The 72089-nt window shown below is 44.0% G+C and overlaps 2 protein-coding genes and 1 pseudogene across 2 annotated transcripts; 2 read left to right on the top strand and 1 right to left on the bottom strand.

The window, feature by feature from the left end:
• Positions 1-24079: 24079 nt before the first annotated feature.
• Positions 24080-28032, top strand: LOC136648544 (interleukin-20-like). Its single transcript, XM_066624660.1, has 5 exons — positions 24080-24238; positions 25356-25418; positions 26128-26280; positions 26585-26659; positions 27952-28032. The coding sequence occupies exons 1-5, from the start codon at positions 24080-24082 to the stop codon at positions 28030-28032; spliced, it is 531 nt and encodes a 176-aa protein (XP_066480757.1).
• Positions 28033-50367: 22335 nt separating this feature from the next.
• PIGR (polymeric immunoglobulin receptor) lies at positions 50368-67488 on the bottom strand. Its single transcript, XM_066624661.1, has 11 exons — positions 67431-67488; positions 65178-65516; positions 63914-64243; positions 63475-63798; positions 61749-62063; positions 58440-58499; positions 55069-55177; positions 54660-54775; positions 52149-52277; positions 50981-51039; positions 50368-50454 (listed from the first exon to the last, which is right to left on the bottom strand). The coding sequence occupies exons 1-11, from the start codon at positions 67486-67488 to the stop codon at positions 50368-50370; spliced, it is 1926 nt and encodes a 641-aa protein (XP_066480758.1).
• On the top strand, positions 53267-53383 carry LOC136650756 (5S ribosomal RNA; annotated as a pseudogene).
• Positions 67489-72089: the final 4601 nt, after the last annotated feature.

Genomic DNA, 72089 nt, shown 5'->3' on the forward strand with positions numbered 1-72089 from the left:
AAATGGATAAGAAAATGTATGACTTTGAAGATTGTATGTCTTTATTACAGAGTCAACTTTGTCTCTAGAAGAAGAACATGCTATTACCAAATCTATAAATTATTGTTAAAATGTGAGACAGAAGAGGAACAGGTTAAGGAGTTTATGATACAACGGGCAAGAAATCTTGGCCATGAGATATTAATGGAGCCGTGGGAAAGCCTGTGGATGGGCAGCCCAATCCTGAGCTGCCCGGGCTTGCGGCTGCAGCAGCGCCGAGAACAGCTGCCTCCGGATCCTGCGTGCTTCAGCCTGTCGCGGGTGGAGCCTCAGGAGAAGGGGACTTTCGTCCCCTTCCCCCGGGTAAGAGAAGCAACCCCGCAATGGTAAAGGCGTAAAGTAAAGGGTAAGGTAAAGGCGTTTGTGTAGGTCGCCGAGCCCCACACGAATGCCTTGGATCTGGTGGAGCAGAGCTCCACGGGACCCACCTCCCTCCCTCCCCCAGCATGCCTCCCGACTGCCCTTTTTTGAAATTATACTTTTATATATGACAACTGCAGCAAGAATATTGTATGCTAAGTACTGGAAGTTTTCAGTGATACCTTCGGATGAAGAATAGTGGGTAAAAATATTGGACCTTGCTGAAATGGATAAACTTAAGACTTTCCTTTAAAAAATCAGTAAAGACTTACGGGGAATTGGAAACCATTCGTGGACTTCCTGTGGGAGAAAGGAAAAATGGGTCAAAAGAATTATGGATTTGATGAATAGATAGTGGATATATAGGAAAAAAAATTTCCTCTGTTCTTGAAAATGCATTTTAGAATAATAGAATATCAAAGAAATGTAAATTTAGAACTCCGCATTTGCCACACAACTTTCAATATCTGCTTTATTTTTTATTTCTAACTTTTTGAGTTTGTATTAATTTTTGGTATTAAAAAAAATTAAAATTAAAAAAAGAGAAAGATAATCACAGTTTGTTGTACTACTTTCAGCCCAGTCCTGATGAGGGCCTGCACTGGTGGAATGCATGTTCCACTGGTGCACACTGTCATAAAAGCACCGTATAGCACTTTGCGCAAGCTGAAGGCCCATGTGTACCAGCGGGAAGGTCATTGGGAAGCAAAATGGAGCAGGTAAGTCAGTACAGGGAGAGGGTGGGGGAGGGCAGAGAATGGGTTCAATGGGATGAGAAGAGGTCAGAATGGGGCGGTGAAATGGGGTGTTGACAGGATGGGTGGGATGGCTCAGGCCTGGGAGGGGCAGGGTTGGCCATATTGGCCATACTGTATCCAATCACCTTTCCTGGACCTGATTCATCTGCAAGATCAATGTGAACTTGCACAAGCTATATTGTTGGTACAGGTCCAAGTTGGCCTGTTACAGCTTCCGGGGCTTACCCAAGGGCAGGGGGACAAATATCCCCCTGCCTCAAGGAACCAAAAGTTCCACATGGGATGCAGTGTAGCCCATGCAGGCTCTGCTGCATCACCACACGGTGATTTTCATTGGATTTGGCTGTTATTCTTGCAATTTAAAATGAATATAGCAGTTTCAAGTGTTGTGCTTTTCACTTTTTCTACAAGACACCTATTTTAGAAAATTGGGGTTAGCAATTGGGGGGGACAGTAGTGGTGCAAGTATTTAGCCTTGCCTAGGATGCAAACTAGCCTTGCTATCGCCGCCCCCAGTGCAGAAATCCACCCCCCCCTACTCACGAGAGGCTCACGGAGCCTCGTGTGACCTCTGCCCACATCAGGGAAGCCTCTGTGAGGTTTCCTGGAAGCATAGTTTCCGCCCACGTCAGGAGCCTCAGAAAGGCTTCCACGGGGTCCTAGTGCCCAGCACCTGGGGCTTTTGCCCCATTCCAGTCTAGGTACGCAACTGCACTAGGGACTCCATGGTGTCCTTGCCCACTTCTGATGGCACATTGGACACTGCTGTTGCCACTGGTATTGAGGGTTTAAGAGTTAACCTGGTCAGGTAGATCCTCTGAAGAACCTGGCCAAGCTCTCATGAATCCCTGAACGACATACCAAAAGATCCAGAAATCTTGAAATGACATAAAATATCTCATCTGGAAAAATCACTTCAGTTTGGAAAAATGGAAACAATCCCATTATTTCTGAAGTTATCCCAAACTGTACTAAAAGATTCAGAAGTAGCAAATGGAACAATGGTAGGAAATGCTTGTGTACTTTGCATAAGTTGGGGGAGGGAGAGCAAATTATTTCAAGAAAAATGGCTTTCAAAAATAGACAGAATTGAGAGCTGATGTTTCCAAAATACAGACCTGTTGCCATGGCTGGGTCTTTCCCCAGAGCAAGGGCACAAATATTCCGATATCTCCAGCCAGCTCAATTCCCGTATATTAGTGGTTCTCACATGTTTAGCACTGGGACCCACTTTTTAGAATGAGAATCTGGTGGGACCCACCAGAAGTGATGTCATGACTGGAAGTGACATTATCAAGCAGGAAAATTTATAACAATCCTAGGCTGTAATCCTACCCACACTTGCCTAGGTATAAGTCCCATTGACTATCATTGTTAAAAGCATATACAGAGTAGCCTGTTCAAAGTACAGATCTGTAACATTTCCCCAAATGCAGTCACATACCGTGGGAATATTAAGTCTAATAAAAATAAAATATTGAAATGAATGGGGACCCACTTGAAATTGGCTCGTGACCCACCCAGTGAGTCCCAACCCACCGTTTGAGAAACACTGCCATATATGATTCAGTGCAGCCATGAGGCCCTGCTACATCCCCGCTGGTTAGGATTGGGCAGTCCATTATTTTACATATGGGGAGAATTATTAAAAAATGAGAGAGATTTTAACATATGTCCTTCAAAATAAACTTGTAAATACATTTGGAATATTTGTCTGAAAGACTATCATCCTATGCTAATATAAGAGAAAAATAAGGATGTTTTTTGTTTTGTTTTGCTTTTTCCAGTTGATGTTTAATATTATGGAGACTAAAAAAATACACAACAGTATATCATCAGAACATTGAAGTTATGGAGTAATTAAAGCTAATACTTTATAAATACATATTTTAATTTTATTTTCCTATGTGAACTTTTTATTGAAAAGAGGTATATGCATAGACAATAATAACAGTAGTGCGAATATATGGAGAACATGCTGTAGAGTTTAGATCATTTGGAAATACCTAATTAAAAAAAATAAGGATCATTAGTAATATACCAATGACAATGTATCTAGTAATGCTGGTATTAGGTTATGCAAAATGATATGGATCTAAATATGTGTTGCAATTAATATATAACTTACTGGCAGCAGCAGTCAAGCTTTTAATTGCACAATTTTGGAAAAATAAAGAGAGCTCAGTAAAGTGGCAATGGGAAATCAAAATCTGAAGAGCGCTCAGTCTGAAATTAACATATATGTTAGAGAAGAAGGGAAATGAGATCCTGAATGTAGTTTTTTTTGTTTTGTTTTTAACTAATTGGGAAAGAAATAACAGAAGAGGAACATAAGGATGGATGGATTTGATTTGATTTGATAACGATATTGTGAAGAGCCGGATGAAATCATGATTGTCAGTAATGTAATTATTTATGTTCTAGAATATTTGAAGAAATGTCTGCATTAAAATGTGTAATTTTTCCTTTTGGTAATGGGTGTTGGCAACCTTCAGTCTCGAAAGACTATGGTATCGCGCTTTGAAAGGTGGTTCTGGAACAGTGTCTAGTGTGGCTGAAAAGGCCGATTCAGGAGTGACAATCCCTTCCACACTGGGAGCAAGTGCAGTCTGTCCCTGGTCTGTCTCCCTGGCTATGGGCCTTCCTTCTTTGCCTCTTAGCCTCAGACTGTTGGCCAAGTGTCTCTTCAAACTGGGAAAGGCCATGCTGCACAGCTTGCCTCCAAGCGGGCCGCTCAGAGGCCAGGGTTTCCCACTTGTTGAGGTCCACTCCTAAGGACTTCAGATCCCTCTTGCAGATGTCCTTGTATCGCAGCTGTGGTCTAACTGTAGGGCACTTTCCTTGCACGAGTTCTCCATAGAGGAGATCCTTTGGGATCCGGCCATCTTCTATTCTCATGACATGACCAAGCCAACGCAGGTGTCTCTGTTTTAGCAGTGCATACATGCTAGGGATTCCAGCACGTTCCAGGACTGTGTTGTTTGGAACTTTTGGTAATATTTTTATAATAAAATCAATATTTTGAAAAATACAGGCCATGATTTATAGCCAAATCCAATCCATTTTACCATCCTTACATCCTTGAAGGAAACACACATTCCTAGTAGAGAACCTATGGAATAACAAGACAAAGACCAATCCTATCCAACTTTCCAGTACTGATGCAGCAGTGCCAACAGGGCATGCGTGGCATTGTGCTGTGGGGAAGGAGCAGTCACAAAGGCCTCCTCAAAGTACGTGAATGACTTTTTCCTTATCTCAGGGCTGTATTGCAGCTGCATTGGTGCTGGAAAGTTGGATAGGATTTGGGCCTAATAGTGCAATACTATACCACATATGTCTAATCAGAAAAAGGCCCAATGGGATGCTCGTGGTCATGCTGCTGCCACATGCACTCCCTGCAACTAAGAAAATAGAACAATGCAGACTCTTACAGCACTCCTTCCTTTCCAGCAAAACAGCAAGTTTTGTCCCTGCTTATTCAAAGTTTTGTCTCTACCTTTACAGGACTGCAATCAAGGAACTAGGTGAGGGAGTAACTCAGTGGATTGTCATTGCCCATGCCTGAAAAACCTGCACAGACAGCAACAATCCTCTTTAAGTTTAAAGGGACTGTGTAAAGAAGGATCAAGGTGATAGGGATCAATGCAGCTCTGTCTGTAGTGGGGTGGAGGGTGGTAGCACCAGTGGGGGGGAAGGGACACCCAGAATTTGCCACTCCTCCAACATGCACTGCTTGATGTGAGCCACATCATTGGCGTCATGGATGCACTGGCCCTGAATGGGGCTTGCTCCTAGCAGAGTGTTTGTAGGATTGTGCCCCAAATGTAGAACTTGGAGCCCAGTGTCCAAAAAGAGTCAAAGATGTTATTTTAGAAGCAGGTTTTCTATGGATTAATAGGTTCTCTTCATTACAATCTTTGTTGTTCTATTACATAGCACATGCTGCGTATCTTACGGCATTTTGTATGAATTCTTTTATACAATTAAAGTATCCTTCGTTCTTGTACGCCACCTTGGGCTCTTTGGTGAGACAAAACATGCGCTGAAGATTCTTAAATAAACTGTTGAGTAACTGTTGGCTACAAGGGTACAGTTAAGTAAGATCAGCAACTGTATGGGAGACGCTACATCATTGCAGCCACTATTACCCTATGTTAGTCAAGGAGTTTAGTGAGATGCTAATGAGGAGAGAGTAATTGGTTTCAAGACAAAGCCCTGCGGGGAGGCAATTTATTAAACAAAACTCGTCCTGTCCTGTAGGTTCAGAGTAGCTTGCATCATTTTACACTTTACCACCCCATCAGTGCTTAATTTCTAAGAGCTGCCAGGGCTCAGGACTACCTGAAAACTATGCCCCGTAACTTGGCAGACTTTTCCTCTTACCTTACGTAATTGAGGGGGTCTGTGGTAGCACAATGGTGAGGGAAAGATCTCAGAGTCATTTGCCAGGTTGCTGGAGGCCCTGCGACACAGCTGTACACTAGAGCCCCCAAACCTTACAGTTGATGACAGTTTGTCCTACCCTCCCCATGGGTATATGTGGGAAATCTGCTGTGGCAGACAGGGATGGCCCAGCTAGGGATAGCTGTATGGACCTTCTAGTAGGCATGGACCTTGGGCCAGTGCTCAACTTGGTTGGTCTGCTTCCACCCCTAAGGCACTCCCATTTTCCATCCTTTCACAGTAACAAACAGGCACATGAGAAATGATTCTTGGATTCTCATACTAAGAATCGCTTAGCCCCTCCACCATTATACACTGTTGAAGGCTCTTTATTATCTGGCTGGATGTGGTGTTTACTCATTCTGTAATAGCTGCTGGTTTAAAAGCCAAGAGGATTACTGAAAGATATACTGGAAAAACATACCAGTCTTACAAGAAATTGTCCCTTCTCCTTTTTCCCTCCCTTTACTTCACTTGTTTTGGTTTAAAGAACATTATAGTACACTTCCAATGCATTGGGAAGTACCAGATTATTAAAAATGCCAGGCCATCAGGGAGTAATATCCTACCTATGCAGGGCTGCTATAGCATGTACTGTATTCAGTTGTACATTCAAACCACTCAGGTTGTTCCTGAGTGACTTTATTTTACACTCAAGCCAATTAGGTTATCCCCAAGCAATTTGTATACCCTGGTAGGAGCAACTGTGTCTACACAGGGGCTTACATGTTGGTGCTGGACAATCAGGAGTGACAATCAGTTGCTGGATTATTGCAGTGTTATTGGATTGTCTTTTTGTCCTTTTTGGTAATTATAAAGTATAAAAACTCCATATAAGTATGAATTATACCAGTGGCTCTCAAATTTTTGACACCAAGACCCACGTTTTAGAATGACAATCGGGATCCACTAGAAGTGATCAGGATTGGGAACTTAGCAGCTAGAAGGGTACGCTATGTTCAGAGATGGGCTGGGGGCATGGAGCCTCCAGTTAAAGGGTCAACTTTCTTTTGTTTGCACTCCCAAAAATTTGCTGGGTCTCGTGATGCTGCGGTTTCTTCAAAAAGTATTAATTTTACCTGCGTTTTGTACAGAACCCAGACAGCAAGATGCCTCCGCTGGTCCTTCGCTGCATCCATTGGCTGAAGGATGCGTGTCTGCTGCATGCATTGGCCAAAGGACGTGTCTCTGGGAGAGGGAGGGGGCAAGGGGGCAAGAGCAGTTGCTTTTCCCCATATGGACAAGTGGGTTTTACAAGCAGAAGGAGGGGTGAAGGAGGTGGGGACAAGGGGCGAGGGAAGGAAAGGGGTAGGCACATTCCACACTGCTGCCTGACAGGTGGGATGGAAGGGGGTACAGCAGGGGATTGTTTAAAGGGAATACCAGGACAGGCTACAACCCTGCGCAGCCCCGTTTTCCTCTGCAGAGCCGCAGTGGGCTTTTCCTCGCTCACTCAGCTCGCGCTGCCCCCGCCCCGTGCCTGCTGAGCTGGGATGCGCCCTTGCTCCCTGCCATGCCTGAAGGGGGGGTTTCCCGCAACTCAGCAGCTCAGAAAGTGCCCCTGTTCTGGAAAAAGTTCTTACAGATTGTAATTAGAAATGGAACCCCTTCCCAAAGATGGCCATACAAAATCATGCTGGAAAATTCTCATTTGCATTCATCTCTATAAATGTTTATTGTAACCAAGCATGACCACCATGGGCAAATTTAAGCGTCCAGCAATCCCAAAAGGGCCCACTGCCATGATGCCTGCCCTACCATGGGACCTATTTGAATTTTTTTCCTCCTTTCCCCCTTTTTTCCTCCTTCCTCCTTTTCCTCCACAATGCCTGGTGCGATACTACCTAGGGGGCATTGTGGGGGAATTGAAATGGAAGTTCTGGCTGCACCAGTGCAAACAGAAGCCATAATCCCACCATGACCTACTAGAGGAGACTAACCAGGGCCCCCACAAACTGGTATTCAGTCTTGATAGTGACTTCTCTGGGGACTGCTTGATTTCAGCTCTACGATGGGTGCTAAAATAAAGAATTACCATGCATATAGAATGCTCTGCATATAGAATGCTGCACTGTGAAATAGCTTTGCCTTGACTCATTGCCATGCTGTCATATAACAAATGTTTAATGGAATGTAAGCTTGAGGTTAAGAGTAGAGGGCAAGTCTGCTCCTGCACACAGTTGCTGGAAGTGAGCGTAAGTGATGGCGCAATGAGATAAGGTGTGTCCATGGAGAGTGTCCCTCAGGTGCTGTGGTTGCTCACCGGAACTTCCTGAAATAGAAAAGAAAAAGGGGAATCTGCCTCATCGCATGTCTCTGTGGAAACATCACGCTCTAATTCTGTATGCTAATCTATAGTCCCTGTGTGTGAGAGCTTCGTAATGAATGAATTTAGTAAAATACAATAAAGTTGCTAACAGCATGAAACAATGCAGCAAAAGTGTTTTAAAATGTCTTTCTGTGTTTTCACAGCAGTCCTCATTAAATATCCAGAGAGGGGGTTTCAGTGTTATCTTTGGGTCATGAACGCTACACTGGTTTTTGGAACGCTGAAAGCTGTTTCCTTCTGAGTTGGAACATTGTCCCATCTAACCTAGTACAGCAGGTCCTCAGTTAAAAAATAATAATAATTTTATTTTTACCCCAACTTTCTCCCCGAAGGGACTCAAGGCGGCTTACAACAGGTTAAAACAGATTAAAAACATAATTTAAAAACAGATGAAAGCATATTAACGCGTATCATAAAAACAGTAGTCAGATAAAAAGTAGTAAAAAGGTAAAAAGAGCATAGAGCAGCAAGTCATAAAAGAATCAGGCCTGTAAAAAATTAAAAGATGTTGAAAAGATGTTAAAAAGGCCATGGAGTCAGAAGGCTTGTTTAAACAGCAGGGTCTTCAGGCCTCGCCGAAAAGTCTCAAGAGAGGGAGCCATTCTTAAGTCGAGGGGAAGGGAGTTCCATAGCACTGGTGCCACTACTGAGAAGGTCCTATTTCTAGCCGCTGCCCCACGTACCTCCCTAGGCGGCGGCACTTGTAAAAAGGCCTTCTCTGATTACCTAAGAGGACGAGCCGGATTGTACGGAAGTAGGTGATCTCTAAGATACCCTGGCCCAGAGCAGTATAGGGCTTTAAAGGTCAAAACCAGCACCTTGAATTGGGCCCGGAAATAAATGGGCAGCCAATGTAGCCGCTGGAGAAGCGGACTGACAGGGCCACCGCATTCTGCACTAATTGCAGTTTCTGAACCGTCTTCAAGGGCAGCCCCACATAGAGCGCGTTACAATAATCTAGCCTCGATGTCACCGTGGCATGGATCACCGTGGCCAGGTCTGCACGATCCAAGTATGGATGCAGCTGGCACACCAGCCGAAGCTGAGTGAAGGCCCCCCTAGCCACAACCGCCACCTGGGAATCCAGGAGCAGCTGCGAGTCCAGGTGGACCCCCAAGCTGAGGACCTGCTCCTTCAGGGGGAGTGCAGCCCCATTCAGCGCAAGCCGGTAGTCCAGCACCTGCATTGAGGATTTCCGAACCAGGAGAGCCTCTGTCTTATCCGGATTTAATTTCAGCTTGTTAGCCCCCATCCAGATCCTCACTGCCTCCAGATAGCGCTCCAGGCCCTCAACCGCCACCCTGGAGTCTGGAGGAAAGGAGAGATAGAGCTGGGTGTCATTGGCATATTGATGGCACCCCACTCCAAACCCACGGATGACCTCTCCCAGTGGTTTCATGTAGATGTTAAATAGTATGGGGGACAGAATTGAACCCTGTGGCACCCCGCACCTCAAGGGCCAGGGTGTCGAACAGGCATCCCCCAGCACCACCATCTGGGACCGATCCTCCAAGTAGGAGCGGAACCACCGCAAAACAGTGCCTCCAACTCCCAGCTTGGCCAGTCGGCCCAGAAAGAAACCATGGTCGAAGGTATCGAAAGCCGCCGAGAGGTCCAGCAGGATCAACAGGGACGCACTCCCCCTGTCCAGTCCCCAGCGTAGGTCATCCACCAAGGCGACCAAGGCGGTTTCCGTCCCAAAGCCCGGCCTGAAACCAGATTGAAAAGGATCCAGATAATCCGCAGTTTCACTCAACATTGTTTCATTTTAATGTTAGTCAGTGGTTCTCAATCTTCAGACCTCCACAGGTGTAGGGCTACCAGAAGTCCCTTTTTAGTCATGCAGGGCCTACAACCCACTTCCTTGGCCTTACTGCAGCCCGGAATGCCTTGTGGGTAGCTTCCACAAAAGTATTCTGGGATGCAGTTGCAAACCTGGCCCCATTGCTGCCTGGGGCCAGGACTGCAAAATGCCATCCCCACCCCAAAAAATGTTACTTCCAGTTTTCATGGAAAACCAGAAGTGCCAGTTTTTGGCATTTTGAAGGCCTCAGAAGGCCTTCTACGGGCTGGAAAAAAGAAAAAAAAAGGCAGTGGGGGAACGGTTTTGGCGCTAACCTCTACAGGGTGCTGCCCAGGGCATTTGCCCTCCTGACCCCCTGGTACACCAGTGCTGGGATGTGACAACACTTTGAAAAAATGCAATAAAAAAGTTCTTTGAAAAAATATATATACTGGCGTGTGCCTGTTTGGCATGTTTTATGGCTCCATTCATTCTTTTGAAATGCTCCAGTCTGGTGTCACAGATAATTTTAATTCTTGGGAATTAGCAGCACAATCCTATGAATGTCTACTCAGAAGTCCTAATCTAGTCAATGGAGCTTGCTACCAGCTATGTGTGGCTAGGATTGCAGCCTAAGCTCCTTTTCTCAAAGAAGGAAATCACCACAGCCATCCCTGAAATGAATCAGAATGAAATGTGATGTCATGTAACATGTGCCTAGCTTTGAATTTTGCAAAGAAGCTAATGCAAATGTTAATGCCTAGTTGAAAGGGAAAGTTTGTTGCTAGAGTGAGGCTGACTTCAGGGGAGAAAGGTGCAATTACATCATCCTTCTCATTTAGTGGATTAGGTACCATTGCAGGTAGAAGGCAGGTGTAATACCTTAGAAGAAAACTGCGTGATCTCATGGTCTTTCCTCTCCAAAGGAAGAATGATGCAGAAATCCTACACTGATTGAGCAAGTGTGATACATGCACAGACATAGGTTTCCTTGCATGGATTTCCTCCTGGCTAAATGCCTGAAATGGATGTTGAATTAATTCCAACTTCTAAATTCACTAATGCAGAGATTAGGGGGAATGGGATATCTTCTACCTGCAGTAAGGCTATTGTTCTGCATTAATCAATATTTTATTTAATTTGTGAAGTTATCCATTTTTAACAGCATGTCTACAAAGAGGGCCCGTTTATTTCAGTGGAGCTGAAGTGCACTTAATTCTGCTTTAGACTGGAACAGAAGATTTCAAATTGTGGCAGACATTATTAGTCCAAGTAAAACCTAACTCCTTGGGTAGAAGGAAATATAACTTTCCTTATACATAAGAAAAGAGAAAAAATGCAGCCATCTGACTTTGGGTGGTGATGAGATGCTAAAAGCTCCAGCATCTATATTGGAAGACAAACAGAAACCTGCCACAATTTCAAGTACAGGGGGGCCGTATCCGCGGATCTCATATCCATATCAGGATTCACTTATCTATATCCATGAATTCACCCCACCCCCAACCCCACCCTCTGGAAGTGAGGGGTGCTGCATTCCCCTCACCTCTGGAGGATCTTCTGAGCCTGGAAGAGGCTGTGTGCATCTACCTGCGGCCTCTGCGGGGCTCAGAGTGACAGAAAATAGCGAAAAACACTACTTCCAGTTTCTCTGTGAAAACAGGAAGTGACATTTTAAACGCCTTATAAGAAATAGGAAGGCCTGGGAAAACTCTCTGGAGCTTCCCCAGGTCTTCCTATGCCTTACAAGGCATTAAAAAGTCAATTCCAATATTCACGGAGAAACCAGAAGTAGCATTTTTTCACTATTTTCTGTCATTCTGAGCCCGGCAGATGCCGTTGGTAGATGCACACGGCCTCTGCCGGGCTCAGAAAACCATCCAGATATGAGGGGGGCACAGCTTCCCTTGCCTCCGGAGGGTGGGGGGGCATCCCCCATATTCATGGATTCACGTATCCACAGGAGGTTCTGGAAAGGAACCCCTGCAAGGGCACACCTGTACTAGCTTTAAGCTATAAAACACTAAGGGCACAATCCTAACTTTTGCTGGACCAGGCAGGCCAAGTTGCCTGCGTTGTATCCAGTGCAAGTTTGGCATGGGCTGGACTGCAACTCGGAGAAAGGGGATTTTTGTCCCCTTACCCCATGTCACACAGCAGCCGGCCCATAGAGGCTACACGGCTCTACACCTGCAATTTCACAGGTGCAAATATGAGTGTTCCATGTAATGCTGGTTGAGCCGGAGGTTAGGATCCAGCCTGCACTGCCAGTCCTACCCCCTCCTGCACTCCCCTCCCCAACCCAAAAACACCTCCTTCCCACCTCTCCAACCACCCTTTCCAACCCCTGTGCCAGCCTTCTTGGACTGGTACAAACTTGCATTCCCTGGGCACAGGTCTGGTGCTGCTAGGCCAGCACACGCACTGGCCTAGCATTCTCCCAAGTAGTCATAAACTTGCTTTATGGCATGTTCGCGATACTCAGGAACCAGCACAAGGAATTTGCACTGGCTCAAGGTTCAGTTAGGTTTGCTCTGTAAATGGTCTGGGGCTAACATACCTCAGGAGATCAATTCCTATTCCCTAATCCAACCATTTTCAAGCACTGTGCCATGGCACACAGGTGTGCCACAAGACTTTGGGGAAAGATAATTTATTAGTAGGGTCAATGGGGATGTGAGCCACCCACTGGCAGCATGATGTGCCTTGTCAATTGTCAAAAACCTAATGATGTGCCTCGACAATTTTGATGCCTTGTCAGTGTGCCATGAGATGAAAAAGATTGAAAACCGCTGCCCTAATCTTTCATTATTTTCCAGATCAAAAAGCATTATTTTTTATGTAACATTGTTCAGTCCCCATCACCAAGGAGAGCAATGGCATGTAAACATACATTGGGGATTCTCGGAGCTACACTTATTAAAGACAATTTCTTTGGAGATGTGCCCAAGTCCGCTTCCGGGTACTCGAATCCCTGCCTATTTAGAGTGGCCTTGGGGAACTGGCATGAAGATTTTTGTTGCTTTTCAACTGTTTGAATTCTAATGTGATATTATATTGCTTTTTTAAAAATCTACTGCTACCTTTACCAAAGCTTTAGGTAGGGCAAACTATTAATTCCAAATCTTAACACTCTTACCTAGGAGTAAGGTTCATTGAACACACTGGGATTTACTTCTGAGTAAACATGCATAGAATTGCTCTATACACAAGAGTGAAAAAAGCAAAGTTAAGATCGACACAATGATCCCTGGGAGTATGATTTTTTCATATTGCCGCTGTTGTTGAACTGCCCTGCCTATGCCCTTAGGTAGATACCTTCACCAACTTTTCACCTCTCAGTATCCTCCCACACCTTTTTCCTACTGAAATGGAGAAACTTAAAGTTCTAAGGACGCGTACCCACCAGCTGCACTGAAACTGTTTCATCACTAGCTTCTCTTTCCTAACTTCTATCATAGCAAAGTCATTTTCTTTATCTCTGTCAGCGTCTCACCAAAAGATAACAGGGTAAACAGAGCTATATTTAAGACACTGTTTGACAATCACACTGCAAACTATATGTGATTTTGTTGTTCTGGAGGTGCCTGAAATGGGTTCTGAGATGATAAGAACCCATCTTATCATCTCAGGGTTGAAGGAGAGCCCACACTCCTGGACAGGGATGACTCGTACATTTGAAGTTGAGGAGCTTGTCATGTCATGCCTTATAGCTGAGTCCCCAGAACCATATTTCATGTACCACAACATAAAGGATCTACATTAAATGTTTTCATTAGATTATTTTCTTTTTCTTACTTTGAAACCGATTAAACTTGTTTAAAGAATTAGAACACATTTCACCCCAAACTCTTGGAGTGGGTTACAGTATTTTCAAACAAATGAATAAAAATTGAAAAATGGAATTTTAAAAATCCTAGAGAAATATAAAAGGTATATTAAAGGACTAGCTTTTGGTTACTCAGAAGTAAGTTCTACTGTGTTCAGTAGGACTTACTCCCAGTTAACTGTGCATAGGATTGCAGCAAAGTAACATGAGCTACATACTGTCTCTCAAGCAGCCCTTGGGAAAGACAATGACCTAGAACTTCATATGCCCCTGAGAAAATTTCTCAGTTTTCCTCCTGCATCGGCTGATACTTCTTCTCAGCTAAGATCTTTTGATTAAAAGTTTCAAAAGCAGCTCCTGAGCACTCCTGCTTGATGACATCACTGTTCCTGTTGAAGAAGTCCCAGAACTCTGTTCCCAGTCAACTGCACCCCTGTTTCTTAGTAGTGATGGGCTACAAAGCTGATTTCTCTAGGTAGGAATTAAAACAGGATGGGAGAATCCAGGTCTCAGTATGCTAGGGAGGAAGATTGGGTTGGAAGAGTTGGGCAGCCCAATCCCGAAGCCAGCAGCTCTGCCAGAAGTAGTGACGCCAAAATGACTACTGCTGCATCCGTCGGAATCACCAAAGCCACAGGAGGTCTCCTCGGGGAAAGGAACTTTTGTCCCCTTCCTCAAGTAAGGGCACAGGGTATCCCTCAATCTACACTGGCTATTTTGCCATCACAGACTGGAGGCGCTCAGTATCGGGTTTTTCAGCCCGACACGGAGCATAGGATCCAGCGGAGCGGAGCTCGGCCTGTCCAACACCTCTCCTGTCCTAGTTCCTCCCCCACCCTCCCCCCACCTCAGAATGCCTCCCCTCCCACAGTGCACCTTACTGCACCACCCAGTGGTGCGCCTTACCGTAGGTGCTCCTCTGGCATCAGCCTCCTGGTGCTGGGCCCAGCGCCGACTGGCCAGTCCCACTGCTGGTGCTCCTTGCTCTCCCAGTGCCATAAGCATGCTTTACGGCATGTTTACAGCACTCAGACCCTCAACTCAGCTCAGCGCCAGCACTGGGAGGGCATAGGATTGGGCCTACGGGAGTGGAATAATGCAGCATAGCAATCGATTAGAACATAGACAGGGGCAGCCATAACATGGAGCCAAGAGGGAACAAGCAGGACACTAAATGGAGCAGTTCCTTGGCTTACTGCCTGTCATTATTTTGTTTCAGTGCTATTGGTTTAACAATACCTGCCTGGAGTCTTTGGGATGAGTTAAAAAATTCAACCAAGTATACATTTCAAGTGCCCGCCTCACCACCAAATTGTGTCTCACTAGTGCTGTGAATTATAGAACAATGACAAAAAAGCCATGTCTGTGCTTTGGCATTTCTCTCTTTCTGAACATATTCCCCTAACTCCCAACCTTCAGGAGTGCTTTTTGCAGCCCTGTGTACTACAGTTCCATTCAGAGGCATGTTGAAGGAACGTGGATGAGAATCTGGGATATATATATCTGGGATATATACCGCAGACACTCGCGTATAAGCCAATCTCACAGATAAGTCAAGGGCAGGTTTTGAGCCCCAAATCATGGAATTTTCTGTGACCCTTGGATAAGTCAGGGGTTAATCTTAAGGGGGTCTGACTATAATTTTGTCTGATTTTACCCGAGGCCAGATCCTGAAAAATAACCTTCCAGTAATTGTTACCTAAAAACTGTACAGCTTCTAATTAATTAAAAATGCAATAAAAGATCATAAGATGCATTTTTGTTCATTAACTTTTAAAATTCTGGTCTTCACAACATCTGTGTAAACACTGTCAGAGTAAGTGTTGTGCCTATAAACAACATACCAGTAGAACCATTAGTCATATCCTTCTTTAAGGTGCCTGGTTTAACACACCAGGCCAGAGGCTCTACATGTAACATGCAACATAAAACATGTAATTGGGAGTGTGAAGTTCAGTTCACAGCAGGGAGACAAGCAACAAGGACTGAGCTGCACACAGTTGCAACCCTCTTTACTCAGAAGCAGACCCACCGCTTTCCATGGGTGTTATTCTGAAGCAATGGTGCATTGCAGCCTGGAACCTTGTTTCAGATGGAAATGGGGATCCCATCCTGGGGTTTTAAAAACCAGACCCTTAAACTTGGGGGGGGGGGGAATTCTTTGCAAATGACTTGCCAAGAATGTTCAGAGGCAGCAGCAAAAGAAGGAGGCATTTCCCTTCTTCTCCAAACTGGGACACAAAGCGGCTTCTGGGAATTGTGGGGAGGCTTTGCGGGAGTATGTGCTGCATTCCATAGCAGCACCCCATACAGACTACAGTTCCCAGAAGCACCTTCACTTCTCTTCCTGTCTGGAGAAGAGGCTAAAATTACTGCCTCTGAATACGTAATTACTGGTAAAAATTCTCCTTTTTCTCCACCTGCTTCCTGCTTCTCAGCCCATTTCCACACACCCCCCCACTTCACCAGACAGCTGCTGAGCCTCCAGAAGCTTCCCAGAAGCTCCCACTCGGCCTCATTCACTGCATTGACCTGGGTATAAGTCGACCCAGGATCTCAGGTTCCATTTTTAGGCATAAATTTTTCAACCTATAGGCAGGTTACACACACACACACACACACACACACACACACACACACACACACACTGTATATATAGGAGGTTCTACTTGTTACGCAGGACCAAAGAGACTGCTGACACCAACGAAAGGTTTAAGGCCTTTATTGTTCAGAATGGAACCTTAACCAAATAAAAACACAACCTAGTTCCAAATTCCCTGAGGACCTGAGGCAGGCAGGCACTATGCAGGCAGGAGGCGGCAGGACTTGAGGCAAAGGGGCTGGTGATTGCTCCCTGGTTCTCTGCGTGGCTCTTCCAGGGGCTCCTTGCTGCAACTCTCTCCTCAGCTCAGGTTTCAGCTCTCAGTAGCATGGTCTCTCCCAGCTCAGTCTTAAAGCTCCTCTCAGCAAGGCTTCCCTGGTGGTCTATCCAAGCCCAGTCTTGTGCAGCCCCTTTTATAGGCCTTTGCACGCAGCAGCCTCTATCTTCCCTCCACAGGTACTGCAGCCTCCTCTCCCGCAGCAGTTTTCCCTCAGGTCCTCCTCAGTCAAACTCAACTTTTTTACACATAACATACTATAGGAGTAGAACTGTACATATAGGAGGTTCTACTGTATATATATATACAGCACCACTTTGACCACTTTGGACCACTCACACACACACACACACACACACACACACACACACACACACAGCATATATAGGAGGTTCTACTATAGGAGTAGAACTGTATATATAGGAGGTTCTACTGTGTATATGTGTGTGTGTGTGTGTGTATACAGTAGAACCTCCAAAGTTGACCACCTTTCTATATTGACCACCTCCTTAAGTTGACCTAATTTTCACAGTATGGACAGACACTGCTTATACACTATGGGAAACCAACTTCTCTATATTGACCACCTCCGTAAGTTGTATCTTGACCACTTCAACCATTGCACAGAGTATTAATTTACCCTCCGTAAATTGCCCACTGAATGCGAACAAGGAAGCAAGACCACAGTGAGCAACATCAAAAAATGTAAATGTGAGTACTTTGAGAGATACAGTAAGGAAAACGGAGGCCTACAGCAGAAAAGAAAGAAAACTTTGCTTGATGAAGTAAATGAAGCTACTTCATACTGGTTCAAATGAGGGCAGTGAACGCCAGAATCTCAGGGTCAATGATCCAAGAAATTGCTAAGAAGTTTGCGCAGGAATTTGGGGTAGAAGATTTCTAAGCATCAAGTGGTTGGCTTGAAAAATTTAAACTGTGACACGAGATCTCCCAGAAAGTCTCATGTGGTGAGTCAAATGAAGTTCCGGCAGAAGTTGTTGAAGAATTCATTACTAAGTTCCCGGACTTTGCAAGAGGCTTCAAAGATGATGACATTTTTAATGCTGATGAGTGCGGACTCTCAAAGCAAGGCCTGATAGAAGCCTTGTCCTGAAAGGTGACAAATGTAAGAGTGGAATCTGCAATGAACCTGATCTGGAAACAATATTCCAAGCAATATTCCAAGCAATATTCCAAGAAGTGAAGGACTCACCCAGGGAAGAAGAAAGTGAGGACAACATGGAAGCAGAGATTCCAAAGGAAGGGGATGTTGGGCATCTGATAAAACAGTTGAAGTCATACGCCGTGAATAAATGTCCAGGCATGTTGAATGCGATAGCCAGCATTGATAGTGCATTCTCTTCTTATCTTTACACAAAAGAGAAGCAAACCAGGATTGACTCTTTTTTTAAAAAAGAATAATAATTCACATATAGTATATGTACTGTATGTATGTAATTCTGAATGCATTTTTTCCTATATCTTCACTGTATATATTTAGGTATGATATCTTTAATAAAGACTCTAAAAATATTATAAGTACAGTATTACATATTTTTCCGCATGTTGACCACCTCCCTATGTTGACCATTTCCTCCAGTCCCTTGGGTGGTCAACTTAAAGAGTTTCTACTCTGTCTGTGTGTGTGTGTGTGTGTGTGTGTGTGTGTGTGTGTGTGTGTGTGTACATACACATACATACATACATATATATCTCTTCTTTTCTCTAGGAGGGTTTTCCACAATAGGAAGTTGAGGAAATCTGGACTGTCTGGAGGGAGAGCACATCAGAGTACTCTGGTAAAGTACTAAATGATGCCAGAGTGTCACAACATGCCTTTAGGGAAGAAATCATCATTCTAATTGACTTTAATAAAGTAAGGTTGTAACATATTGGAAATTACCAGCATCTGAAACACATCTGAAATACAGGCAATCATGACCCTCAGGGAATTTCTGAAACCCAGCATGTCAGAAAACAGGGAAAACTTGAGGTCTAAGAGAAGCAGGAGACACATTTATTGATATTATCATTTCCATCATTAAGGGTGTGGGTTTTTTTGCTGATTTTTTCCCCCAAAATTTCTATATTCAAATAGAAAATTGTGGTGTTGTGTGTTTTTATTCCAAGGGCACATTTTAATAAATTATAAATTTTAATTGCTTTAAAAATGTACTAGGTGGGTGATATAGGTGATGGGCAACCCAATCCTGAGCTGCCCAGGGTGCGTGGCTGCAGCGGTGCCGAAAATGGCTACCACCACATCCTACACACTTCGGGCAACCGCCGGCAGCTCCTCAGGAAAATGCAACTTTCGACCACACCCCACAATGGGGCTGCTCAATTCACTGACAACGAAAAGGTCAGTGGTGAATCAAGTGCCTCCATGTCAGGCGGTGAGCCTGATGCGGAGGCTTTGAATTTGGTGGAGCATTGCTGCAGAGATAACTAGAGTCTGGTGACTCAAGTCCAAGTCACAAAAACACATTTTTTGCGGACTCATTTACTCTTTTGTCACCTGTGTAGGTGACTCTGGCATTAACTCAAGTCTGAGGCAGCTGAGTCGGCACTCGGTCCCCATGCATGCACACTCGTGTCTGTGTCTAGGTGTGCTTGCTTACTTTTTTGCAGTATGAAAGACCTTGTGAGGCCATCATTCAGACCATCATTCAGACAAAGTGAGCAGCAGGGAAGTTCCAGTCAGGAGGCAGGGAAGGGTTAATGTTTTGGTTTTGCATCAAGCAGGAGGGGGGGGGAGGCAGGAGCGGGCTCTTCCATCTCTGAAGGAACTGATGGATGAAGGATGGGCAGTCTGACTTTTTTCTTTGGATGAGGTAGGGCAGAAGGCAGAGCCCAAGGTGGTTCTTGCCTTACGGTTGGCTGGAGAAGCCAAGGGAGAGGGAGGAGGCAAGGAAGCTGGGTGGAGGTGGTTAGTAACAATCATATTTTCCAACCGCATGGCTCCTGTGGGCGCCATTATTACTTGGGAGGAGGAAGTCTTATTAAACAACTGGTGCAAATTGGACTACTTCTGAGTAGGGCTGCCAGGGATCAGGTCATCCTGGTAAGCCTCCCAGCTGCTGCACGTGACCCTCCTCCCTCTTGCCGCTTCTGTCCATCCTCTCATGCAGTCTGTCCCACCCCCTCCCATCTCGTTTACAAATGGGACGGAGAGAGCAAGGAAGTGTTTAAAAACAACTTTCACACACACACACACACACACACACACACACACACACACACACACACACACCCTGGCAGCAGCACCATTTTTTTCTATGGAGCCAAGGCTGCCTTTTTAAAGGAAAGTCTTGTGACTCGAGCTGGGCAACTTGTAAAACACTCTGGACGACTCATAGTCCCCACAGTAGGACTCTTTTTTGAGTCGAGTAATGGGGGGTCAAGACTCATGACTCAACTCGATTTGCCCATCTCTGCATGCATCTCTGCAATCCTACAAATGCTTGATTGGGAATAGGTTCCATTTCACAATGAACTCAATGGGATTTTTTTTTCTGAGTAGACATGCATTGGACTGGGTTTTCAAAGTCTTACATGGATAAGCATTATAGTTTATTATTGTACAATGCCCTTAACAGGTAGGAAAACAGAGGCACAGTTTTGATAAAGCAGAAGATGCAGAGGATTTCCACTGTGTTTCAGACAAATCATGATTGCTCTTTAGGAACATTGATATTTCTGGTTATTATTGTGAGCTGTAAAAAGTAATCATGAAAGACATGCAAATATATATTTTGTCAACAGCGAAACAGTGTATGGGAAGTATGGTAAAGAAATGTGCAGGTATGTATGTATATATACAAGTGTTTGCAGGTATTTTTTCTATACCATTAGGAGTCTGTGCAGTATACGGGGGATATGTTAAGACCCACAGCTAATTTTTGGTTATGTAATGGGATGGAAAGTCTGCACTTATACCACAGAATGTGCCAAGATTCCAAAATCCTCTCTATCTTCTGCACCGTATTATGAATTACTGTTCATAGAATGACAGTGCAATCTACTCAGAAGTCAGTCCCACTATGTTCAATGGGGCTTACTCCCGGGAAAGTGTGCACAGGATTGCAGCCTTAGAGCCCAATCCTGGACTCGACGCACTGGCTTACTGCCGGCACACAGTGTCTCAAATGTGCCATAAGGCATGTTTGCGAGGCTTACCGCTGGGCGGGCGCCCAGCCTCTGCTGCTCAGCGGACTCACAGACCGCCAAGCCACGGAGAGAAAAGCAGGGGCGGGGAGGGGGCGTTCCAGGAAGGGGGGAGGTGGGCGGGGGGAGGGCCAGGAGGAGGCATGACAGGAGAGGGCAGGCAGGAGGTGTGTCGGGGGAGGTAGGGAGGCGGGTCCAGGGGAACCGGTATTGAACCATTCATTCCTTGTGCATTACATGCTTTTCCTTGAGAAAAAATGGCTCTCAGGGTATGATACGAGTAGTTTCACTGAGGCTGCAATTGTATCCACACTTACCTGGGAGTAAGCCCCACTGACTATAATGGGACTTATTTCTGAGTAGACATGCATAGGATTGGGCTCTCAATTATATAGAAATAGTGCCTCCACTGATCCACAGTTAAATTTGATCTGGCAATGTGATATGGATATGTCAGACACTGGAAAACTCAACAGAAACCTCTTATATATATATACTAACAAATAATACAGAGTTTGATCAATATGTTCCTCCAGCAATTCCACAGTTATTCTATAACAAATAATCCTCTCTAAAACAAATATATAACAATAATAATAATATATAACACAAATATATTCTAATACAAATAGATATCAATAACTTTTGGTCTGCTTTTACAAGGTTTTGTGGTTTAACTCAAAGATCTATGAATTCAGTTATATTAATACAGTTGCTTCCCCATTTATGGAACATAAATTACCATGCACACAAAATGATATGGAATCATGGAATATGGAATCATATCATCATCATCATCATCTTACCTAAATGAGGACATCCCCTTTCTCATTGCAATTTCTAAAATCAACTACTAGCTTTCTTCTGGCTACTTTTTTTGGTGCCAAATCTGGAAGAAAAGAACATGAGGAAAATTCTTTATTAGTTGCTCCACAACCCTTTCCTTGAAGACTCACCATAGTCTGAGCCTGAGCATCTATTGGATGTCATGCAACATCTTTTTATTTCACTTTGGTGACTATGGGAAAGCATTTGCTGTAAGCCATGTTTGTTACGTTTGGTTTCTACTCTGATTTTATTAGATACTTCATCTGTATTGCTTTTAAACTACCATATCCAAGATCTGGGATGGACTAGAAATTAAGAGCCCAATCCTGAACTCTGCACACCGGCTTACTGCTGACAGGTGCTGGGCTACTGCCAGGCAAGCGCCTGGCCTCCGCCGCTTGGTGGTCGTCGCATGGACCGCTGAACAGCAGAGAGGTAAGCGGGGACATGGGGGGAGGTGGGGAGGTGGCATTCCGGGGAGGGGGGAGGCAGGCAGAGGGAAGGAAGAGGACGGGGGAGGCGTGATGGGCAAGTGGAGGTGTGTCAGGTGGAAGGAGTGCGGAGGGAGGGAGGCGGGACTGGTGGAGCAAAGCTCCACCAGATCCAAAGTCTCCATATCAGGCTTGCCGCCAGACGTGGAGGCTTTTACCTCACCAGGTCAGCAGTGAATCGAGTCGCCGCATTGCAGGGCTACTGTGCTTACCCACGGGAAGGGGACGAAAGTCTCCTTCTGCTGAGGTGCTGCCGGTGGCTGCCTTGGGTATATAGGATGCAGCGGCAGCCATTTTTTGTGCCACTGCAGCTATCCTATACACACTTTTCTGGGAGTAAGCCCCACTGAATACAATGGAAATTACTTCTGAGTAGACATGCCTAGGATTGGGCTCTGAGGCTGCAATCCTATTCACACTTTCCTGGGAGTAAGCCCCACTGACTAATGGGACTTACTTCTGAGTAGACATGCCTAGGATTGTGCTGTAAGATTGTTGAGGTATACTGTATATAAAGTCACATGACTAAAAATACTGAAGTGCTACTTTCTCTTATGGGAAAAATGACTATTATTACCTAACTTTCTTTTGCACTTCCAGATACATCAAGACGCTTTGAATGTGAGCTATTCTCTATTCAGTACTGACGTATTTATTCTAATAAGATCTACAAGAAGTGGGACTGTACAAATGAACAACAGAACTTCCGATTTACGTGCAAAAGTTGATCCAGCTGAGAAAAGCTAGGAACATCTATTATGAAATCATAATAAAATTTAATATTTCATAACTGTTACAAATACAAATCAAATTGTTTTAAGTGCTGTTTTGTTTTCTCAAGGCTGAGGTTCCCAATAATTAAAAACAGAAATTCAGAAAAGCAGTGCTGCAGGCAACTAATATCTATTTGAAAAATTTATTATTATTATTATTATTATTATTATTATTATTATTATTATTATTATTATTATTATTATTATTATTATTATTATTAACAGTATTTATAACTAAAAGTTCGCAAAGCGGTTTACAGAGAAAAATCAAATAACTACATGGCTCCCTGTCCCAAAAGGGCTCACAATCTAAAAAAATGCAAAAGAATACCAGCAGACAGCCACTAGAACAGACACTGCTGGGGTGAGGTGGGCCAGTTACTCTCCCCCTGCTAAAAAAAGGAGCAGCCACTAGAAAAAGTGCCCCTTACCCAATTAGCAGGGGATTAATAGTTCTCTCTTTTTCAAGAGCCCATATTTTGTACATCTTTTTGTACCCAATTAGCAGGGGATTAAAATTCTCTCTTTTTCAAGAGCCCATATTTTGTACATCTTCAAAAACCTTCACCTTGTGATGTCACCTACTATTAACTCATGATTGTGCATTTTTTTCCCCTTTGAGGAAACTATGTTTGCAAATGCAAATGATGCAACTGAAAGGAGAGTGAGCCATCATGTTACCTGTCACGTTAGAGGAAATTTCCTGCACAGACTTTCATATATAAATATAAGGGACCAGAGGTAGGTAGTTACACATCACTGAACGTCACAGCACCCAGAAAACCAAGGTAAGCACTGGAAGTATATGTGTTGTATATTAGCATGAAATCTAAAAGTTTTCTGTTTTTACTGGCTATCTATTCAAAGTAATAGATCTTACTGATTAGAGAATGAAATAGAATGAATGACTTGAGTTTTATTTACCTAGAGCAAAGGTCTACAAAAGAATATTTATTCTCATGCTCTATTGAAGATAATTTACCTGGAAAAAAATTGCATTTTCTTAAATCAAGAGGATGAAACTGCAAGTAAATGAGAAATGGACAAGAATTCTATATACACTTTCCTGGGAATAAGCCCCATTGAGCTCAATGGGTATTACTTCAGAGTAGACATACATAGGTTTGTACTGTAGGAGTAGCATCTTTGGTTCATTTGTCATCTTTGGTTCCTGTCTACTTAAGTAATGAATTAGTAGAAAATAAAATTCATTAATGAACAAGAGAATATGACTTTTCCGTGTTGGTGTCTAAATATCAAAATCATGTTGGTTTTTCTATAAAGTTTGATTTTCAAAGCTAGTCATTAATTTAATTGCATTAGCCCAGACTTCTAAATCAACAGACCGCTAAACCATTTGTATCTTTTTACAGGAGTGATTTGGTTTTCATACAACAATGGCCATCGGTCCTTTCCTCAGTCTTGTTCTCCTTTCATTTTTCTTTGGCAAGACTGTGACCACAGCAAGCAGAAAGATCAACTTTGGCCAATGTGAATTGAATAGTGTATCTCTTCGGGAACTAAGGGATCACTTTGGTACAATCAAAGAAACCATTGTAAGTAGCACTTGGAGATCCATGTTTGACTGCTGGTTTTTGATTTGAAAATAGGGCTGGTTAGCAGTCTGATAGCCTAATCCTGAGCTGCCTGGGGTACATGGCTGTGGTGGCACCGAAAATGGCTGCCACAGCATCCTGTGCACCCAAGGCAGTTACTGGTGGCACTTTTGTCCCCTTCCCCCGGGTAAAGGGAATAGCCCTGCAATGGTCACTCGTCACTGGTGAGGTAAAAGCGTCCGTGTTGGGCAGCGAGACCAACACAGAGGCTTTGGATCCTGTGAAGTGACACTCCACTGGTCCCATTTCTCTCCCTCCCTGCTCCTTCCCCCGGCACACCTCCCCCACCCTCTCCCCGCCTCCCCCCTCCCCAGAACACCTCCTCCTTGCCTCCCCCATGCCCCCACTTACCTCTGCGGTCTATATGCCCGCCCAGCACTGGGTTAGCACGTGGAGCTTAGGAATGGGCTCTGAATCTTTCCAACACAATGATTATTATGCTGATGAACAAAATCATGATGAAAATAGTATTGATTTCTGGAATGCATCATGTTTGGAGACTAAATTCCACATATAACACAAAATCACAAGATTCTGAGGAAAAAAAGGAATATGGAATGACTGGAGAGGTATGGTGGAATAATTTGCCCTGGAACATATGCTTTGCATTCAGGTGGTCGCAACTCATGGTTGGGGATGGTTCATCCAAACTGCCCCTCTACACCCATTGGTAAAAAACTAGCCAGGAAGTGAGGGAAAGGGGTAGCATGTGCACACGTTGGGCACATGCATGACCATAAATGCATAGGGCAGTTTGAGTTAATAGATATTTTCCAAACCGGTCTACAGTAACTGAAGAATGCAGTGCAAGAAAAGCAGAAAAGAATCACAAGACTGCTAAGTCAGCAGCAAAGGTTCCAGAAGTGACTATTTGAAGCTAGTTAAAGATGGAGAATGTGAACAGAATTCAGTGTCTGGCTATCAGAGCCTATGTTGAATATCTGACTTCAGATTCTTACTTCAAAAGAACAAGATTTGTGTTCTTTCAACATTACCCCTTTTCCAATTGTTTCTTGGGTTCACATGATCTCACACTCTCTTCTTTTTGTAATTGCAGCAAACCCAAGATAACAAGACAGATGTGATATTGCTGAATGGAACTGTCCTACAGGAAAACCCGGTAAATATAACTTCATGAAAATACAGGAGTGCTCCAAGATGCTAGTTGGTCTTGGCCAAGAGTCACATTGAGTCCATTTGTGAATACTTTATATAGAATGGAAGAACTACTGATAGAAAAATTCTGTATGAAATTGTCGGCCCAAGGTTCAGGGCAGAGAACGGGAAGACAGGAGGTGGTTTGGGAACAGGAGGAAGGATCTTGGCAGCAGTAGCCCACATTGGGACCCTATCACTCTTTTCCCAGCCTGACATGCCCCCTATCTTTCCTAAGACTTACACCAGCAAAATAGCTAGCATAGATCCGAGGAGACCCACTGATGGCCAGGTGACCTATGGAGAGGTGGCCTTATCTCTCTCAGACCATCTATTCAACCACCCCCCATAGCACGCAGTGTGGCTAGCATAGCACAATGTGGTGGACTGGACTGTTAGGACTGGTTCACACATAAACCTGTTCTGACAACAATAGGTGTGAGTGAGCCATCACAGGGCAATTGCCATAGACAGACCTTTTAAGTCAGCCAATTTCAACTCAGACAATTCTTGTCATTGGAGACATTTCAAACATTTGAGTAGGAGGCATCAAGTGCTGAGAGAGTAAATACTGTAAATGCATATCTCAGCTAGTTTCTAGAGGGCCTAGATACCAAGCTGGGAGATGTGGATTTGACTGCTCACGTTTCATTTTTTCCTTTCTTGCTTATCAGGTATCAGAGAGTTGCTGCTTATTCCATCGTATACTCAGGTTTTACACTGAAACTGTTTTCAAACACTATGAGCCAACAAACAACTTGCTTAGAAGGAAAACCAGCACCTTAGCCAATTCCATCCTTAGCATCAAGGCAACCTTGAAAAAGTGTGTAAGTATTACTCTTGTTCTTTGTGCCATAGAATGGGACCAAATCTCAGGAACCCATGCGCTGGGCACCCCAAAGCCCTAAACCTCCAAAGGTCATAGAGATGGAAATATATTTTACAAATCAACAATTTCAAGCTTGCAAGGTGACTCTTGGTATAAATGAGGACGGAGTCAGTGTCTAGGGTTGCTCATCTAAAATTCAATTCCACTTGCCAAAGCAAAGCCCAAAGCTTTGACCCTGTTTATCTTGACCTTGTTCCATGTCTTTGTTCTAATTGTTTCCTTGTGTACTTTTCCAAAATCAGCACGACCAAAACAAATGTACCTGTGGGGAAGAGTCCCATAGAAGATTTAAACTTATACTGACAGAATATGAAAAGGTAACTTGATCTGTTTTTTCCTATCTGATATTGAAGATTCTGTACTTGATTTAAAAAAAAAAACACATTGCAAGATTTGCTAGGAAGCTTTAGAATTTTGGGATTGTTAAAATACCAGCACATTCTGATCCCCTGTCCATCAATGCATCAGAAGGCAATGAAAGTGGGGCCATCACAGAATGCTGTTTTTCCATGTCACAATCCATAAATACAATATCAGTGCAGGATTTCTCCTTAGTAGCCTAATTTTCATGTTGCTTCCTATACCTTCTACTCAAAGCTCAGTGGTAGAAAGAAGTCTACTTTTCAGGAACATCTTTCCTTTATCTCCCCAGAGCTACTCCTTTATCTAAAAGTTGCTTGTTCCTCAATATAGTAATGTAGATGGAAAATATCCATATGTTTGAGTTTTTTAATTGTAATTTTAATAGCATATATAAATGACAGGAACATTTGTTTATTTCTAAAAGAGGTTATTTCTCTTTGACTGAAGCAGGAGAATATGTAAGGGGGCAGACTGTTCCTGCTTAAATAATAATGATAGAGAATGCAGTAGTCCCACAGCATTACTCCTTATGCCTCAGTCTGAATCAATACCTTATCCAGACATAACTGCAATGTATAGAAACAGAAACTGGATTCACAGGACAGGGCATGTTCCATAGGCTGGAAACTCATTACTCTACTTGTAATGCTCTAGTAGTGTAATAAAACTATATGTATATATGGGATTTTCTGATCATTAATGATATATGTGTATATTGGCCCAGTTTATCAGATGGAAGTGCACGTGTATGTCTGTCTTCCCCCAGCGTACTGTGCCACCACCATATAACTGCATAGGTGAACAGAATGTCTAAATAACCCTTCATTGCATGATTTAGATTGCAAAGCAAGGGGCAGTTCTAACTGACTTGGTATGTTCTATGTGAGTATTATGGTTCTAATAGGTTTCATGGCTCCCATTGGTTTTGTTCAGTCTTGCAGCTTTTCTTAAGAATTATTGATCATATGTTGTTCTTTAAGGTTCCGTTAATAATCGTTAATATAGATTTGGAGTTATTAATATAGACTTGGAGTCATATGTTTGGAAATATAACATTATGTCATCATAATAAAGATAAATCTAATTTAAGCAACAAATAGTTACTTGGGAAAGCTCTGGTAGAGGACACTCATTTAATGAATAAAAGATATACATACCCAGCTATCAACCTCTTGTTGTATCAATATTCCTCAGTGATGAATATTTTTGACACCAGTGTCTTTGCTCTCTTTTTTCGCCTCTTTAGCTGGCAAAGAATACAGCAGCAATCAAAGCTCTGGGAGAGATGGACATTCTGTTTGCCTGGATGGAAGACATCAGAAACTGATGGCACAGAACAGAAGACATAGAACCACAAAAATGCAAAGTGTCATTTTCATTTCAAGAACCGTAAATTATTGATATTTATTTAATTTATTTTGCTAAGCCAATTTTTTTAACTTTTGGTAATAAACCTGTCCAAATAATTGACTGATGTCACACTTGAAATATGAGACCAATACCAGTTTTATAGATCCAAAGCAACTGAAGATCTGGACCACAACACCATGCTATTTCTCATTCCTTCTGCATTCCTTCTGCATTCTCATTAGCTTCTGCAAACTAAGCCCTGTGTACCTTGCCTTCATTTCAAAGGTGTTTGCACTGGTGGCACTCTCGGGTGTGCCAGTTTCTTGATTCATATTGCTCAATGAAATCAATAGCAAAAGCCTCATTGACTTCTGAGGAATTTGAATGAGAATCCCTGTGGCAAGTTCACAAAACTTACAGAGAAAATCAAACAAACAACTAATGGTTCCCTGTCCCCAAAGGGCTCACAATCTAAAAGGATGCAAAAGAACACCAGCAGGCAGCCACTAGAAAAGACAGTGCTGGGGTGAGGAGGGCCAGTTACTCTCCCCCCCCCCCCCGCTAAATAAAAGAAGAGCACCCACTTAAAAAGTGCCTCTTACCCAGTTAGCAGGAATGACTTTCACTTGACCTTTTTATTTCAATGTTATTTATTACAGATAAATTAAATTATTAATAAATATTTTATTTATTAATATTAAATATAATATTTATTATTAATAAATATAAATAAATATGAATTATTATTTATGGTTTTGTTTATAATGTATTTATCTTAAAGCCTATTTTATATGTTTTATAACTTAAATAAGTTGTAACATACTGACAGCCCAATCCTATGCATGTCTACTCAGAAGTAAGTCCCATTAGAGTCAATGGGGCTTATTCCCAGGAAAGTGTGGATAGGATTGGGCTGTTAATTACACAGGCCAATGCACATTTTGCTTCCTTAAACATTACACCAATTTCTGGGTATATTTGGGGTGCTGATTCCAAAAATGGCATCTGTTTTGCCCTAACACATCTGGTTTTGGAGACACGGCACAGCCTCTTTAGTGAATGGTTTAAGCAGCTTCCTCATGAGTAAGCCTACACCATGGCTTCCTCATGAGGAAGCTGCTTGAACCCTTCACTAATGAGGCTATACTAAATCTCCAAAACTAGATGTGATAGGGCAAAACAGATGCCATTTTTGGAATCGGCACCCTAAATTCATATCAAATCACCATAAAGTTTGGGAAAAACGTTTCTGACACTCCGTTTTGTAGTCCTGTGTTATTAACCTGGTCTGGTACAGGGAATTTGAAATGTGTACAAGTTCCCTTATATAAATGATGAATTGTTTTTTTTATTCAAAATGTTTAAATTATTTTGAAACTCAAATATGCTAAATATAACATTAATGTTTTCCTCTTGCTGAAATAAAGATGCAATATTTTAACAACGAACTAGAGGTGTTGTAAAATAAATTACTTTTGTCTTTCAATAGTAAGCCGTAATATTGAAGAAGGTGGAAAGTCTGCAAACTGAAACCCATGCCCGAAATATGCAGGCCCAATCCCATCCAACTTTATGATGTCATGCAGTCACAATTCAGCCCCAATATAAGGAAAAAAATGTTCCCTTATCTTGAGGCAGGGTGATCAGATGTCCTCTTTTTCCAGTACATGTCCTCTTTTTCAACCTCATGTCCTGGAAAAGAACTTAAATGTCCTCATTTTCCCTGTGAGCAGCCCCCGCGGGCAGCGCATAGCCTTCTTGTAATTAATAAGTTATATTTAATATTGCTTTAAATGTAATAATAAAATAATATAGTGTTTAACCACATGAAATCAGTATATGAGTGGCTTTTAGCTATTATTTGCCGTGTCCTACATTTTACTTGGTTGTCCTACATTTTGGGGTGCCTAGTCCTCTATTGCGGTTATGACATCTGGTCACCCTGTCTTGAGGAGGCCTCTGTGATTACTGTGTCTGTGACTACTGCCTTGCCAGTGCATGCCCCACTGGCACAGCTGCATCAGCACTGGAAAGTTGGGAAAGATTTGGCCCTAAGAAAGTATACACATAAACCCTGGAAATACAAATGCTGGCTGCTAAACAGAAGAGACACCTTCTTGGAAATCGGGGTGAAGGAAAGATGGAGAAAACACTCTTAATATCTCAGAAATCTGCAACTAAGCTACAGTATACATAACTGAATATACAACGTAAACCACATTTAGTTTAGGGGTACTCTTGGGTTCAACATTACACCTGGATACTCAGGTTTTGGCTGTGGCCCAGGGTGCTCTTGCCCACCTTGGATTGGTGTCCCAGTTGCATCATTTCCTAACTATAGTTGTCTATTAATTTGTTGCTTCTCAGTTGGACTACTCTAGTGCACTGTACATGGGGCCTGCCCATAAAGATCATTCAGAAACATCAGTTTGTGCAGAATGTCACTGCATTTCTGCTGAACAGCACAGGTATGCGCTATGTCTGCGCATGTATGCGCTATTCCATCTGCACTGGTTGCGGGTCCATTTCTGAGTGCAATTCAAGGTGCTGGTTCTGACGTTTAAGGGAACAGTGTATCTGATGGACCATCTCCCCTTACATAGAACCATGGAGTTAGAAGGGACCTTGGAGGTCACCTAGTCCAGTGCAGGCAACCAAAGCTTCCTTGACAGTTGCTACCAGCCTCTGATTGAAAACCTTTAATGCTAGAGAGGCTACAAATGCATGAAGCTGACTGCAATACCTAAGCGCACTTACTTGAGAGCATTGACAATAATGAGACTGGAACTGGTTTTCAGATCCCTCACCGTCTTTGCTTCCCCTCTTTGAACCCATTCCAGCTTGTCAATGTGGTGCCCAGAACAGTTTTTTCACCTACCACAGACTGGCAAGGGAGGGAAGTTATATTCAGTAGGTTTCACGCATTAAAAATTGGTCACTATGTTTAATAAAGTAGCACAAGTTAAACCCAAGTGCAATCTGGTGTCTTCACTGGGGGGTATGAGTATAAATAGAATGTAGATGTAGGGAGGTGGCAGCGAGATACAAGTATCTTGTGGTCTTTTGTGCTCCCTGACGCATTTGGTGGGCCACTGTGAGATAAAGAAGTTGGACTAGATGGGCCCTGGGCTCTTCTTATGTTCTTACGTAACTGGATGCAATATTCCAAGTAAAGTTTGACTAGTGCAGAACAGAGCAGAATTATTACTTTTTGTGATCTGGACTCTATGCCTCAGCATTATATTCACTTTTTTGAAGCTGCAGCGCACTACTCGTGATCAATTTGTGTTCCACTAGGACAGTGGTTCGCAAACTGGTGGGTCTACACTACCAGCTTGTGTAATGATGCCCTGTTCCCTTTAAGGGGTGGGGGCAGGGGGAAAGCAGCAAAGCGATCCCCAGGATCGTGACCTTGCAGGGGAAGAGGGGCTATTTTTCAACTAACCTTACGTGCTTACAGGGTCTGGGGGTGTGTGTGGGGAGCCCTGAGTAGTGCTTGCAGGGCTCCCTGCGGCTTCTAAATAGTAAAAGTTGCAAGCGTGATAAAACCAGATGGTTTCTGGTTTCCTTTCGAAACCATCTGGTTTAATCGTGCTTGCAACTTTCACTATTTATAAGCCATGGGGAGTCCTGCAAGCGCTCCGCAGGGCTCCCCACACACCCCGGACCCTGAGAGCACGTAAGGTTAGTTGAAAAATAGCCCCTCTTTCCCCACAGGGGCACGATCCTGAGGATCACTTTGCTGCTCCTGCCCTGCAAAGACTCACCCCGGGAGTAAATCTCCAGGAAAGTTTGAGAACCACTGCACTAGGGGACCTAGACTCTTTGATTTCAGTGTATACTACCAGGCTTATTTGCTGGGTTTTCATAATCGGTGGAATATTTCACAGGTGGCGATCCCATCCTGGGCTAGACTTAAAACATCTCTCATTGCCCGTCTGTGGAAATGGATAGCTTTGGGGTCCAAATATGCTAATGTTAAAGAGAAACCAGTAGCTCTGGCCTCAGTTAGAAACATCTGGAACATGATGGGGCGGAAATATAAATTTGACCCTTATTCCCATGCTAAATTAGCAGAGGGTGCAGATGTCCTTGTATCGCAGCTGTGGTCTACCTGTAGGGCGCTTTCCTTGCACAAGTTCTCAATAGAGGAGATCCTTTGGGATCCGGCCATCATCCATTCTCACGACATGACTGATCCAACACAGGCGTCTCTGTTTCAGCAGTGCATACATGCTAGGGATTCCAGCACGTTCCAGGACTGTGTTTGGAACTTTACATTTGTCTCCACTGAACTTCAACTTGGTGATTAAGACCCAATGGTAGAGCCTGTCAAGTTTGTTTTGAATCCTGATTCTGTCGTCCAGGATGTTATCTATTTCATCTAGCTTTGTGCCTTTTGCAAATCTGAGAAGAATAGCCTTACCCCCCTCAACGTGTCATTTATAAAAATGTTGAAAGGCACAGGATCCAAGTTGACAGGGTCATTTATTTACTTTCATTGGAAACAGTAGTTTAACCAGCTTTGAATTCACCAGGGATGGGAACTCAACTAGGGATAACTCGAGTGGAGTCACCCAAACACACATTTTTGAAAGTCACATGTCGATTCGAGTCATGGACGTTGCTGACCCCAACTCAACAAGCAACTTAGGGCCAGTGATTCTAAAAACAAGCCTGGACTCGAAATGACTTGAGTCCTACCACAAGTCCCTATTTCATGTGTGTTACAGCTTACTTTTCCCCCCACCGCTTCCACATCACACTCACAAACTCATGGGCAATCTGGAAGCAGGCATTCTGAAGGATGGCAGCAGATATGGTGGAAGGTAGGTTCCAGGAGTAAGGTGCTCGGGGCGGTTGAGGGGAAGAGAAAGACTTGAAGTTTTTAGGGGGGCTGCACATGAGTCATTTCTTGAAATGACTCATGACTTTACTCTAAAGACTCTAAATTTCTTACAGGTCAACTTGCAGCAGTCATGATTTGTGGGGTCCCTGACTCTAAACTTGACTTGAGACTTGGTCTCAGTGACTCAGGCACATCCCTGGAATTTGCCAAACAGTATCACTATCTAGCCCATATTTTACTATTGTGTTCACAAGGATACTTGGGGTGCTTCGTCAAATAAAATCTGGTCCATTCATGTGCCATTGTTTGTAAGGAGCAGAATAAAGACACATCCGTTTTTGACAAGTATGATATTTAAAGTGATCTTTGATAGTAAATGACATTCCATTCTTCAGATAAGCAAGATAGGGTGCAATCCTAACCCCTTATGTCAGTGCTTTCCAGCACTGACTTAAGGGCAATGCAGCTCTGAGGTAAGGGAACAAACAATTCCTTACTTTGAGGAGGCTTCTGTGAGTGACACCCAAAACTCAAACTCAACAGACCTTTATTGGCATATAATACAGATGCAACAACAGCAGCAGCAGATGCGGACCTAAGGTCATTAATATTAATACAAAGGCTATACAATGATCAAGGAGGTTCAGAGTATTTACCTCATCAAGATATACTGTCAGTTAGGTGTTATTTCTTAATTCTTTTTGCCACCATTTGCTGTAAATAAACCACCACCCTCTCAGTTACATTGCTGGAAACATCACTCAACAAATGCTGAATTTTAACATCATCAGGATATTCCTTCTTGTCTACTAGAATTGGGTATAAGTATTTGGCTCTGATATTCTCATATATAGGGCATTGCAGTAGCATATGTAGGGGAGTTTCAATGCAGCCCTGATTACAGGAGCAGCATCTAGCGAGTGACACCCAACTGCAGGATTCAGCACATGACCCTCTATGCCAGTGCTGGAAAGTAATGACATAAGGGGTTGGGATTGTGCCCTTAGCTGGTTGTTCTTCTTCATAAGGTTCATAATGTTCAAATGTCCAATTTGCTTCTGCAGAGACAACTTGGGTACACTCTACCATGATGGTTCCTCTGGAGATACCATTGTGGGGAGGATTGGGTAGTGGTTTGGGAGTTGGACTTAAACCTGGAAGATCCAGGTTCAAATTTCCTCTCAGTCATGAAGCTTCCTTTGGGCCCGTCACTATATCTCAGTCTCACCTACATCACAGGGTTGTTGTGAGGACAGAAGGAGGGAACAAACTATATATACCACCCTGAGTTCCTTGGAGGAAAGGTTGTATAAAAATGTGAATAAATTTGAGTGTATTTTAATTTAGCACTATCTTTTAAAACAGTCAAACCTAGGTGAAGCAGAGCACAACACAAACTGCAACAAGAAGGTATGTATAGAAATCAATCCCAGGAAAGTTGCATTGACATGTTTCCAATATGTATGATTTTCTTAATAATAATAACAATTATTAGTATTATAATATTATAACATTGTATTAGTATAGGGCTTTTTGGGTGTGTAAAGCACTTCACATATGTTACATTGCTGCAGTTCTTACAACAACCCTGTAAGCTTTATCTCCATATTGCAGCTTGGGCACTGAGGCTGAGAGGAAATTAGGTGTGGCATTACCAAGATTTGGCATTGGCTAAGGACTCACACCATCAGAGGGACCATCTGGTGACAGTTACTCCCAGCATACCAGCATGGGATGGTATGGCAGACCCAGCACAGAGCTTTGCCCCAGAGACCCCAGTAATCTTGACTCCAGCATTGTGGGGGAGTGGCTTCCCAAAGTCTACCTAGTAAGTTTGTGGCAGATATGAGATTTGACACTAGGAAGTCCTGAAACAAAGCTCAGTGCAGGTTGACTTCCAAAATCTGTCTCTGGACCACAGCCCCACATGTATTCAGAGTTCCTTTGTACATGTAGAACTTCATACCCCATTGAAGTAAGCCAGGAATTTCTTCATGGGGGGGGGGGTGGAGAATCAGTATATGCATTAAAGCTCCTGTTTCAGTAAAGGTTCACTGGATCAGAACCAACCCTAAGACAACACTGTAAGAAAGCAACCTTAAAATCTGGCAACTCACATAAATCACAGTATAATATAGGCTAGCTGTGCAGGTACATCTTTCACAGTACCTTAAAGTGGAGCACCTGTTGTCTCAAAGAAAATATGTATGTCTCTTTGCCAGCATAACAGTCAGAAAGGCCTGATAAGAACAAATGTTATAATGAGGGTGATGCAAACTTGGACAAACCTACTGATAGCATGAAGAAGCCAGCAAAGAAAACAATTAAACTTCTTTCCTTCTCTTTTTCAGTAACTCTGGTGGAAACTTGCCAACAGGCAAAACGAGCATTTCTTTGATCTGTGTCAGGATTTGCAAAAAGGCATGTCTCTGCCTGGAGGCTTTCTTACTCCAGACGTAGTCACATATAAAACTGTGATCGTGTGGTACTGTTTTTAGCTATGTCGGGGGGGGGGGGGGAAGAAAAAAGAAAAAGTCTTGTGCTTTCCAGGCAGACGTGGTGTATTTTCCCAATGCGATACACTTCCTGTTCCAGGTTTCAGCATCACTACCTGGATACTACCTATGAAAAAACTGCATGACCGAGAGAAAGGAAATAGAGGGCTATGTTCTGGCTTGCTGATACCACTTTGTAAAGCTGGGACTGTTCTGCTTCTCAGTGTAGAAGATCTCTTCCTGTAAACCAATATGGGAAATACCTGCAATCATATACCTCCTAAAGAGGTTGACCCTACAGCTTTGGTTGTGAGCCAATCCTACCCAAACTGGTCTGGGGCATGTTCAGAGATTTAAAACTGTCCACTCCTACACTAATGGCCTCTGCCATCTGCTATCCCTTGGTTATGTCTCTCTATATCCTCTTATTTGTATGGAAAACTTACCATCCCAGACTACTGGCGTTTGAGGCAATATGCAAAAGAATAAACTATATAAAACCTTTTTTAAAACCAATGCAAAATCAGACCCTAACATTAAGAACAAAATGGCAAAATATCACACACAGTGAGAGAGTATATGGAAGTGCCCATCCAATGTTCCCTTAGAAAGGGATTCCAGAAAGCAAGCACCACAACTGAGAAGGTATTTAGACCACCCACTCACATTAACAGTCATATAACTTCAATGAGTGTGGCAGGGGAAGCATGACTATATCCACCAACTTGGCCCTAAGATCCATATACCACTTAGCTCTGAAGTCTGTGCATTCAGTGGAACATCACTGGGGTTGAGTTCAATAGTCCAAAATAAATAGGGACAAATCTGAATACCCTTCCTGTTTCATATCCTCAGTGCTCTCACCAAGGTCTGAGGACCCAGAAGGACTTTATTTGTTTATCTAAGAGTCAGGGTAAATACATATGGTTGAAAGTATACGGCTGACACAACAGCACCTCACGTGAGCCCCCCCCCCCCAAACTGGCAGCCATTATAGGTAGGTGTTTTGCCAAATTCCAAGGCAAGCTCCACTTAGAGAATTTATACCCACTTTTAGCTAATTAGCTCCCCAACAATGGCCCTAGTTCTGCCCTGCTGGACACCACCACCAGGGCAGCTCACCTATTCAACCTGCAGAGGTCCTCCTTCCTCCCCTCTCCTGCAGCTTCTCCAGCCACTACAGCAACACCTTGGTCCTCAGCAGGTCTTGGGCATAGCAGCCATGCACACAAAATTATGCATGGGAAGGATAAAGTGGATAGAGAGATGCTCTTTACACTCTCACATAACACCAGAACCAGGGGGCATCCACTAAAATTGAGTCTTGGGAAGCTTAGGACAGACAAAATAAAATATTTCTTTACTCAGTGTGTGGTCGGTCTGTGGAACTCCTTGCCGCAGGATGTGGTGACGGCATCTGGCCTGGATATCTTTAAAGAGGATTGGACAAGTTTCTGGAAGAAAAATCCATTATGGATTACAAGCCATGATGTGTATGTGCAACCTCCTGATTTTAGAAAGGGCTATGTCAGAATGCCAATGCAAGGGAGGGCACCAGGATGCAGGTCTCTTGTTATCTGGTGTGCTCCCTGGGGCATTTGGTGGGCCACTGTGAGATACAGGAAGCTGGACTAAATGGGCCTATGGCCTGATCAAGTGGGGCTGTTCTTATGTTCTAATCCCCAGTGTCCCCAGCAGTCTCCAAAGTCTATTCACCCCTCTGTCCTTTAGTCTATCAGCCATTAGTTCCTCAACCCATTAATCCTTTAGTTAGTTAGTTACTCGCTCCAAGCTTTCCTCCTCCTATTACCCACCAAACTCATTCTTCATCAGGTGCTATTTTCATCCCTTAATGACTTGGTAGCCTCTAGTAGCTGCAGCTGTGCAGCATACCCACTGCTAGTTAGAGCCCTGAGATTAACCCCTTGCTTGCCTGCCAGAGCAAGGGGCCACTGTTGACACCACACCCCATCTCCTAGAGCAGGGGTCTCCAAACTTTTTGACCAGAGGTCTGCATCAAATATCTGGCGTGGTGTTGAGTGCCGGAAAAAAAATTTAAATATAAAATTTAAATAAATTAATTAAAGATGGAACTTAGATGAGTGAATAAATGAATGAATGGGCTCATTCATTTAACCTCTCTGGCCACCCTCCAGAACACCCTCCAGACACAATCAGAGCACAGTTCTGGTCTTGTTCAGTTGAGTGAGCCAGAGGCTTTCAGGGGACAAGAAGTTGGCCATGGGCCAGAAAAAGGCTTGCTGCACGCCGCATCTGGCCCCTGGGCGGGGGTTTGGAGACCCCTGTCCTAGAGGGATCTTGTGCATTTCCATTACAGTAGGCCTAGATTAGATGGTCCACTCTTTTCTTGCACTATTGAACAGACAAATACCTCACATTGTGCTAGTCTAAGCAGATGTTTACTGTGATGTAAATGACAGCTCTGAATTCACCAGAAAGGAAGAGTGGCAACAGCCCACCAGCTGAAGCTGATTAATGGCATTCTTAGCTGTCTCTGCCACCTGAGATACATGTAACAAAAACAAAGCAGGGTCAATGAGCATCCCAAAGCAGTCATGGCTGACCTACTGATAAGGTGTGGTGAGTTGGCTTCCTCAGGCAGTAGATTGATGGCAGTGATAGAGTTGCAGGGGAATCCACACCAATGCCCCATACTGAGCTGCCTCAGTGTACCTCCACCCCAGCCCAGAGTGAAGTGGGGTGTGGCATTTCACTATGCTGCCTCAGGCGGGGGGGGGGGGTGTCTTGTGGTAATGATGCTTGGGCCATATCAGAGAAATCTTTAATTGCCCAACTGTCCCCATGAAATCCAGGATGTACAAACACATGGCATGTACCTGTCCTGGCCTCCCTCTTGCTCCCAAGCCAGTGTTCTTAAACATGTGAAAAGGTGGTTCATCTGATCACCTCTCCCCCATTTGTGCTGCTGATACTGCTTTTAAAACAATTTAATGTGAATGCAGAGAGTGGAATGGGTCCAATTTGGATGAAACTTTAATCACATGACTGATCCCACATGATTAAAGACAGTCATGGCACACGTGCATCCCTGCTAAGATGGAAATGTTGCACAAGAATTTTGCTGAACCAGAATTTCTGTCCTTAAAATCAGAGGAGAATCTCACTCTCTCCACAATTTGACAATGTTTTCCTCTTTCTTACAATTGGAACTTGAGGGACATCTTGTATCTCACCTTGGTTAAAAATCAGTAGAAGTAGAATGACCTCCGAGGATGAACAATGGCTCTTTTACAGGGATTTTCTTGACAGTGGCTATTTCAATGCTAGAGTTGGTGCTGATAACAGTTCATGGCCCACTTGCTTAGGTCAGTTTGGCACTGGGAGGATGAACGAAAATGGCCAACGCCTGCTAGAGTTTTGCTGTCATCACGGTCTCTGTGTCAGCAACACGTTCTTCAACACAAAGCCCCAACATAGAGTCTCTTGGAGACATCCAAGATCAAAGCACTGGCACCAGCTCAACCTGATCCTCACCAGACGCTCCAGCCTTCCCAGCATCAAGATCACACGCAGTTATCATGGTGCTGCCTGCGACACTGACCACTCCCTGGTGTGCAGCAGAGTGAAACTGCAAACAAAGCGACTGTATCACACGAAAAAGGAAGGAAGACCTCGCATTGATACCAGCAAGACCCGGGATCAGAGAAAAGTGGAGGAATTTGCACAAGCGCTTGAGGAATCTCTTCCAGGCCCAGCCGATGCAAACGCATCCAACAGATGGGAACATTTCAAGAATACCGTTTACAACACCGCCTTGTCCATATTCGGCAAGAAGACCAACAAGATGGCAGACTGGTTTGAAGCCCACTCTGAGGAGTTGACACCAGTCATTGAGGAAAAGAGGAGAGCTCAAGCAGCATACAAGGCCTGTCCCAGTGAGCGCAACCTGCAGGTCCTCCGAACTGCTCGCAGCAAAGTCCAACAGACTGCCAGGAGATGTGCTAACGACTACTGGCTCCAGCTCTGTTCCGAGATACAGATAGCAGCTGACACGGGCAACATCAAGGGGATGTATGATGGTATCAAGCAGGCCCTAGGTCCAACACAGAGGAAAATTGCCCCTCTGAAGTCTGCCACAGGCGAGGTCATCCAGGATCGGGCGCAGCAGATGGAACGCTGGGTGCAGCACTACTCTGAGCTATATTCCAGAGAAAATGTAGTCACCGAAGAAGCACTGAACAAGATTGAGTGCCTGCCTGTGCTGGAAGAGCTTGACAGTGAACCAACCCTAGAAGAACTTCACGTGGCCCTGGACTCCCTTGCCTTTGGCAAGGCACCTGGAAAAGACAGCATCCCTGCTGAAGTCCTAAAATGCTGCAAAGAGATCATCGTCACTGAGCTGCATGAAATCCTCTGTCTCTGCTGGAGAGAAGGTGGAGTACCTCAAGACATGAGGGATGCAAACATCATCACGCTGTACAAGAACAAAGGTGACAGGGGTGACTGCAACAACTACCACGGCATCTCTCTCCTTAGCGTTGTAGGAAAGCTGTTTGCCCGAGTTGTACTAAAGAGGCTCCAGGTACTTGCAGAGAGCGTCTATCCAGAATCGCAGTGTGGATTCCGAGCCAACAGGTCCACCACTGATATGGTATTCTCCCTTAGACAACTGCAGGACAAATGCAGGGAACAACGACAGCCACTCTTTATAGCCTTCATAGATCTCACAAAGGCTTTCGACCTGGTCAGCAGAGACGGCCTCTTCAAGATTCTCCCCAAGATTGGATGTCCACCCAGGCTCCTCAGCATCATCAGATCTTTCCACAAGGACATGAAGGGCACTGTTGTCTTCGATGGCTCCACATCAGACCCTTTTGACATCCGAAGCGGAGTGAAGCAGGGCTGTGTTCTTGCACCAACCTTGTTTGGGATTTTCTTCGCTGTCCTGCTGAAGCAGGCCTTTGGAACTGCAACAGAAGGCATCTATCTCCGGACCAGATCAGACGGAAAGCTCTTCAACCTCTCCAGACTGAGAGCAAAATCCAAAGTCCAGCTGAAATGTCTGCGTGACTTCCTCTTTGCCGACGATGCAGCTGTCACTACCCACTCTGCCAAAGATCTCCAGCAGCTCATGGATCGTTTTAGCAAGGCCTGCCAAGATTTTGGACTGACAATCAGCCTGAAGAAAACACAGGTCATGGTTCAGGATGTGGACTCACCTCCCTGCATTACGATCTCTGAGCATGAACTGGAGGTTGTCCATGACTTTGTGTACCTTGGCTCAACGATCTCCGACACTCTTTCTCTCGATACCGAGCTAAACAAGCGCATCGGTAAAGCAGCTACCACGTTTTCCAGACTCACAAAGAGAGTCTGGTCCAACAAGAAGCTGACGGAACATACCAAGATCCAGGTCTACAGAGCTTGCGTCCTGAGTACACTTCTGTACTGCAGCGAGTCATGGACTCTTCGCTCACAACAGGAGAGGAAACTGAGCGCTTTCCACATGCGCTGCCTCCGACGCATCCTCGGCATCACCTGGCAGGACAAAGTTCCAAACAACACAATCCTGGAACGTGCTGGAATCCCTAGCATGTATTCACTGCTGAAACAGAGACGCCTGTGTTGGCTTGGTCATGTCGTGAGAATGGATGATGGCCGGATCCCAAAGGATCTCCTCTATGGAGAACTCGTGCAAGGAAAGCGCCCTACAGGTAGACCACAGCTGCGATACAAGGACATCTGCAAGAGGGATCTGAAGGCCTTAGGGATGGACCTCAACAAGTGGGAAACCCTGGCCTCTGAGCGGCCCGCTTGGAGGCAGGCTGTGCAGCATGGCCTTTCCCAGTTTGAAGAGACACTTTGCCAACAGTCTGAGGCAAAGAGGCAAAGAAGGAAGGCCCATAGCCAGGGAGACAGACCAGGGACAGACTGCACTTGCTCCCGGTGTGGAAGGGATTGTCACTCCCGGATTGGCCTTTTCAGCCACACTAGACGCTGTGCCAGAACCACCTTTCAGAGCGCGATACCATAGTCTTTCGAGACTGAAGGTTGCCAATAAAAAAAGAATGACCTCACTAAGTAAAGCCAGAAAAAATGGCTCTGGGAGCAAGACCTTACCAATGAGCCATCAATTTGCCATTCCCCCTTGTCCAATCAGTCTATCATAGAAAAGCTATCAACATGAGTGGGAATCATCCCCAAAGAGTTCTAACATTGCATTTTGCAGCTAGAGTCTTCCAAGATCAATCTAGACCAGGGGTGTGCAAACTTTTTGCAGAACGGCCACATCATCTCCCCCACTGTGTTGGAGGCCGGGAAAAAAATAATTAATTTACATTTAAAATTTGAATAAATTTACATAAATGAATATATTAGAGATGGAACTTCTATGAATGAATGAAGGTCTTACGATAGCTCAAGGCCTATAAAAGACCTTGCACAAAGCAAGGCTGGCCTTTGCTGCTTGTGCTGCTGCTTCACAGATGTGAAACAGCAAGCAGCGGAAGGAGCCCTCCTTCCTCACGCGAGAGATCAAACAGTTAGCTCTTGTGCTGAGAGTAGTTGAGTCCAGCGAGTCTCTGGAGGGCCAGAGGTTCATTGGAGACTGGAGGGTCCCTGAGGGCCGGAAACGGCCTCTGGGCCGGTGATTGGGCACCCCTGATCTATACAACGAGCACTCCCCATTCCATCCCAATGGCACTTAGGAGGCCAAAGATCTGGACCCTCAATATCACCAGTGATTGGAACAAGTGAATCAGAGACAGCGTGTTACACATCAACATGAATTGATGTGTAATGGGGAAATGGACATTTTAAACAAACAAGTCTGGGCACCATAGTTCAGAGAACATTATAGGAGAAAAGAATGAAAAAGAAGGGGGTCAGGGGGTTCACTGCTGTCTTACCACATCTTTCAGTAAGTAATTTCCTGCAAACCTGGAAATCACCTGTACTGTGAAGAGTTAAATGTCTTGCACAAACCTGGGCATTTGTTTCTTCTGGGAGGGTCCCAAGCAAGTAGTATTTCACAAATGGCTCTTGCCCTAAGGCCGCCACTGTTTAAAAACATGTCTGGGTGACCTTTACCCTAAAAGAAATGAGGCTCTCATCTCCTACCCAGGTGAGAGCTGAAAACAACAACCTTTCCTTCTGCTACAGCCAAAAGCAGGTGGTTTCTGGTGGTCAGGTGGGGTTTGGTGCCCCAAAGCAAGATGCACATGGCATTTCTCTTGGGTAAACATCAATTGTCTCCTAAGCAAGCACTCCCCCACAGACTACCAGAGAGGGCAGAGAATAGACCACCCTCAGTCACAGCCTACACTTCAGTGCTTTTTTGCTGCCGAGAGTTGAGGAGCCTGCTGGGGTGTGTCAGGTCTGGGATGGGAATTTGGATACGGCACACATCAGCACTTTCAAGATCCACCTCATCCTGCCCTTGATCCACCCCCACCACTGGCAGACCCTGCTGGCTACTGGTCTTCATGGTGCCACTGGCAGTTCATAGTCTCCTGACCCTTGCGCCACCAGGAGCACCATGCAGACTGCTGCATGGTGATAGCCTATGTGTGGCTGCTGCGATAGCCTATTCCAAGGATGGGATTGGGTCCCAAATCTACTTATTATGCTACCTTACAAATTGATCCAAGTGAGCCAGCAGTGCACTGCTCCCCTATTCTCCTAATTGCATGGGGGATGGTTTGTCCAAACTGCCCCTTATACATGATCTAGATCAGGGGTGCCCAAACCCCAGCCTGGGGGCCACTTGTGGCCCTCAGGGACTTCCAATCCAGCCCTCAGGGAGCCCCCAGTCTCCAATGGGCATCTGGCCCTCCGGACATTTGCCGGAGCCCGTGCTGGCCTGACGTAACGGCTCTCAGCTTGAGGGCGACTATTCAACCTCTTGTGTGAGCTGTGGGATGAGGGCTCCCTCCACTACTTGCTGTTTCACCTCTGTGATGCAGCATTGGCAGCAAAGGAAAGGCCAGCCTTGCTTTGTGCAAGGCCTTGAGCTACTGCAAGACCTGCATTCATTCATATAAGTTCCATCTCTAATATATTCATTTATGTAAATTTATTCAAATTTTAAATGTAAATTAATTCTTTTTTTTTCCCGGCCCCCGACACAGTGTCAGAGAGATGATGTGGCCCTCTTGCCAAAATGTTTGGACACCCCTGATCTAGATGTATACATGCTTTGAAGCAGTGTTTAGATCACATGTGAGGGAATGGTTTGGGCAACCTCCCCACATTATAAGAACATAAGAACATAAGAACAGCCCCACTGGATCAGGCCATAGGCCCATCTAGTCCAGCTTCCTGTATCTCACAGCGGCCCACCAAATGCCCCAGGGAGCACACCAGATAACAAGAGACCTCATCCTGGTGCCCTCCCCTACATCTGGCATTCTGACTTAACCCATTTCTAAAATCAGGAGGTTGCGCATACACATCATGGCTTGTACCCCATAATGGATTTTTCCTCCAGAAACTTGTCCAATCCCCTTTTAAAGGCGTCTAGGCTAGACGCCAGCACCACATCCTGTGGCAAGGAGTTCCACAGACCGACCACACGCTGAGTAAAGAAATATTTTCTTTTGTCTGTCCTAACCCGCCCAACACTCAATTTTAGTGGATGTCCCCTGGTTCTGGTATTATGTGAGAGTGTAAAGAGCATCTCCCTATCCACTCTGTCCATTCCCTGCATAATTTTGTATGTCTCAATCATGTCCCCCCTCAGGCGTCTCTTTTCTAGGCTGAAGAGGCCCAAATGCCGTAGCCTTTCCTCGTAAGGAAGGTGCCCCAGCCTCGTAATCATCTTAGTCGCTCTCTTTTGCACCTTCTCCAGTTCCACTATGTCTTTTTTGAGATGTGGCGACCAGAACTGGACACAATACTCCAGGTGTGGCCTTACCATAGATTTGTACAACGGCATTATAATACTAGCCGTTTTGTTCTCAATACCCTTCCTAATGATCCCAAGCATAGAATTGGCCTTCTTCACTGCCGCCGCACATTGGGTCGACACTTTCATCGACCTGTCCACCACCACCCCAAGATCTCTCTCCTGATCTGTCACAGACAGCTCAGAACCCATCAGCCTATATCTAAAGTTTTGATTTTTTGCCCCAATGTGCATGACTTGACACTTACTGACATTGAAGCGCATCTGCCATTTTGCTGCCCATTCTGCCAGTCTGGAGAGATCCTTCGGGAGCTCCTCACAATCACTTCTGGTCTTTACCACTCGGAAAAGTTTGGTGTCGTCTGCAAACTTAGCCACTTCACTGCTCAACCCTGTCTCCAGGTCATTTATGAAGAGGTTGAAAAGCACCGGTCCCAGGACAGATCCTTGGGGCACACCGCTTTTCACCTCTCTCCATTGTGAAAATTGCCCATTGACACCCACTCTCTGCTTCCTGGCCTCCAACCAGTTCTCAATCCACGAGAGGACCTGTCCTCTAATTCCCTGATTGTGGAGTTTTTTCAGTAGCCTTTGGTGAGGGACCGTGTCAAACGCCTTCTGAAAGTCCAGATATATAATGTCCACGGGTTCTCCCACATCCACATGCCTGTTGACCTTTTCAAAGAATTCTATAAGGTTCGTGAGGCAAGACTTACCCTTACAGAAGCCATGCTGACTCTCCCTCAGCAAGGCCTGTTCGTCTATGTGTTTTGAGATCCTATCTTTGATGAGGCATTCCACCATCTTACCCGGTATGGATGTTAGGCAGACCGGCCTATAGTTTCCCGGGTCCCCCCTCTTTCCCTTTTTAAAAATAGGCGTGACATTTGCTATCCTCCAATCTTCTGGCACCGTGGCCGTTTTGAGGGACAAGTTGCATACCTTAGTTGAGAGATCTGCAACTTCATTCTTCAATTCCTTAATAACCCTTGGGTGGATGCCATCAAGGCCCGGTGACTTATTGATCTTTAATTTATCAATGAGGTCTGAAACATCTTCTCTTTTAACCTCTATCTGACTTAACTCCTCGGTTAGAAGGGGCCGTTTGGGCAGCAGTATCTGCCCGAGGTCTTCTGCCGTGAAGACAGATGCAAAGAACTCATTTAATTTCTCTGCCATCTCTAAGTCTTCTTTTATCTCCCCTTTCCCTCCCTCACCATCCAGAGGGCCAACCGCTTCTCTGGCGGGTTTCCTGCTTCTAACATATTTGAAGAAGCTTTTATTATTCCCCTTAATGTTGCTGGCCATGCGTTCCTCATAGTCTCTCTTGGCCTCCCATATCACCTTCTTACATTTCTTTTGCCACAGTTTATGTTCCTTTTTATTCTCCTCATTAGGGCAAGACTTCCATTTACGGAAGGAAGCTTCCTTGCCCTTCACAGCCTCTCTAACTTGGCTGGTTAGCCATGCGGGCACCCTCCTGGATTTAGTGGAACCCTTCTTTCTTTGCAGTATACACCTCTGCTGGGCCTCTATTACTGTTGTTTTAAGCAGCCTCCATGCACACTGGAGAGATTGGACTCTTTTTACCCTCCCTTTCAACCTCCTTCTAACCAGCCTCCTCATTTGAGGGAAGTCCGCTCGTCGGAAGTCAAGGGTTTTTGTTAGAGATTTGCCTGGTATTCTTCCCCCAACGTGCACGTCAAAACGGATCGCAACATGATCACTGTTCCCCAATGGCTCAGTAACGTTTACATCTCTAACCAGGTCCTGCAAATACCGCACAATATTAAATCCAGAGTCACCTGTCCTCTGGTGGGCTCTGTGACTAGCTGTTCTAAGCCACAGTCATTTAGCACATCAAGAAATCCGGTTTCCTTATCGTGACCAGAACACAAATTGACCCAGTCAATATGAGGATAATTGAAGTCCCCCATGATTACAACCCTGTCCCTCCTTGTCACCTCCCTGATCTGTTTCCTCCCTGATCTGCAATTCCATTGCAATTAGGAGGACAAGAATGGTGCCAGGCTTGGTGGCAGGCTTTGTGCCAGGCCCCACTCCACAACCTGGCAGCATGCCTGCATAATTTGTGACCCTGATGGGTCAAGTAGCATCTACAGAACCGTCCTGTCTGTGTGAAAAGAAGCAAGTGATGCATTGCTGGAGGTGAGCCAAGAGGAGCAGACACCTGCTGGGAAACATTCCAGGTAAGGAGCTTGTCTCCCATGTTGATCTGGAAAACATCAGGCCTTTGACAGGTCAGATCCAGGAGCAGGCAGCTAATGAAATAACTTCTGAGTAACAGCAATTGGGAAAGGCGGAGAGACCTTAAAATACTCCGGTTCTATTTATAAACTTTCTACAGTATCCACCCATACTATTCCTTTCCTCCAGCCTGGGTGGATCACAGGAAGTGACTTCATTGCCGCAACTATAATTGCTGGGCTTTCTGGCACTCTTGAATCACTTCTGGTTGACTTAACCCTTTAGGTGTGGTAGGGAGCTAGCTCTACAAAACTTCTCTTTGAGGACTGTTTTAAGATGCGCTGGTTGACACATAACACTACAGCAGCTGACCCCCTATCATGGTTGGATTTCCAGGAGCAGAAATGTATCTCCTTGTCCACAGCTTGTTTAACTTATTCAATTAAAACATTGCATAAAATAATAATTTTCTTGTCTTTTTTAGTGCACATTGTATCATAGAATAGTTTAGTATATTTGCTATGCAGAATTGACTGATGCAAAGAATTTTTTTCCCCTTTAACTGGCAGCAATTGCATGTCCTTAATGGCACTTGGGCATTTCAGAAACACCGCTACAATACGCTGCTAGGCGCCTTGTGTTTTTGACCCACAGAGAAATTTGCCCTTGCTGTGTCCAATGCCACTGGCTTCCTACCATTATTCTATGCAGAGCTTCAGTGGGAGTGAGATAGCAGGAGAGCGAAAAAGGCGGGACTGAGGTGATAAGTCAATGGTGACATTTACCAGCTTGCTCCAGTGTAGGGTAGATGAGCCACTGGTGCACTTGTGCTTGTGGCCCCAAAGTTTTGTGGTGCTGGACCGGGACTTATAGCAGTGAATCATGAGATCCACTGACAAAGAGCCTGGATAGGATTGGGCCCATAGTTCTATACATTTTAAAGAACGCATATACACACCGGGGGGGGGGGGGTGCACAAGTGGAAGTTCCAGAAAATTATATCACTCTGGCTTGGGAATGCAACAGCATTTTCCAAACAAGTAAGAACAACTGGGGAGTTTCTGCTGTTCTCATTGGTGGGTGGTGGAATGTTCACTCCTGTGCTAATATGATACTGAATCTATATATGACATCTGTAACAAATTTGCATAAGGGGATTTCTGGGGAATATGGTATAATGCCACCTCTCTGTGTACACCTGTTGAAAGGAAATGTATGAGTACTGTAAACCAGCGTTTTTTTAAAAAAACAACAACACCCTTTTTTTAAAGTATCACTTTTCCAAGTACCCATTTTTGCAGGTATCCTTTTTTTGCAAGTACCACAACTGGCATTAGAGACAGCAGCATTGTGGTTTACCCCACAATTACTTTTTTCACCCCCACACCCCTTCCCTAATTCATGCCTTTTATTGAAGGTCCAGGAAGTTGCACAGGCACATATTGCCACTGCCCCCCCCCCCCCACTGCATAGTTACTGGTTGAAAAGCACTGTTGTAAGCAAACAAATAAGTAAAGTACAAACAGAAGTCAATCTCTGTGAAAACACTAGCTAGCTGATTAATGGTCAGGTTGGATCATATAGGTATGGACCAATCTTCAGCATTTTTACTCGGAAGTACCATTGATCCACATTGTGCCTTGCACTGTCATCTGAGGAGCATGTTTGCGTGTTGCATATCTGAGGCCTGCAGGGGGATTTTTCTAAGATAAATATACACAGGGAGAAACCTGGATTGGAACTGTAGCACGTGGGGAGTGATGCTCTAACACTTTCCCCCATTGTAATCCTGATCCAGGTTGTCCCCATCCATGCTTGCTATTTGATCCATGAGGGCAGCTTCCACTAGTACCCATGGGAGCCCTTCCCACTCACTTACACGCACCCTTGCTACAGTCCCAGTCCAGATATCTTCCCTCTGCATGTAATATTTGGATTAGAAAAATTCTGCAAGCATTTTTCATCTTAGGATCCCCTTTGTCTTCTCCCTATACCGTGGCCTGCTCCAGATTGGGGCCCCACATGTGTTCTTACATTAGAAAAATCACCATCATAAACCCCATCACACAACAGACATACCATCTCGTTTGGCCAAAAGACTTTGCCACTATGCATAATTTGGAAAGGGGTGGAAGTCGATTGTGTTCAGTTCATGGCACTAGTACATTTAGGCGCAAGGGAGTGGGGGGATGAGAAATAAGCTACCTCCTGTGCAGGATCATGCAGGTCTGCAGTCTCCTGCTGTCCAGACAGCTCTCTAGATTGCTGTTTTGGGCAACCGCAAGCAAAAATTTCATCCTTGATCATTTTCTTGGTTATGCACCTCAACCTATCAGTTTCAACAGATCTTACTAGAATGGTGGACTAAGGCCAGGGACATCTGAAGCTCATCATGTGGCCTTGTTCACTAGCTTTCAGTTTAACAACATGCAGCACAATCCTAACTTGCGCCAGGGACTTGCACCAGCCTAGGAGGGTTGCAGACGTACCGTACAGCACTTGTGCACCTCCTCAGGAGCAAGCTGCACCAGTGCACGGAGGTCTGGAGGTCTGCTGGCACACAGAGGCTGCATCCAGGTGGTGGCTTGTGGGGCGAGTCTTGTGTTGGCCGAGCTCAGCCGATGCAAGGCTCTGGGTTGGGAGGGGAGGAAAAAGGGGGGAGGCAGGAGGGAGGCATTCCAAGGTGGGGGGGGAGGGTGGTCCTGGGGGCAGACAGGCAGGGAGCCCAAGACAGGGCTGGCACAACAGCCGGATCCCAATCTCTGTTCCTGAGCAGCACTGAGCTGCTTCAAGCCTCTCCGCTCTCCTCGAACTTGTGCCACCTCAAGAGGTGGTGCAAGTTCAAGGAGACCCATAGGTGCTTCAGTGGCTTACCCAGGCATAAGGGGAAGAGTTTCCCCTTACCTTCGGCTGAGCCACTGCGGAGCCATCTCGCGCTGGATATAGCGCAAGTCTCCAGCGCAAGATAGGATTGCTCCCTTAATGGGGTTGTTGTGACAATAAAATGACATAACCCCATGAGTTGACTTTGAACTCTGAACTCCTAGGAGAAAGGGTGTGGTATAAAATGGATAAGAAATAGGAGAAGCAACTTCCAGGTGTGCTTAATTAACCAGATTTCTTTGCTCTTAATTAAAAACAGAACCCATGCTTCTTAATTAGTTTTCCCTAACCTTTAAAAAAAAAATTCTCATTAAGAACTTTTGAGTTGCAGTTTTTCAGATTTATTTATCCAGGTATTTCTATCCAGCCCTTCTATCTGTGAAGGGCCACTTGAAATCATAGAAAATATATAAAGTGCAATGCAGTAAGAAAAATCTCAGGCTGCTGGTGTTATAAGCTCCCTCTGATCTGGACACCGCTTCTTATTCCTTCGCCTCTCGGCACGTAAGCAGATCATCCTGGAAAGGAGGGAGAGAAGCTGCCCAACTGGGCATGAAATTAACAAAGCTACATATGTCAGATATTGTCAGATTATTGTCAAATTATTGTCAAATACATATGTCAGATATTGTCAAATTAACAAAGCTACATATGTCAGATGGAATTAGTTTAAAATGTACCAGTATTTAACAGGTACCATCAGTTATAGGATTTCTTTTTAAAATCACAAGCTTTCATTATTTTAATTTATATTTGCTAGAAATTAGGCTATTTACTCTTGAACTAAAGTGACTCTTAAAGTATCCTGACCCGAGAGGGTCTAGTTATAGAAACAATGATAGAACCAAAATAAGAATAATTTTGGAAATTTTAAGAAGATTGTCAACTAGCTGCTCACTGATTCTACACATTGTTTCATTTTCAATCATTATTGCACTATTATTTGCTTCCAATCTGCAGAAGTATTCATGATGAGATTTCTTAGGTTTATTATTCCTGAGTGATTTCTGGAGGAGGAATGTTCTCGGAATTAAGCAGAAATGTGGTATAAGCCATCTCGACTTCCTCTTTGGAGCCCTAAAAGGAAAAAAAAGAAAAGAAATCCCAATAGTGTTTTTAATGGTGCCCTGAATCTCAACTGGAAGTCATACAACAAAATGACCTGCTTCGTGACAGAACTATCCCTTAGATCAAATGCAACAGCCTTCTGGCAGTTCCATATGACCTTAGGGCATGCTCACAAATTACCATTATCTTAACATGCTTGATTAGTAAGGGAATACGACTAAGGCCCAAATCCTAACCCACTTTCCAGCACTGGCATAGCTGTGCCAAGGGGACGTGTGCTGCATCCTGCAGTTGGGTGTCACTCACGGAGCCCTCCTCAAAGTAAGGGAATGTTTGTTCCCTTACCTCGGAGCTGTATTGCCCTTATGCTGGTGCTGGAAAGTGAGTTAGGATTGCTCCCTAAATTATAAACTTTCCCTGAAGGAGATAATAGGTAAGGAGCACCAAAGGGTATTAAAGAGAATGTCTGTCCACCCTGATATGTTGTACTATTATAAAGTACAGACTTCTAAAACCCTTTCTAAATTTAGCTTACCCTTTTTGGTTTCTTTGCTTTACCTTCCTCCTTAGGACTGCCAGTAGCAATCACATAATCTGTAAAGAATGAGACATTTTAAGAAATTAAGTATGAAATGCATGGATGGCTCTACTCTTCTATCCCCACCTACACAACCTTTATCTATTTCTCAAATGAGTCACTACATTGTATTTGCTGATAAACACAAGTCACAACTAGACTCAATTCAGCATGTCAGACACTTTATTGATCTCAAAATGCCTTAGTACATGCTTTGTGTCATGCTGACCTTAAAAATCAAGTAGTTTTTATTTCTCCACTTGTTTCTTTGGCTTTGGATATTTAAGATATAGTCTAAGTTGCAATTTCAGGTATTTTGCTATCGTTATGAAGGATAAGACAAAAATTTTGTTGGTAGCACTCTCCACCTCTTCAAAGCTGGAGCAAATATCTTGTATTCAAAAAACCAACCAATAACTTCACCAGCTCATTTTTGCAGATCAAGCTGCTGTCAAAGGCTTAGCCCAGACTTGACTTTTCCAAGCACTGGGTAACTCTACTCATGGGATAGGCATCCAACCTTACATTGCACTCCAGTTCTTCCCATAACGTAGGTTTCACAAAGGTCTATAGCAGCATTTCTTAACCAGAAGTGCACATACCACTGGTGATACTCGAGGTGGTGTCAGGAACCCCAGACCACCACCACCTCGAGCAAGACCAGCAATGCAATGGGACAAGCAGCAATAGGAGGCTCAGCTTGGCAGGCAGAGCACCAGGGTACACTTTTTGCATGTTCAGAAAAGCTGTCCCAGTCACCCTGAGCCTCTTACTGGTGTTTGTTGCATTACATCTGGCCTCCCAACCTGAAATAACTGGTGATGACATCACTGCCAGTTACTTCTGGTGATACTTTCAATAGGTGGACAGTGCAAAGTGGTACGGCAGGGACAAGTGTTGAGAAATGCTGGTCTATAGCTCTTCCTAAACTATCACTTATAGCACTATGCACGTATACTCAGAAATAAGCTCCACCGAGTTCAATAGGACTTATTTGACCTTTGAAAATGTCAATTGTCTTATTGTGCATTATCCTTTATTAACCCTTATTTGGGCATGTGTGCTCTTCATATTACAGTCTAGGAATTGAAATTTATGTTGAAAACAGTAAACTGTAAGTGATTACCATTCAAACCCCCTATTTGGGTCTCATGAGCAACGTCCATGCACACATTGTCCTTTGCACCATACTGTCTTGCGTTCTCAAAATCAGTCATGCTGATATTTGTTCTGTAGCTTCCAACTGAGACAAGATCTATTGGGGGGTGGGAGGGGACAAAGAGAAAGAGAATTCACATCACTCAATATAATAGACTCTTCCCTTAGATTGTTAGGCTAATACATGTTGTAACCATCACAAATTTTCTAAAGTTCTGAGATTTAGACAATAAGCAAAATATATTGCAAAAACAAGAGCTTACTCCTGGTTTGTCTTTCTCCCCAGTTGTGAAAGATTAAATATGTAGATCTGATCAGAGAGAAAAAGAGAAACCTGGAGCTATAATTCCAGCAATCAAGCAATTTTTAAAACAGCTCAGGGTGCAATCCTAACCCCTTATGTTTGAGACATACAAAATTATGCAGGGGATGGACAGAGTGGATAGGGAGATGCTCTTTACACTCTCACATAATACCAGAACCAGGGGACATCCACTAAAATTGAGTGTTGGGCGGGTTAGGACAGACAAAAGAAAATATTTCTTTACTCAGCGCGTGGTCGGTCTGTGGAACTCCTTGCCACAGGATGTGGTGCTGGCGTCTAGCCTAGACGCCTTTAAAAGGGGATTGGACGAGTTTCTGGAGGAAAAATCCATTATGGGGTACAAGCCATGATGTGTATGCGCAACCTCCTGATTTTAGGAATGGGTTAAGTCAGAATGCCAGATGTAGGGGAGAGCACCAGGATGAGGTCTCTTGTTATCTGGTGTGCTCCCTGGGGCATTTGGTGGGCCGCTGTGAGATACAGGAAGCTGGACTAGATGGGCCTATGGCCTGATCCAGTGGGGCTGTTCTTATGTTCTTATGTTCTTATGCTTTCCAGCACTGGCATAATGATGCCAGTGTTGCATCCTGCAATTGGGTGTCACTCACAGAGGCTTTCTCAAAGTAAGGGAATGTTTGTTCCCTTACCTCAGAGCTGCATTGCCCTTATGTCAGTGCTGGAAAGCACTGATATAAGGGGTTAGGATTGCGCCTACAATTCATCAGGCAGTGCATATGTTTTAACAACTCTAAAATGTTTGTGACAGCAACTGTTACCCTGCACATGCCCAATCTTGTCTGATCTTGGAAGCTAAGCAGGGTCAGGCCTGGTTAGTACTTGGATGGGAGACCGCCTGGGAATACCGGGTGCTGTAGGCTTATACCATAGTCTTTCGAGACTGAAAGTTGCCAACCAAAACGTTTGTACCTCTTTTTCACACTTTCTGAACATCAAAGGTAATACTTGTGTATTTCCTTTGGTAATACTTGTATATTCTGAACATCAAGGGTAATACTTGGGTGAAATGCTCCGACATAACAGAGGAATGGCTCCATTTTCAGTCGGGATGTCCCATGTGACAATGTATTGCCCACCAAAATGGATCGAGAGAGACGGCAGGAACGAGACCCTGCTGACAGTGAGGAAATCCAGCTATGCAGCAAAATGATGGATTATTGTAAAAGCCTTTTGTTGTTAAACTAGTGTTAAAAGGGAAGGGGATATTGAACCATGGATGTGCATTTCGACGATTCTGAGAGTGAGCAAGGACAGCTGAGGACTGAGTACAGGTTAGTGCCACAAGAGGGAGCACGACTGGTTGGGAGAGTTGGTAACACTGAGTGAAATGCAAGGAAACTGAGTATTCCCCTGAGCCTCCAAACAGATTAGGGAGAAGAAATATGGAGTGTCTTGTGAGCAAAATAAGCAATGCACTCAGCAGCAATACACATCAAGAGATATGCAGCAAATTTGCAAGGGGGGGTCTGCCCACCTGCTTCTGTGATCCTTCCGCCACTTCCTCCTTTGAATATGAAAAGGAAGAGAGGAAAGGAGCAGAAAAGGACATGTGGAGAAGAGAAGAGTAGTGGGCTAGAGCATCTCCAGCACTGTAGCTCATTGTTCTCTTCTCCTCTACCCCTTCTTTTCTTCTCCTTTCTCTTTCAAATTCAAGGAGGAGGAGGAACAGCAGCAGCAGCAGGGAGCGAGCTTTCCTCTGGGTGAGGGTGGCATTTGATAGGCCACCTCATGCATCTAAAGGACGTGAACTAAGGCCCAAATTCTAACCAACTTTCCAGCACTGAGGTAGCTGCACCAATGGGGCATGTGCTGCATCCTGCAGTTGGGTGGCAGTCACGGAGGCCGCCTCAAGGTAAAGGAGTGTTTGTTCCCTTACCTCAGAGCTGCATTGTCCTTACCTCGGTGCTGGAAGGTTGGTTAGGATTGTGTTTGCACAGAATACTGGGCCACCAAAATTTTCTCGTGTGTATAAGGCAAGTATTTCTAAATATGTCACCTTCCCAAAGCCAACAGCTTTGAAAGAAGTTAACAGCCTTTTGAACGTACTGTGTAAATAAATCCAAATGTTCCAAAAGATACCATGGCAACAGGTGTAAATGTTTCAAATAATATCTTCGAGTTGGATTAGAGACTCACCCGAATGCTTGAAAAGCTTGAACTTGACAACCAAGACTGCAGCAAGAATCAGAAATGCAACTGCAAGAGGAATCACAGTTGAAAGAACAATCGTGGAGTTTTTGCTTCCACTTTGGCTGGAAAAGAAGTTGAATTGGCACAACAGTGATTTTAGAATGTCATATCCAAGATGCTAGCACATATTTACCAATACACTTTGAGAGGTCAGTATGTAAATGAAGATACAAACATGTTGAAGATGAAAAAATGGCAATCAACATTCAGCAAATGGTGACTCTACCTGCTCCTTACCATTTAATTGCTGGTTCACTCCACCAGGATAAGCATTTCCTTTTCCCTTTCGATTCCTTTACTTCTCCATATGTGGTGGACTCATAAATCATCATTACAAGAGTTGACAATGGCTTACCTGTCTGCTGAACTTCCAACTCCAGGCTCATTTATGGGAGAAGCCTTGTTTTCAAGATTTATTTTAGGATTAGCAGCATACCTGGACTCTACATCACTATTGGGTGCTTCTTCAGGGTTTGGAAGCATGTCCAAGAAATGTACATTAAGTGGCACATGAGAAAGCAGAAGGGAAGGAAGAAAGAAAAGAGTTGGTACACAATACAGAGCCTGGGATCATAATCTTGCAAACAACTGAGTTGCAGTAAACCCACTGAAATAGTTATGTTCCAGTCAATTATACAAATATCTCTAGAATTGTTAAAATGCCTCAGACAACTTTACAGATTCTGCATTTTTATACAGTCCTTATGTAAGCAGAAAGTATAAGGACACTTCCCCATCCCCACTTCCTTGCAACAACCCCCTCCCCAGGCCTATTGAAAAGCTTGCCTACTGAGAGTTGAGATCTTCTAAAAAAAGGACCTCTGCTCAATTTTTAGCAATATTCTCCAGATTCCCCCACAGCCCAACACACTCCCCTTTTGGAGTCTTCTCCAAACCTTCAGGAGAGGCATTTGAGACACACAGGGGGCTACATGAGGAGAAGAGGATGAGAACCTTCCATTTCATGAGCTGCATATGGAAAATTTGGATACTGCACTGTGAAGGTGAAGACACTTTTATGTTCCCTTTTTCAGTTGTGAATTTGCTACTTGCACTCTCGTAAAAGATTTTTTTTTTTTTTACGAAACGCGTGGTCCCTTCTAATTTTATCAATCACCCAAGGCTGCCAGAAAGATGATAATTTTATATTGCAAACTGGAATGCTGCACTTGGCAAAGCGCAGCAACACCGCAGCTCTTGACTGCTTTGAAATGTAAATATGAAAAACAGTCTATTCTAGGTGCATGTTGCGTGGTTATTTTGCATATTTTAATATGAACTACAGTAAAATAGCTATCACAGCACGAACAGGAATTTTTGAACTTTAGGCATGCACTGTCCTACAGTCATAAAGATTTTTTCCCTTTTTGGAAACCATTTTTATTCTCTGTAGCATTTAATGGTATCTGATTTGTTTACTAAGGGCGCAACTCTAATCAACTTTCCAACACTGGCTTAGCTGTGCAAGTGGGGTATGTGCCACATCCTGCAGTTGGGGAGCAGTCATGGAGGCCTCCTCAAGGTCAGGCAATATTTGTTCTCTTACCTCAGAGTTGTATTTCCCTTATGTCAGTACTGGAAATTTGGTTAAGACTGTGGCCTAACTTCATTACTACTGTTTCATTATTTACGTTATATTTGATTCTTTCTGTTTTACCCTTGTATTATTTTGTTGTGCTTATTGTTTTAGGATGTCGATAGCCACCTTATGAGTCTTTAACTGAGAGGCATTCGGAGCGCCACATGGAGCTTTGCCTGCCCATGGAACAGCTCTGTCAGTCAACTGGAGACAGAGAAGGCACTGGGGGGCATGGCACCTGGGCTTTTGCCCCCACTGCCCACCACTGCTTATGCCAGCAATTTTCAATCTTTTTCATCTCATGGCACACTGACAAGGTGCTAAAATTGTCAAGGCACACTGTCAATTTTCTGTCAATTGACAAGGCACACTTCTCTGCCAGCAGGGGCTCACATCACCCAGTGGCCCTACAAACAAATGACCCTCCTCCAAACTCTGCAGCACACTTGCAGACCATCTGCAGCACACCAATGTGCCATAGCACAATGGTTGAAAATGGCTGGGTTATGCTATCAAAATGTGTTGTATTCTGTTCCCAGTGGCAGTACCATGGTGCTGAAGGGGTCTCAGGGCTGGGCCCCATAATGCCCTCTGCTCACTCTCTGATGGTACATGGGCCACTAATGCTTCCAGGGCTTGGGTCAGCTTTTGGGGTGCCCTCAGGCACAAGACTTTTAGACCCCTTTACGTGAACACATGCATGAGCACATACGCATGACACCCACCAGTCCTCCCTAATGTTGCCAGTACAGCAATGGCACAACAGAGAACTCTGTCCCCTGCTGATGCTCATTACTTGGTAAGAATCACAATCACTTATGGGGCAATGGGAGACAGAGAACAGCAGCAGCAATCGGTCCTCCTTCTTCCTGGGCATGATTTTAAATTTTCCAGGCGCCCCACCCTCCAACACCAGCATCAAACCTGGCTAACCTCTGATGCTACTCCTGACTTAAAGGTGACCCAACTTCTGATCTCCCCCCCCCCTTACACTCTATTCCATTGACTAAAAAAAACCCTGCAGTAGGCCTGATGTGAGAGCCAGGGAGCCACGCAGAGCCCACTTTCCACCGCTGAAAAGTGTTCCAACAGTGGAACACAATTTCCATTGGTCATGAAAGGCAATCGAGAAGTGAATGTAGCCACTTGCTTCTGGACCACCACCAGAGACACCATGGAGGCCCAGCACACAAAGGAGGTTAGAGGATCACCCACCAACAATGGTGAGTCAGTGGTAGGGGTGGGACAGGGCAGGCGGTAACAGAGCAGAGAATGGGGAGATATTATCTCCTTTCTCATCTCCTGACAAGGCCTCTCTCTCTCCTTAGACTTGCGCCAGCTAAGAGCTAGCACAGGTCTGAGGAGACCCACTGGCAATCAGGAGGCTTACAGGGAGGTAACGGGAAATATTTTCCCTTGCCTCTCTCAAGTCTCCTGATCCATTCCCACCCCCACCATCACCACCACAGCATGCAGCACAGTCCATTTTGGCATGGCTGCACACTATGGCGGGGGAAGCTATAGAACTGGACTGTTACTAATTAATCCTGAAGGACCGTGCATGTCTACTTAGAAGTAAGTCCCACTGAGTTCACTGGGACTTGCTTCCAGGCGTGTATAGAATTGCAGCCTACAGTATGTGAACTGTGATTCCAGGGTCTAGGTTCAACAGACCACACACATAAGAGTTTCATGTGCACAGAAGGCTGGGAATGATCTAGGTACAAAAAACAAGGTTATCTGTTTCCAGTTTGAGAAACAGTTCCTCCTCCTGCACTGCTCATGGTTCAGCAATGTAATGAGTAAAGAACCCTTGGTTCCAAGACAGCAGTTGGAGGAGCAACAGTAGCTGGCATGGCCCACTTGTTGGCATCCTTCAGTCTCGGAAGACTATGGTATCGCGCTCTGAATGGTGGTTAGTGTCCTCTCCTGGGTAAAGTAGATATGGAGGATAGACTGTCACCATGCAGCAAATCCCCCCTCTCCACATCGCTGGAATGGTCCAATGGAAAGGCAGAAGCCAATACAGTTGGTTCCAGCAGCATCGCAGGAGTTGCCAGAACGTGACTGTATTCAGCCATGAACTGCCTGAGGGACTGTAGACTCATGGCCTGCAGTGAGCTAGAAAAGGTTAACTGTCATCATGCCTAGTGATATTGTAAGGTTGTCAGGTTCGGATTCTGAGAACGTTCCTGTATTTTTAAGAACTGAATAGAATTCAGCCAGGTGTGGCTCCACCTGCCTCCAGAGCACTATGCTGGATAAACACATCATGTATTTTTATATAGGCTGTCATGTAGGTAGTCTTCACTTGCTCTGTGCTGGCCTTGAATATGAGCTAAACTTCTGAGTGTTAAATATAATAACATGTCACAATAAAACATAACCCTGTAACTTACATATGTGCCAATTTTAGGTCTCAAGCTTTTGTAGGGAAGTATCCAAATCATTCTGAGTTGTTTCATCTCTTCCCCCCCCCCCGAGACTCATTTGTTGTGTGTATTAATGTATTATAGCCCAATCCTAACCAGAGAAAAATGGCTGCTGCTGCATCCAGTGCACTACAGGCAGCTGCCACCTCCTCCATGGGAGAAGGGGACATTCATCCCTTTCCTCCAGGTAAAGCAAGTAGCCCCACAATGGGGCTATTTGATTCTACAACAACCCAAAGGTTGGCATAGAATGAAGAGCCTCCATGTTGGGCAGCACAGCTCCACCAGTCCCACCTCCCTCCCACCCTACTGTCCTCCCCAGCATGCCTCCTCCCCACCCTCTCCCCACCTTCCCTCTGCCTCCTCCCGCCCCAAAACGCCTTCTCCCTGCCTCCCCCTACACCCCTACCTACCTCTCCACTGCTTGGCGGTCCACACAACCACCAAGCAGCAGAGCTCCAGTGCTCCACAGGTGCTAGCCCAGCACTGGCCAGTACTGAGCTAGCACCACTGGACTACTTGCACTAGCACCCATAAACAACACATTTACAACAGTGCGTGCCAGCTCACCACTGATTAGAACTGGGCCCTTACTCAGCTAGCCAGCCTAAATAGTATGGAAACAACACAAGCTGGTCTGAATATTTATGTATGCTAACAGCTGTAGCATGCTTCTGATGGAATGCTGGTTATTGCTGAACACACTGGAGCTCTGCTGGAGAGAATCCAAGTCATTTTCAAAAGCTGATTTGATTGAATCACAATGCCCATTTTAATTATTTATTTTAAAAAAATTTTTACCATGCCTTTCTTGCCTATAAAACAATCAAAGGCTGCTTGGTACTAAGAACTGCCTAGTTCAAGTGGCTATTTCAAGAGGCAGCTTGGAACAGTATCAAGGAACAAGAAGAATTTATTTCTCTTGGTACTGCATTAAAAGCAACTTTCAGTTGCACTTCCTGTAAAGTAGTGGTTCCAACCGCAGACAACTGAAGCAAAAAATTGGAATTGTCTTGGACCACATGCAACCTCACCCCACTGCCTGCACATAAAAATATAATTCAAGGTATAATCCTAACCCCTGCTAATTGGGTAAGAGGCACTTTTTCAAGTGGGTGCTCCTCTTTTTTTTAGCAGGGGGAGAGTAACTGGCCCACCTCATCCCAGCAGTGTCTGTTCTAGTGGCTGTCTGCTGGTGCTCTTTCGCATCTTTCTAGATTGTGAGTCCTTTTGGGACAGGGAGCCATTAGTTGTTTGATTTTCTCTGTAAACCGCTTTGTGAACTTTTTGTTGAAAAGCGGTATATAAATACTGTTAATAATAATAATAATAACTTGCACTGGAACAGGCAGACCAACTGGCCTGTGCTAAATCCAGCATAAGGTAGGTGCGGACTGGGGCACAACTCAGAGTAAGGGGATTTTATTCCCCTTACTCCATGTTGTGCCCCAGCCAGCCCTATAGGGCTATTTGGATCTGGCCCGCAATTTCACAAGCACAAACCCTAGTGGTCGGTGTAAAGCTGGTTGGGCCAGGGGTTAGGATCTGGCCTGTGATGCCATGGTCAGTCCCACCTCCCCCCCCCCCGCCTGATCTGCTTCCAGGCCACTCTCCCCCACCCAAAAACACCTCCTTCCCACCTCCATTCCACTCTCCTGCCACCCTCACCAGCCCCCTGTGCTGGCCTGCCTGGGCCAGGACAAACCTATCTTCTCTGGGTGCAGGTTCAGTGCTGTTAGGCCAGCACACATCCTCGTGCTGGCCTATACCTTTCACAAGTAGCTGCAAACATGCTTTATAGCACATTCGTGACACTTGGGAGCTGGCACAAGGGACTTGCAATGGCTTGGAAGGGGGTGCTTTGGATTGTGTAGTAATCCATGGGGGAGCTCATGGCAAGAAGCTGAAAGTGTGGACTGTGGCTGGTCAATTTTCCACCCTCTCTGGTGGTCCACAGGGAAGCACTTATTTGGCTTACCCCTGGGGCATTTGGTGGGCCACTGTGAGATACAGGAAGCTGGACTAGATGGGCCTATGGCCTGATCCAGTGGGGTTCTTCTTATGTTCTTATGTTCTTAAGACTCTGGAAGTTATTAAAGTTTATCTTTTTTTACCCCTGAGACCTCACGGGCTACTTCTTCGGGTCTTGCAGACCACAGGTTGGGAACCACTGCTATAGCGACATGGCTGCTACTTTTAGCAAAAGATGAACTAAGAAAATGACAGGACCTGGTGTTTCCATAACTCTTTGACTGAGGATGGGAGGAAGCAATAACAAATGAAGAAAACACTACATTAACTTGCAAATATTTGTAAATGTTGTGACTTGTACACGTCACAAAGAGATAGATGCATTTAAGCCTTTGTTAACTGCATGCACTACTTGAATGACAGACAAAAGTATCTTTGAATTGTTGCTTCCATGAGGTAGTATCAAACTTGCAATCCAGCAAACTGAGTGCACACCTGGATTCCACTCGAGAAACCTAATCCTATCTAAACCCCAGTGCAGAGATGCAGGGGCACTGGCGCAGCTTCCGTTGCATTCTGCAAGGAATTCCACAGGGAAAAGTTCTTATTTGTTCCCTTGCTCCTGGGTAACCCCTGCCAGCCACAATGGGGCAACTTGGACCTGCGGCAGCTCAATCACTGGTGTAAGTCCACATTGCTCCATGCAGGTGGATCAAGCCCGGAAAACGGCTCAGGATTTGGCATTTGCCACTACCACTGATCCCGCCTCCTCCCAGGTTGAATCCACTCTCTTCCCCACCTCTGTTCCACCTACCCCATCCCATTTCACCCACCCCCACACAACAGCACATCACATTTGGCACTGCCAAAAAGGCTGCTGTGCTACTGGAACACAATTTCTGACAGCACAGCAGCCTATTAGGATTGAGCCCCTAAATTATAATGTTGCCAACGTTGACAAGTAACACACAAGTGGAATTATCCTTTGTAAGGAGAGACAGTGTGGGAGGTAAAACCAAATAAGTTGTCACTGTGATTAGAAATGAAGCTCACCTCCATGTACAGTCAGATGTACTGCAAAAGTTTCCCCATAGTGACCTGCGCGTTTCACTCCACACCAATACCACCCTTGATCTGCTAGGGTCACTTGGTCAAAATTCAGAGACAATACTCTCCTGCCTTTATCACAACTAACAGCCAGGCCAGTTTGGTCTTGTTCATGTGTCTTGAGAGGTTCACATCCAGTATTCTTCCACTTGCACCAATATTTCTCATATTGAGCATATTCACATGAATAAGAGCATGACATAGTCAGTGGGGAGCCAACCACAACACTGATTTCATTCTCTCCTGTTAAACTGGGTTGCCCTGTTTCAGAAGAGAGAAAAAATGAGAAGAAAAATGGGTAACGTGAAATGAATTAGATAGGGAACCTAGTATTTAGCATTCCTTAAACTAATGACTGATTCATACAGTACATTCACCACCATCCCATACAGAAGCAGACCCAACCTGACCTTCCAAGATAGGTACTTGTCTGGACAAGCATAATGCATGAACCAGATACTCAACCGGGGTAGCACAAGCACCAATTCTATCGTTCTCCTTGGATTTGCTTTACTGGATCCTATCAAGGCTGCTTTTGATAAAGAAAAATGTATTGGGTGTGACTCGGCCTTAACTCTGTTGATTTTGACCCAAGCGACTGCTTGCAAATTACAAAGCTCTGGCATTTGACTTCCTGCCTCCTAACATTCATGACCCAGATGCAACTTTCCTGCCTTGTTTTCAACCTAGCCTCTGAGAAGGATGATCTTCTATACAGCATACAGTGGAGACTCCTTGTCTTGGTGGAGCCCCAAAACATCAATATTACTGTTTTTTCTGAAGAACTACCATCCTTTTAACAACACAATGCTCTTCCTGCAGAAACCCATTGCAGAATATACCTTTAGGCCGCAATCCTAACCCAACTTTCCAGCACTGACATAAGGGCAATGCAACTCCAAGGTTAGGGAACAAACATTGCCCTACCTTGAGGAGGCCTCCATGTCTGCCCCCCAACTGCAGGATGCAGCACGTGCCCCTCTGACACAGCTATATCACTGCTGGAAAGTTGGTTAGGATTGCGCCCTTAGTCTCCTGCAAGATACACAAGATTTAGATATACACAGGTGTAGGAAATGAAACAACGAAGTTTCAGCCCCTGTCTATAGGTCCACAATGCAGCAGGGACAATTTATTATAATGTACATATAACATGATTTAAAAAAACAGGAAATTAAAACATAAATCATACCACTGAAAGCTGAATGCTAAGTATTAAAGCATTATTTTGGACTGATTGATACTGTTTGTGTTCAGGGATTCAGTTCTTGGTCCAGGTGTAAGGCAGCCAAAGAGACTCTAGGTTCAAGTTCAATTCTGGTTCACTGAAAGAGCCTCTCAGAACCCTCCTTTCTTTTGGAGGGAGGTTCAGATTTAGTACAGTTCCCTGAACACTGGGCCTGACCATGCCAAAGATAACCTCCTTTTAGCACCATTGATTTCATGCTTAACTGAATTAAGTGTGTATACTACCTCTTTTTTCCTATCACCAACTGGAATTGGTGCTTAATGTTGGAGGAAGTATACGCTCCTTATTTGGAATGAAGTTACTTCGAAAAGAAGCACCATATATAGAAATGAGGACCAGTCAAGTTAATTTCTGTCAAGCTAAAGTGGATGAAAGCTCTTTTGAGGTGCATTGTACAAAAAAAAACACCCATTTTTTTGTTACCTTCTACAATCTTCAGCTCTGCTGTTGACTTCTTTTCCTGTTCTCCATCTGTCATGCACCAGTAGTATCCTATGTCCTCTTCCTTGAGTTGGTTCAATATGATGGTAAAGGTACCATTTTCTGGGTTATCATAAATCACTAGCCTCCCCTCATAGGAATCCAGCACATATCCATTGTTGTTTATTAATTGAGTGCACCCATGTTTTTTCCATTTGCACCAGTATTTGATTGTATCATTTCCTTTTGGGTCATAGTGGCATTCAGTAGAAACTGACCCATTCAGGACTCCCCTTAGTACAGCTTGTTGTTTGGGCACCAAAGCCTCTGGAGATAGAATGAGGACACATGAAATTGTACTATTAGATCTTTTCCTGATTTCTTTTTTAAATAAAAAAGTAAAGTGGATTCTGTGAAACAAGGCAGGACAAGAGTTACCAACCTTCATAGACACGGACATCCAGTTTCTTGGTTTCTCCATCAGCTCCATAGTTCCCTACTCCACAGAGATATAACCCTGAATCTTCCTTCTTTAGCTGGGTCATAATGACATTGAATGCTCCAGGAACATCAAGATGGCTTATTAGAGCTCTTCCTTTGAAGTGTGGGTCAAAATTTCCATATGTATCAATGACATTGGCACAGCTATTCTTCCTCATCTTGCACAGGTACTTCCTAGTGCTGGCGTACTGCTCACCAAAGTCACAAGTTATGGTCAGTGATCCATGCTGCTCTATGTAAAAGAGCTGAGCTTCTTCAGCCATTACTGAATCTGTGTTAAAGACATGTAGAGCATTATCAATTCTGCATCTTTTGGTATGCTATCCCATAGTGTACTTCAAATTCATTATCTGTAGTGTTTCAGACTTTTATCATAATGTTTCTGTTAGGGCTTCCATATCTTATTTAGGGCTTCCATTTTCATTTATTAAGAAATGTATCAGTACCATATCACTATATCAAGTGCACAACTTTTGACCCATGAAGCTAAACATTAGCCACTAACTTTGGCCTAAAATGTGTTTGACCGCCTTGCTGTGTTTGATATCCCAGGTCTGCAGCAAAACCAGGAAGCTTATTGAGGTCCTGATGTGCTTTCAAACAGGCTGCAGAACTCAATTCAACTTGCTTATTCACAGTTTAGATAGACTTGTACTACCACATTAACCACTTCAAATTGGGAGGAAAGGAGCTAATTTCTCTTTTTCAGAACTGTCAGATTGCATTTCAACTTTGCAAAAACAATTTTGGCAGGTCATGTTCTTTGGCACTAACCTTCTTCTACCAGAGATTAAAAAATAATGTTTAAAAAGCATATGAAATGTCTGGATTTGTATCCGCTAGATTTTACAATAAAATATATTTAAGCAGTTCTAAATGTGTGATTAGTTCTAAACGTTCTAAACATGAAGGATCTGTTATTCAAATGTTCATATCATGAAGATTTAAAAACCATTACAATTCTTCTCTCCCTCCCAGTTTGTTTTATATTCTCAGCACTAGTCGCTTCCATTCAAGCATTCCATAGCCCATACAACTTGCATTTAAAGATAGATCATTCCATTTTAGACAGGGAAGGAATAAGTTGAAGATTATTAATACATTTCTAGTTATCTTCTCATGGTCTTGGAAGTTGGAGAAGAATGGTTCAATACCTACTGTTAGATTTGTATGGAAAATAGGAAATGTTCAGGATATATCTTTACCTTGGGAGACATCCAGGTTGACTCTGAAGGACAATCCTTTGTCATTGAAGCCAATGCCACATTTGTATGGCCCCATGTCTCTTCCTTGCAGCTCTGAAATCTCTATGATGAATATGCCATTTTCTGGAAAGTCGGTTAATGTGGCCCTGCCCGTGAAGTCTTTTGCAACAAAGCCATTGGAAGACACGATGGTAGAACATTGCCTTGTAGATTCCCTGCACCAGTACTTCCTGCTGTGCCTGTTCACACTAGTTTGAGGGTAGAAGCATTTCACGGTAACAGAACCTCCCAGCAATCCAGTCACCTGGCTTGGTCCAAATACCGGACTTGAAGATGAAACTGCAAGACATAAATAATGCATAAAGCTGACCGCCATTGCGTTACAGCAGTGACCCTTTCTTCCTATTAACAAATTAATGAAATTTATAATTATAATTTAATTTAATATAATATAATTTATATTAACAGTATAAATACTATTAATAATAATAATAATTATTATTATTATTAATTATATTAATTATTGTAATTAATTAATTATAATAATTATAATTATTTTATATATATATTATTATATATATATTATATTATATATATATTATTATAATTATTATAATTATAATAAATATAATAATAATATAATAATAATAATAATAATAATAATTATTATTATTATTATTATTATTATTATTATTATTATTATTATTATTATTATTATTATTATTATTGGCTTCCTGCTTCATCCTTCTTATTGGTTAGACTGTGATTTACTGGGATTGGACTGGTAGTCCACACGAGGCTAGGAAGCCCAAAAAGAATGTGGCTGCTAAAGGAAATCTCTCCATGCATTCAGTATTGCCTGTTATGATCATCTGAACAAGGGTAAATTAGTCAGGCAAGCAGGTTTTATTAGCATATTTTCTATACCTTCTCTTCATTAGCATCGCCCATCCACATGTACTTTCTCTACACACATGTACACAGTATTTAGAGCCTAGAACTGGGGGGGAAATGAACGACTAGATTATGGTGGATGGTTCTCCGTATCCATCCCTGCACGTGTGCACTATATCAAGAGTTATGTGCAATCCATACATAGCTGGATGAAGGAATACTTCTGACTAGATGCACAACTTTTTTGTTTTTGTGTGTGTTTTGTCATAAGTGCCTATGAGCTGTATGGCATCAAAACGAATTGAATGTTATTGCATCAACATGTGCAAACTCATGTCTTGAACTTAACAGTTCAACAGGAATGCATCACTGAATTTCTTAATTCCACTAACAGACAGCTAAATCAGCAGCAGTGGCATAGCTAATGATCCCGTAGCCCGGTGCCAAGCTCAAAATGTTGCCCCGGAAGTGATGTCACAACCGGAAGTGACATCAAGCCCAGGCTTTCTAAAAAGTGAAAATTGGAACCCACCTGCTCCCCTCAACAGCTCACCACCCACTTGCTCTGCTGCCTCCCTCCAGTCAGTGGCCTAGCTAAGGCATCTATCTGCTACCTAGGGTCAAACAAGATTTTGTAGCTCCCCTCCACAACAAAATAAGATTTAATTAAATAAATAAATAAATAAAAAGTTATTGGTTCCATGCTGTATCATAATAACATCTCATTGGCACTCAGAACAGTCTCATAGGTTTGTTTTGAGTTAAGCAAATCCACTTTTTGTTCCATAAGGCAGTTGTGTTTTCATTTTCTAGTTAATATGGCCATAACTTTTGATATTCCAGTATAGTTTGTTTCATTGCATTCTTCATTAGATTACCTTTCCAATGATATATAACATGATGGTATTATTCATACATACCAAGATTTTCACAATTTTGGTCACCAGTGTCAAGCTCAGCTTGTTGCCCCCCTAAAGCTTGATGCCCGGTGCAACTGCTTTCACCTGCACCCCTTAGCTACGCCACTGACAGCAGTCTCCAAACTGGAGACTGCTGCGTACCAGGAAAGGCGTCCTTGGTGTGACCGGCACTTACCATTCTTCTGGGGAGCCTTCTTTCCCAGCTGCCAATCTTTCCCAAATTATGCCCTGGCTAGCCACATCTGCATGGAAATCCGGTCACAATGTCTGCTGGGGCGACAGAACCTGGAAGTGGCAGGCAGGAGCACAGTCTCGGGGGGATAGGCAGTGCGGAAAGAAGACTCCCCAGAAGAACGGCAAGCACAGTTCACATAGCGGAGGGATAAGACAGGGCACCAGATCTGACCCACAGGTTGGTGGCCCTGAGCTAAATACTCACCACTTCCAAATTCAGCTTGGACAAAGGTCAACAAAAAGATGACGATCAGGGGAGTCATTTCAACAGAGGACCAATACCTGAGATCCCAGTCTCCTCAGTTAGACTGAAATAAACAAATACATCTATAAATAAACAATCTCTGTGACTGCATTGGGAAATGCATCCCAATGAATTCAATAGGGTTTACTTCCAGGGTAGTACACATATCTCTGCAGTCTTAGCCACTACTTGATACCAACTACACCAGCTACCAGCTACACCACACAGGATGCACAGTTTGAAGAACTGAAGCTAAATGGTAGAGCAAGGATTGAATACAGAGGATTTCATGGTAAATTCCCCAGGGCTCTACTGAAATGACTCTCATATAGCAGGACCGAAAGGACCTCTGTTGGAATCCTTGAATAACTGTTGCCAGTTAGAAGAGACAGGACTGAGCTAAATAGACCAGTAGCCGAGCTAAGATTGCTTTATTATTTATTTAGCACCATCAGTGTGCATGGTATTTGGTAGGGAATCTGGAGGCTGAACAAGGGAAGGTTAGCTGCTCTCTGCCACCCTAAGAGCTCCTGCTCTCTGCTTGCCTGATTTACTGGGTACGCAGCTGAATGAGGAGCAGGAATTGGTAACTATATCCATTGCCACAATCCCAGACTGAAGAAATCAGGCAGAGCGGGGCCAGTAAAATCTGCCCTCCTCAGAGAGCCCAAAATCCATGGGTTCATGGTACTAAACTAGTAAACTTCCGTAGTGCCTGTGAGGGCACTGAATTACCCATGAGCATGGACTATCACCTCTTGTCTGAGGCTGCTAATGAACTGATGCAGGTCCGAGGAGAACCATCACAGGAGGCTTATGGAGGGGTAAGGGAAAATAATTCCCCTTTCTCATCCAAAGCTTCCCAATCCCTCCCCCCTTGCTGGATACAGTGCACTCCTTTTTGGCACAGCTGTATCAGCAGGCAGGGTAAGGATAGTACTGGGCTGTTAGCTGCACTTAGATATAGGGACTAGAGTAGTGCCAGCAGCTTCACAGAAAGTTCTGTTTTGTGTGTTCCAGTTGTCTAAAAGAGGTTGAGCTAAAGAAAATATCTCATTGTTAAATTTTGCAATTCAATCTAAACTCTGTGAAAGTATAGATTGAAGTATTTGTGTTATATAATAGCCAAGGGAAAATGTTTACTTCATTAAACATCATCAAAATCTACCAGTTGTGCATACTGTAATATTTCTAATTGACTAATGACCAGTGGTTCTCAAACTTTTTAGGCCAGGACCCACTTTTTAGAATGATAATCTTTCGGGAAGTGATGTCACCGGAAGCTATGTCATTAACCTGCAAGTGATGTCTTGGCTGGAAGTGACATTATCAAGCAAGTTTTTAGCTATCCCAGCCTGCAATGCTATCCACACTTACCCAGGGATAAGCCCCATTGACTATCATTGTTAAAAACATATACATTGTAGCCTGTTAAAAGTATAGATCTCTCCAAATGCAGTCATATACCATGTTGGCATCAAGTCTAATATACTAAAAATAAAATATTGAAATGAATGGGACCCAGCTAGTGGATCCCGACCTACAGTTTGAGAAACAGTGGACTAATCAATTGATTGGTTAAAAATTAAAGAGTGGAAAAAGACTTTAGATAGTGTAAAGGGTTGTTAGCCCTTAACATGTGTCCATGTGCTGAATGTTCAGATAATGTTCTGATTTGCTCCACCAGAGGGCACTGGTAATATGTATATCTGGCAACATATACCCCTAGTAGGTAAAAAAAACAAACACATTGTCTATTTTTATCAGGACCCAAGTCATCTCTGTTAAAATCTATGGGAGTTCTGCTATTGGTTTCAATATGATGTAGACTCAATTCTGAGGCTCTGACTAGATCAGTGATTTTCAACCAGTGATCTGCACATGATCTGTGATCCAGTGATCCAAATGACCAGTGATCCAGATGATCTGCAGTTGTTCCACAGGAGTTTGGGGGACAGTCATTTATTAGTAGGGTCATTGGGGGATGCAAACCCCACACCAGCAGCATAGTGTGCCTTATCAATTCTCAATTGTCCAAAAACTGATGGTGTGCCTTGGCAATTTTAGTGCCTTATTAGTGTGAGATGAAAAAGTTTGAAGATGACTGGAGTAGACACTTAGCACTGGAAGAATTAGATTAACTATGTCTGCACTCTGTACAGATCTAAAAAGTGATTGGATCTCAGCGTTTGTTCTCGTAACTCTAGAATGCCAGGTGCTTTACAGGATTACCATCATCTCTGAAGCTTGTCTAGCAGACATTATTCTTGTCTATATAATAAACGATGATGGCATGAAGATACAGTTTCACAATGGTTTGCTCCCTTGTTTTCCAGATTCTTTAAACTGTTCTATTCAGTGTACTCTCTCTCTCTCCCCTGTAAATTATTCTCACTGATCTTGCCCTGCCCACACTCAGTCATTACCCTTACTCCTTTTTGCCCTATTCATTACTGAAACCTGTCATGATTTAGCTGCAAGTCTTATGAATTTAGGTATCTGAAAAAGCCAAGGATCAAAAGAACCATGATAATGAATGAGACTACTCACCTTTCTCAATAAAAAATAAGGTATTTTTCACATCCTCAGCTTTCCTTTATTATCATCAGGCAATATATATCAAAAGCATCAGTGATTATATCTGAAACTGCCTTATACTGAGTCAGACTATTGGCCCATTTTAGCTTAGCAAGGTCAACACTGACTGGCAGCTGCTCTCCAGTGTTTCATACAGGGCTCTTTCTCAGTCCTACCTGGAGATGTCAGGCATCAAACCCAGACCTTCTATATACAAAGCATATGCTCAAACCATTAAGTTACAATTGCCTTATATTTAAAGAGCAGTTCTTGTGGGTTCATTTCTGTTTATGAAAGAACCATAACTGTGGAATAACATGATTTTTTAAAATAAATCTAAAATGTGGGACAAAGTTGTTCTGCCCTCACCCCTAAGAAATGCTTTTTTTTTTCCTTTCTAGGACATCCTCCATTTCCTTTTCTGGTGCACCAGTTCTGAAAAACACTGAAATCCAGAAGAAATATTCAAAATGTCATGACTTTGAAGTCAACTGCAGTGTTTTTCTATTACTTCTGTTTTTCTAAGACCTGCACTTGCGGTTACTATGAAGGAAGCTTGCAAAAAGGAATTCTCTGCATTTTCTCTCTTTCTTCCCTTCCCATTATCTGAAAACAATATCAAAACTGGCAGCAAATACATAATTGGAAAGAAAAGTGGCTTGAAGTCCCCCTTTGTAGCATCTCTGGCCCAAAGCAGTCTTTCAGATATTACCTAGGGAGCAATCCAGACCTGCACTGGAGCAGGCAAGCCAGGAGGCTTGCGCTGCATCCAAGGCAGGTTTGTGGACAGCAGCAGCTCAGCCAGAGGCAAGGGGAAACTCTTCCCCTTACCCCTGGGTAAGGGCTGCTGGCCCCAATGGGTCTCCTCAGACCTGTGCCGCATCTGGAGGTAGCGCAAGTCTGAGGAGAGCAGAGCGGCTTGAAGCTCTGTTCTCCGCGGGGATGGGGGTTGGGATCCAGTATAACTGCTGGGTCCCAGCCCTGCCTCCGGCTCCCTGTGCACCCGCCCTTGGGATCGCCCATCACCCGCCCTCCCCCACCCAGAAACGCCTCCTTCCCTCCTCCTCCCTGCCCCCCCCACGCCTACCTTTGCTGCTTGTGTCGGCGTGAGCGCACCAACACAAGTGGCTGCGGGGAAGCTGTGGCAAAGGCTTATGTCAACTTCTGCAGGCCAGCGCTTCTTGGAGCGCCAGCCTGGCTTCCCCACGAGGAGGCGCAAACGTGCTTTATGGCATGTTTGCAACCCTCTTATGCCGGCCCAAGGGACTTGGGCCGGCATAAGGTGCATTTTGGATTGCACCCCTAGTTTCACAACAGACTGAACCAAAGCTGGAATCCCAATTTCCTTCCCACATTCAAAACTGAAATTTTGAAAGCTGCTTTGAGACCTGGATCCATGCCATTTGCATTGGATACCAAGTTAGAAACTTTCCCAGGACACTGCTTATATGGTGGTACAGATTTGCCAATGCAATGTTTTCCAGATTCCCCAGCAGTGGTCTTTGCCACCTACCTCTTTGCCCTAAATACTTTTTTCTGCTCTTTCCATTGCCATTTATACTTACATATTTAGCAGGAAGTAAAGTCGATATGAAAGACACCTCAACTGCTGCCAAAAAACACTCCTTAACATCCACAGTTTCTGTTCTAAGTTTACAGCTGATCTAACCTTTGCCCCCACCCTCTTTAATCAGAAAAAAACAGACTAAAGATCAATATTTGTCTTGGGTTTTTCTTCCTCAGTAACCACTGAAACCCTGAAAAGGGGTCCTTGACATCTTTTGAAATAAAGTTTATGTAGCATTATAAAAGGCCTTGAGTGACCTACATCACCTGTACTATATCAACCGTACAAAAACCATTCAGGAGCAAAGACAATGGCAGGTTATCAAAAGCTGATGTTTAAGAATTTGGATCATGCCCTCGCGCATAGTTTTTTGGAACCAGTATCTCAACATATCACACATAGCTCATGCAATCTGCACACCACCTGAAATACTACCCTTATGAAATTTACAGTTCTGGTTTTCTTCAGAAGAAAAT

Source organism: Tiliqua scincoides, chromosome 4 (genome assembly GCF_035046505.1).
Source record: "Tiliqua scincoides isolate rTilSci1 chromosome 4, rTilSci1.hap2, whole genome shotgun sequence".
Classification (NCBI taxonomy): Eukaryota; Metazoa; Chordata; class Lepidosauria; order Squamata; family Scincidae; genus Tiliqua; species Tiliqua scincoides.

Excerpts from the sequence above, each read along its gene's own strand:
- PIGR (XM_066624661.1), bottom strand. The coding sequence starts at position 67,488 with ATGACTCCCCTGATCGTCATCTTTTTGTTGACCTTTGTCCAAGCTGAA. Across the intron at positions 65,517-67,430 it reads CCAAGCTGAATTTGGAAGTG|TTTCATCTTCAAGTCCGGTA; the intron begins GTGAGTATTTAG and ends TATGTCTTGCAG. Across the intron at positions 54,776-55,068 it reads GTTGGAAGTTCAGCAGACAG|CCAAAGTGGAAGCAAAAACT; the intron begins GTAAGCCATTGT and ends CTTCTTTTCCAG.
- LOC136648544 (XM_066624660.1), top strand. The coding sequence starts at position 24,080 with ATGGCCATCGGTCCTTTCCTCAGTCTTGTTCTCCTTTCATTTTTCTTT. Across the intron at positions 24,239-25,355 it reads GTACAATCAAAGAAACCATT|CAAACCCAAGATAACAAGAC; the intron begins GTAAGTAGCACT and ends TTGTAATTGCAG. Across the intron at positions 26,281-26,584 it reads AGGCAACCTTGAAAAAGTGT|CACGACCAAAACAAATGTAC; the intron begins GTAAGTATTACT and ends TTCCAAAATCAG.